This window comes from Dysidea avara, chromosome 8 (genome assembly GCF_963678975.1).
Source record: "Dysidea avara chromosome 8, odDysAvar1.4, whole genome shotgun sequence".
Taxonomy (NCBI): domain Eukaryota; kingdom Metazoa; phylum Porifera; class Demospongiae; order Dictyoceratida; family Dysideidae; genus Dysidea; species Dysidea avara.
In genome coordinates this window covers 24564617-24636705 of record NC_089279.1, presented here as the reverse complement: position 1 = coordinate 24636705, position 72089 = coordinate 24564617, and the positions used below count along the sequence as shown (strand labels likewise).

Here is a 72089-nt window from a genome sequence, read left to right as displayed (position 1 = left end):
ATTAATATAGTATTGAAGCATTATAGCATTTAACATGTGATTTATAATTCAACTTACCTCCTGTATAGATTAGTAAGAGTCTATTCTAAAAGGGCTTCTGAGGATTAGAACAGAAATGGTCAAGTTAGATTGAGATCGACATACTCTAATAGAGCAGTCACCCTAATAAAGCAGTCACCCTTATAGAGTAGTTAAATTATACCCTATTAGAGCAGTCCCTCTAATAGTCATCCTATCCAGGGCGGTCGACGGGGGGGAGGGGGGATCTGGGGCAAAATGCCCTGGGCCCAGGCTCCAGGGGACCCCACTGTTCTACCATAGAAAGATCGAAATACTCTAATAGAACAGTCAGGCAAATTTTCAGTTGTATAGTATAATTACTCTAGCAAGCTGTTAAAATTGTCTCAGATTCAATTTCAGAGATGTACTTTTCAAAAAAATTCTCAGTAGGGAATAGAGTAACCACCAGTCCAATAAAATTATCAACAAATGCTACTGAAAACACTCTCAAATTCAATTTCAGAGGGTCTAATTTTCAAAACTCTCCTGACAGTGTGGGAGCATGCCCCCAGACCCCTCTACATTAAAATTGGTATGCTTCGCATGCAAAGCACACTAAGGTGTAATTACTGGTATAATAGGGCCCCATATTCTTTTTTTTTGGCCCAGGCCTCTTGAATTCTTTCAGCAGCCCTGATCCTATCACAACAGTTGTAGCTTTGCTACACTGCTGAAATCACCCTCCATGTAGTCTAACTTCAGATGACCTAACTTATGTCCACAGATCAGAGCCCCCTAGCTATTCTATAATATATACATGTTAAAGTGTGTGGAGTGTACTCTAGTGCATGCATCATTTTAAAGCTACCATAAAGCAATGCCAAGTCTGCCTCACCTATTTGAAATTTCTGGCTACGCCCTTTACTTGATGATGTTAATGTTTCAGATCACATGATTATTAAGCTTCAGATCCATGATCATTAAGCTGTTTATGGAGCCTGCTAGCTAGCTACATATTCAGCCATGGATTATAGTTACATCGCACACTAGTTTTTCACTCACCATTGTAGCTATATAGCTATGCATACCAATTTTTTAAAGTTGTGCCACACACTGTGAAAAAGGTGGAATATAAGATGGTATTTCCAGTGGCTTATTGAATACAAATAAGCCTTAATATAAACCCTATATTATACTCATGTTATACTTTAGTATAATGCATGCTATATTATTACATATATGGTTTCAGTTTATTTACCACATTACTTAAAATAGCTTATATCAAATATAATGCCCACACTATGCCATCACATATATGGTTTCAGTATGTTTAACACATTAACTAAAGCCTTACATGTGATTGTTAGTATAATACAGGTTATATCAAGCTTTTTTGTATTCAATAAGCCACTGGAAATACCATCTTATATCCCTCTTTTTTCACAGTGACATGCATAGCTATGTTGCTACTGTTTAGATGTTTTACTATTACAAACTATATAGTTCTGTATGCATGTTCTTGCATAATTGTGACTTGAGCTATCACTTCAGCGGTGTTTTTTGGGGGGATGGGTGCATGCATGCATGGATTACTTTTATACCATCACAGGGGCGGATCCAGAGTTTCGAAAGAGGGGGGGCACCTTTCTGAAAACCAAGTTGAAGACCAAAAAAAAAAAAAAAAAAAAAGGGTCACAACAATAATAGCTAGTTATCCTTACCAACTATATCACGTCTGTTATGTAAAATAAAATCCTATTTGTAGCTTCATAGGTAAGCTACACTGCCTCATGAACATTGTGACTGCTTTATTAGAGTAATTGACTGCTCTATTAGAGCATCTCGATCTTGTATGCAATTTCTTGAAGGGGGGGGGGGGCATTTGCCCCAAATGCCCCATCCTGGATCCGCCACTGCATCAATAGCATGTGTAAAATCAATGAACAGTTTGACTGTGATAAAGTTTTAAGATCATATGCAGCAGACAATAATAATAGTACAGCTGTAACCCTCAGGTACACAAAACAAACCACGTCTTACACATCTATAAAATGACTAGTTTTATTTATGCTAGAGAAGCATTCTAAGCAATGGAATGCTTTGCTCTTAATATCATCTAGTTTAACACCAGCACACTTTGTGTGGCTCCAGGATTTGCATTTATCACATTTTACCTGTGGTGGATAGCTATATATAACATAGAGTGTGCATGGCCAAAGAACTCACTCACCCAATCATTATAATCTGGATGGCTTACACTGGTATCACCCGCTCCACACATCATACATCTTTCACGCATATCTGCTACAGAATAGAATTATAGTATACAAACTATATAGATGCATGTAGTTGTATATACTTGAATATGACAGCAAAGTGATTCCAATATTCTCACGGGCTTTGTCAACATTTACACATCTTAACTGCGTTTCATTGATTTTCCCTGATAGCATTAGCTGTTCAGCCATCTAAACATGTACAGTACAAGGCGGAAATGACACTAGCCTTAATGTATACCTTTAAGCAGTAAACTCCGCAGCTACAACCATCATATTGAACACGTTTTTCCAATTGTACTAATCTAAATTTCTCTATGTTGATCTTATCTGTCCCCAAGAAGTTGTTTCTTGTCTTGAAATATTTCCTATGTATAGTATAAAAAACTGACGTTCATTATAATGGAAAACTAACTTCAATGCACCAAAAGTCCCACGAGCAGAATGGCTTGATCCAGATGGGTTCAGATGGTAAAAGATTTTTGCTTCCAGATCTATTGCCTACATGATTTATGACAAATGCACATATGTATATAGCTGCATGCACTACAAATTATGAACTTACAATGAATATCCAATGATTGGTGCCTTGGTTATACAAACCTGCAAGCATCTTCTTTGTAGTTAATACCTCCTACATGTGACATAAAGTATATAGTTGTAGTGGACTTTTGCATGAGTTACAATATACCCTTGACAATAAATGTGAAGAAATGTTGACAGCAGCACGGTTAATTATAGCTGTCAATGAAAATGTTCCAATGATATAACAATTCCCGTGTATGATTGCTATCAGTCGAAGGTATCCATTGACAATCTTTTAGTTGGACATGTCAAATAATCAACATGACTCTATATTATACCTAACCTCATCATTGATATAAGTTCTAGGCTTCAATGTATGGAAACTTCCATGGTGTATGGTAAACCTACCAATTCTTGCCTTCACTACATGACATGGCTGCCCTTTTAAAATGCTTTCCAATTGTTTCTGTTATTAAAGCAAGCACATACAACAATATGCAATATATACAAGAGCATTATAATAAACTTGTATGCATATACATAAGCTAGAAACTATGTATTAGACATGAAATTTGATGTTAAAGTATACACAACTTTTTAGTTGTTGTTGAAGATGTAACACCAATAGATATCTTAGAACTAGTTGAGATAGCTGTAGTGGTAGACTTGTCTGGGACTGCTGTAGTTGTAGGCATAGCTGTAGAGGTAGAGTTCACTGGGATGGTCGTAGTTTTAGCTGTACTGGTGGTAGAATTTATTGGGACGGCAGTAGTGGTAGAATTGATCAGGATACCAGTAGTGACATGGCCATAAGCATCACACTGTAATTTTTATGGTTGCAATAGCAATAATGTGAGTGATCATAATTATGAATACCTTTGATTTCTCTTGCACATCCGTTTCAACATTATCTGTCTAAATAACCAAAATAAAATTGGTTGAGTGAAGTTGAATTCTAGAGCATGTATACTGTGTGCATATTAGCTACTATACATAAAGTTGGCAATGGTTATGAAGGGGTAGACTGGCTTGTATAACAATTACGCATACCTTGAGAAGTTTACATTTTCTCTTCCTAGGATTTTGTTGCCTTGCCACATTGTCATCATCTGAAAATTGAAGTTTTCTTTTACATTTACTGATGCCTGTTGGTAAATCCAATATTAATGCAACATGGTCCTTTCCTAGGTAAGGTGATACTTAATGCATGCATCATAATACCACACATTTACCTTGCGATGCTTCACAGCTAACACTTTTGTCGAAAGCAGGAATTTTGGATGGGCTTACTACATGATGTACAAACAATGGGGGTATAAACATATTCTCAATATTCCATTATCTCAGCATACATACATACATATGCCAGTTCAATCACAAAAGTATTCAGACAAGATAAATTGAAGCTTACACTTGAAGAATATTAAAATTTACAGGAAATTTTCAGGAGCTGTTCAGGAAAGTCTATAGGAAATTCTGCGCTGTACTGAAACTTTCTTGTTCAGGAAATTTTAAAATTCTTCGAGTGTTATATTCACAAAATTATACAGAACTTCAGTCAAGTACTCTAATCATATTATACTAAAAAGTACAGCTGGCATCAAAATAGAGCAGTTAGTTGTACATGCTCCAATATTTAAGGGCTTGAATAATTGAAGTCCTACTATGTATACCCCCAGATTAAGTTATCACTACATAATTATATATATGCTCTATTTTGTACCAAAATCTTGTACCTTTAGAACACACCGCTGGCAATTGTACAATAGGTGATAGGAGCTTTCTATCTTTAAAGAACACTGTGAGAAATCCACCTGGTTTAATAGGTGAGCTAGCATCTGCTGGTTCATTGTCATTTCTGCCCACTTCATACAAAGAGTGATCCAGTGAGAGCCCATGTTGGTCAATAAATCCAATATTTCCTTGAGATATAGTATTGTGAATGATAGAATACGAGCCATCATGATTTCCTCGAGCCCCTTGCATTGAACTTCTAGAGCAGACAGAATTGTCCTTTCTTCCCACTTCATAGAAAGAGCGATCTAGGGAGAGGCTGTGTTGGTCAATAAATCCAATATTTCCTTGAGATATAGCATTGTGAATGATAGAATATGAGCCATCACGGTTTCCTCGAGCTCCTTGCACTGACTTTCCAGAGCAGACAGAATTACTGTTTACAGATTGATTGTCTGATTAAGATTGGTTACTGTCACGATTCTTTAAAGAGCTGTCACTGTCTTGTTTGGAATCCGGTCCCTATATACATACATGCACATTAAACAAAAAGTACGCACAACCCTATATTATAGCAACTTACATAATGTATAGGAGATAAGTACTGCTTAAGGTGGGCACCGTTTATCCTAGTGATCTCATGTGAACTATCTGCTGCCTTCAAAGAGTACAGTCCTCGACCCAAGCATTTGGTAATGGTGTAGGGACCTCTCCACTTGTAATATAACTTTCCTCCCTTCCTTTTCTTTCGATTAAAATCTTTTACCAACATGTTAACTCCAATTGAGTAACAACCTATGCAAGCAAGTGAAGCAAAATGGATCATCTAGAATGCAACAATTGTAGCCCACCTGGTTTAAAATGTCTTTTATCATATTGCAATTTCTGCTTCAGCTGTGCTTTTGCTATGTTATCCTTAGCTGCTTCAAGCACCATTTCATGCACTTCTCTTGCTTCATCGAAAGGGTAATCTCCAGCTTTATTGTAGTCATCTAAAAGTACTTCTGTATCCTTCTTTTCTACATCAATATCAATTGGAAGCAACGGCTTCCTTCCAAACATCAACTTGAATGGTGTATAATTAGTTGAGTCATGCCGTGCAGTATTGTATGTGAAAACGCATGTGTCAAGGTACGCTTCCCAGGATTTTTTTTTTCCTCTACAAACTTTACAAGCATGCTTTGCAGAGTTTGATTAAATCTTTCATCCAGACCATCCGCCTATTATTATATAGACAAATAAACATAGCTAACTACATGAATGGAGTTACCTGTGGATGATAAGCTGTCGTTAAAAGGTGTTTAATGTTCAACTTCCTCATCAGCTCAGAATTTAATTTGTTATTAAATTCTGACCCTTGATCACTTGTTACAAGCCTGGGAATACCCATTCTCATAAACAGCTACATGTATAAAACCAGACAAAATAATACATGCAAACTGTACATAAAACAAATACATACTGAGCATATTACCTATTGTATTGCACGTATGTATACCTTAAACAAGCAGCTGCAAACTTCAACAGCACTTTTATTAGGTGTTGCAAATGCTTCAACCCACTTTGTACAATAGTCACTGGTAGTCAAGATATATCTATTTCCTATAAAATAATGTGCCATGTAACTACACAGCTATTATAAATAAGCAGCCGGCTGTACCTGCAGGGGATTTATAAGCAATAGGTCCTATAAAGTCAATTCCTATATGGTGCCATGGTGACTTCACTGGTACTGGATACATCTCTGGAGTTACAATATCTAGTTTCCTGTTCATTCTTTGGCAAACATCACATCGTTTCGCCTATAATAATACAAGTTTGACTGGCTTTGTAAGATACCGAAGACTGATTCCATGATTTCTAGATATACAAGTTCAAGATATAGCTAGCTATCTGCATACATATACACTGCATGTAGTCCACTATACATACACTTTTACTGTATCATGTGCATAATAGAGATTGCCTATATATGTTTAAAATCCTGATAGAATACACAGCTTAACAGCTACAACCTTATAATAATCAACCATAATGCAACCACTAAAGAAGCTTTATAAGTAAATTTGGAATGAGTTGTTGTATATTATCAACATTAAGCACATCATATGGCACAAATGCTATGTGTGAGATATTTCAAGTAGGTACTATAGGCTTTGAATGGATAATTATAGTTATTGTGAAGTGGTTTAACATGCTAATTTGTTAGACTCTTGTTTCAGCAATCAAAATATTGTACCCTATAGTATTAGAAGTAGCTAAATAGGTACTCACCACCTCTTCTATATCCTTTGTCATGCCATACTACGTGAACCTTTCTGTTACCTTGACATAGTTTTCTTATAGCCCAAATGGCCAGATGTGACATCACTGTGACAAGCTTTGATGATTCTTTGCTGCTCTTCTGTATTTCTAATGTACCTCACTTGAACATCACTCTATATAGTATACATAAACATGTGAAAAAATAGTATTGCTGTTTCATTAATAAATTCACTGTATAGCTATATACTGCACATGCATGCACAATAGATCTATAATATCTCGCTACACTGTGAGCTAACTGTTTAATTACAGGAGCGGATCCAGAGGGGGGGCTATGGGGGCTGAAGCCCTCCTTCACTTTTAAATTGTACTTGATCAGGACCACAATGAATTTTTTTGTCTTAGCATAATAGTGTCACTAATAATAAAAATACACCTTAGAACTATCTTTCCAAGGCATTATCATCGGATTTGTGTTAAATATTGTGCAACAAGGGCCTGAATCAGCCATTGGCAGTGCACGAGATCGAGATACTCTAATAGAGCAGTCACATAACTACTCTAATAGAACATGCATTCAGCAGAAACATAAAAGTTGGTTCTGTTATGGAATTTATCCAAATCTATAAGATGTACCTACACATAATGAAGTGCATTAGTCTATTTCAAAAGCCTTCAATAACTAGTATAGTATAATTGCCGTATAAATAGAAATACACCTTAAGTGGACACATGTACCACGGAAAATGCTCTCAGATTCTATCTCAAATCTCAAAATTTTCCAGTAGGGCTGGGCATGCTACAAGACCCTTCTGATAGTCTGTGCTATAGCTAATGATTATAAAATCTTTTAAATTACAAATACCTATAATCGGCTATAATAATACAACCCCTACCTTTGAAGTACCAGACAAGTCTATTTCAGTTCTACAAAGCTATAGGGCAGATAAAGGGAAAAAATATTTCCCTGCATATATAGGATGGAAGATTTATGCACCCTCTTACATTGTCTAAAATTTATGATATATAAGTAAGCATTATATGCTGAAATCAGTGTTACCAAATTGCAGTGTTTTGGCATCAATTTTTCAAAATTTTCCTGTGGGAGGCATGCCTCCAGATGATGCACCCTCTTACAATATCCAAATTTTAACAAAAGGTATAGGATAATGATATAATTAAAAGGACACTGAAATAGTTACAAACATGCATGCAGAAAGGATTTTATGCAATTTTACCAAATTGCAGTATTGTGGCATCTATTTTTCAAATTTTCCTGGGGGGGGGCATGCCCCCAGCCCCCCCTAGCTCCAGCATGCGAGTGTCATCAGACAAATGCTTCAAGTTAGCCCCCCTCCTTTATAAATCCTATAGGTCCGCCCCTGAATTAACTAACCTTTCCTTTCCTTTTCTTATTTAAGTACATCTTTCCATCAATGACAGTAAATTTTGAGGCTTTCTTCCTGATGATTCTTTTACAATTCTCAGAAGTTCCGTCCGCATAACATTTCTCTGTGACGTAGAGGTAAACTTTATCCAAGAGCTCTTCTTCGCCAGTATCCGCCATTATGTCATCACCTTAGAGCCAGCTCGCGAGTTAGAATATTAGCTAGCTATATAGAGTCCGCTCTCTTCGCTGAGTATACGTTGCAGCTAAAAGGAAATGCCGGCCACTTCGCTAGAATTTCGCTGAACACGTGCGCACATACTGCACCGTAGTGCACTTTTTTATCTCGAGAAATAGCTAACTATCATTCCTCAAAAGGCATCAAAGTGAGCATCAAAGCAAGCATCAAAGCTATGGACATCGAGTCAAGTGTGTGCCGACTGTTATAGCTACATTTGGCCAGCGAATTTGCATTTAACTCAGCCCGGACCAGTTTTGGTCAGGGCGGACCAATTTTAGATGCCAAAACTGGTCCGGCCGGACCAAATTACGTCAACCAAAATTGGTCCGGCCGGACCGATTTTTTCCCCGGACCGATTTTGGCGTTACAGATCATGCTGCGAAGTTGAAGAAATTGGAACATTTGTATCACGTGATCTACAAAGTTACGTAAAATCTTCCCAGGAGTAAGACTCAAGTGGATCTCCTACCTTCTACCAGCATTTTGCGTGAGTGAGTGTAAAGTACGTAAAATCTTCCCATGAGTGACCCAAGGGTATAGTGAAATTATTCTTTCCCATGAGTGACCCACTGGCATGGGACTGCTCGCGTTAAATCTTCCCATGGGAGCCCCATGGGATTGAATGCCTTTTTACGTCAAGATTTAAACGACACCGCGGCCGCGGGGAAACACGGTAATAATGATGCAGACAATTACTACATTAAAAACGCATCACTGTGACACCGGTTAGCTATACAACATGACTGACTGACTAGGAATCCGTGCACGTCATTAATTAAAGCTTTAGATAGCTTGGGTGGAGTCGCAGGTATAGTATAGCTGCTTAGCTAGCTAGCTACAGTACTCGATCTGAAACTGATACTTTACAGGAAGTGGTGAGTTCAGCTGGTGACCTCTGTAGTTACTGATTTACTACTAGTCCTGCCTAGTAAACTGTATCTCAACTGTAACTAATATTTTGTATCTTTAAGACTTTTTGTAGTTAACTAGACTACCTCTCTTTTTGTGTTCTGCCTCAGCTTTTGTGTTGTTGCAATTGTAGCTAGCTAAGTCGTTTTTGTATTTGAATATATGCTCGTGCTCCAATGCTCCAGTAGGGAAGAACGGCTTTGCAGACTACTTGTGAGGATAAATCAATGGCTAGTCTATAGTACAGTCTGACTATACTTAACTGGTTTACCCTATCTGAGTAGTCTCCTTGTGCCTTGCTATAGCTATTATTATTTATTTTATTATTAACACTTTACAGTGACCAGCACTGAAGGTCTACAACAACATGTGCTGCAGCCTTAGGATTACCTAACCTACATAGTATACATTTAGTTAAGTACTATGCCGGACCACTATACAAACAGAATTTATGCCTCTGATTTCAGTAGGTGCTTAAAGTTTGGCTGGTATCATCCATTTCAATTCATTATCCCAACCACTAGTTAATTGCGATTAGTGTTTCTTTCTAAGAGCGGCAATTCAACCCTGAGGTAGGACAAATATTTGATCGATATAGTAGCTAACATTAATGAAATAATGTATGTAATGCTTTATGAACTCATCATGCCAGCATGTGACATCATATGGATAGTCACATGACATCTTGTTATGTTGCATCCTTTTACCTCTAAATTCAAACTATTATAGCTTCAACATTTCTTAAATGTATATTTGTGTTAATTGTACTTAATAATATTCAGAATTTAGTATATTATGTGAAGCTAGTTAGCTACAGATTCCATGGCTGCATGTTGACAGCTCCCACAACTTGACTCGACACCAGGAAATAATAGGGTGCAATGTGTACACGATTTCCTAGAGTGTCATGATATCATATACAATTATTCCGGGGGCTTCTAACTACATTGTATAAATGTACTACTTTCTAGTACAAGGAATAGCTAGGGATAATTTTAAAATTGGATTTCAAATTCTTGTAGCTTTGTTGAAGAAAGAGTGCTTGATAGATAGATAAAGATGCTATTTGCCTATAAGTTTCTGAGCTTCTCTTCAGATTCCCTGTGTGAGATTTTGATTGGTGTCAGATCCCTGGCTGAGGCATCTCATGCATTGAAGGAGTGAATATGAATCTAAAACGCATGACTTCATATGGCTGCTTATACTGTACCAGGCTGCAACAACAGATAGAAAGAATTTTGACATATAGTACTTGTATATCCATTGAGAAATTGTAAAATGATCCTCATTGTAGTTATGACTTGTCAATGGCTTGGAACAAGATTGATAATGTGATACACCATATATCATGTAGCTACAACATAATTACTTTTATTGCAGCTCACAATCCTTTGTGACAATTGGCAGGTTTATACTGTTATACAGGAAATCTAAAACAGGCACGTAATAGATAATTATTGGGTTGGATTCCATTAATTTTGTTATCCATAGATGTTAAAATCTCATGTTTCAGTGATGTTATGGAGATTTGATAGTTCATTATCAACAGGTACCTACCAGATTTTAAATTTGTAATGACAATTAGTAGCTATATCAGTAGAAGGTCCTTACACTGCAGGCAGTTTTAGAAAATTTGCTGACTCGTTTCCAATTTAAAAGTAAAAGGGCAGAAATGTTACCTTACTGCCATGCATTGCATGGGAAGCCTTAATTAACATAATTTCAAAGCCCAAATTCACATATTACTACAATGATAGTCCTGTACAGTGTACTACAAGTCTTAGGATATGGTATCTGTCTGGCTGCATAGTATGTTTACAGTATTTTAGAGGTAGATATACTGATAATCAGACTGGTTATTGGCTACTTCGGCCTTGTTTTTGCATATTGCAGCAAACAAGCAGCAGATGCAGATTATATAACCCTATATTTAAGGGTACTGATTCTCTAGAAATGTCATAGTAATGACTGTTTTATAATGTTAGCTGTTGATCAAAGTCCCACACTGTTTCTTTACAACTGAATTTAGAGTGCAAATTGTATGAGAAAAGGTTCATGCTATTATATCGGATTATCTTTATTTATTGGCTCATTATTGAAATGTTGGCTAAAAGTCATATTAGTGTTCCGTATTTCTTTGTAACCATATTTTGTGTAGGCGTTACCTTGACAAGCCCTGAAAGATTGAAGCAATTTTTGTTCTGTTATGCATTAAAATTGGAGAGAGTTGTTGATAAGGAAAAGGAAATTCTTACAATACCATCAGTGGTACAATGCATTATTTTAAGGTATGTACAGTGGAATTGGACACTTGCAATTGAGGACACTAGACAATATAAGCTGAAGTTGGCCATACAGCATGTGTTTCAGTATTGTACACATGCTTTAAAATGGTACAAACATACTGGCGGAATTCACCATCTTGTAATTGCATGTTAACTCTACTACTAACCAGACTGATTATGATATATGGTAGTACTGTACCTAAATTCAAAACAGTCATGCTGTGGAAAAGGTGTAGCCGTCCAAAAATAGGCTAGTTTGAAAAAGATGTGATATCAAAGGTGGCAGCCAAAAATGGCTACAATGATATTTAACTCACTTAATTTGTGACATTACAAATTAGTTAACTAACATACATGCATAAATATCATTACAACCATTTCTTGGCTGCCACCATTGATATCACATCTTCTTCATACTAGACTAATTGTGAAAGGCCTCACCTTTTTACACCTTGGCTGTTTTGGATTAGATATCATTTCTTTTATTCCATATGCTGGCTTTTGTTTAATATATTATCTAAATTTTAAGAGATGTGTGCACTACTTTATAGTATTGGTTACTGAACATCACATGTATATGACTGCTCTATAAAGGGACCTCAAAACTTGCTTGGTACATGCATGTATGGTTGGTTTTCACATTATAAAGCCACTACGTATATTTGGTGAATTTCTGTTTTTCATCAGAAAATGTATATAGAGTGCAGGCGGGTGGGTCATTACCATTATCCATATACTTGTTGCAAATAAGGTTTATTCTATAGCTAGGCTTACCTCTGCCAATTCTCTGCAATATTGGAAGATAGCTAACTTGCATATATACTAAGCATAACATGGTATCCTAACAACCACAAAATTCTGCCGGGTCCACTTCTGATGCGGCTAAGTAGCTATAGTTGTCCTTCATGATGGTTTGCTGAGTTCAACTTGAGGTTCAGCTTTCTTGGAAAATTCTACAAACACTAATGTCAGAGTCAGTGTTCGCTGCACAAATCTTTCACCTCTCTTCAAGGTACCTACTGTATGAGTGCAGCAATTTTGAAGACTGATTGACTGCACATCATCAATATTTCGCTACTCAGATGAATTATAATGGTTAATGGAGAAATATTTAACTAGCTACGTGCAGCAATGGAATATATACATGCTGGCACTGATGAAAAACAAATTATTATTAAACAGTGGCCTAAGTTATTGATATTTAAGCAGATTTCCATTACATTACTGTAGGTTTGTACCTTGTAGTTATCGGACATGCACAAGACAAAATTCAACTACGTAGTTTGGTTATATATAGCGGTTTACTCGGTAGATGTGACAACAAATTGCAGTGAGGCCAGCTGCTCTATTACATGTAGAGTGTCTTGATCATGTGACCCTTTTATTACGTATGTTTGGTATAGGTCTATAGCCTATTTGATTCAACACAATTACTTTATGTAGTACTCTAACAGAGCACACGGCAATTCTAATACTATGCACATAAAATGTTCTCGAGTTTCCATGGATAGATCTTCATTGAATTATATTTCTGAAGGTGTAGTACAGTAGAACTTCCACTTATTAGGAAGTGAGATGAGCAACTGACAGCAGTGGCAGAGTGGTAGCTAAAGGTTTAAGCATCTAGATGCACATGTGGAGATCCCTGGACAATTTTCTCAGATGTTTAAATTTGCCAATATGGTTTTGCACATGTTTTTGTCACTTCTTGGTGACTGTTCTATTAGAGTATCTTGTTTGTGCTTGTTTCACATGTTTGGTTTTGCTTTATATCCCCTTAGTTGTTACTGTGTTTGTTTTACTGTTATTTTTGTATTGTGTTGTTTTTGTTACTGTACTGGTGTTGTTCTGTTTATTGTTGTTTTTGTACTCAAACAAGGAGGAACAGCTTTAGCTGATTGTTGTGAATTTAAACTACAAACCAATCAATCAGCTATAATACTCTCAGTGCTTTCAAATCACAAAAGGTTTGTGTTACAGTGGTCAGCTACCTGCATACCAAGTTTTAATTTGTTTCTGTCAGTATTTTATACCCTTCAGGCATGCATGACAAAAAAATTGCACTTACAATTTTTGAAAATCGCTTATAACTTTTTGGCATTTTTACAAGATAATGTGCTATAATGTACTTTTCATACCCACCAAATTTGAAAAGAATCCAATAATGCTTGCACAATTCAAGTTATGGTAATTTTTGTAGATTAAGTGGTGCAGAAAGAAAAATTAATGCAGAAGGTGAAAATATAAACAAAAAAGATTAACTTTGAAGGAGCAAATACCGGTAATTGGTTGAACTGATTTCCCTTTTCCCTGTTTTTCCAGTATAAAATTTTCATTGTGCATAGCCATTTAGCTCAAATTTGGTATGGAATATGTCCCACCCCTAAGGAATTTTGCACAGAAAAAAGAGCTATTTCTGTTAGTCACTACTGAGGTATGAATGTGTGAGAATCACGTTTTCTTGATTCCTATAAAATATAAATTGGTACTGTATTTGTCTGTCATGCACCCAGACATGTTGGCTTTCATTGGCTAGGATTTCATTCGACAAATTCCAATATGATCAAAATGTAATTCTGCCAACAGTTGCAGTTTTGTTTGGATAATTACTCGTTTCCACCACAGCACACAATCATCTTGCAAGGTAAGCTCCTCTTTCTTCCGATGAAAGGGAGCAATGTCTTCTGGCATTGGGAAGTGACCAAGATTTATGCTGTACATACATGAACACTTAGGAAAATACTTTGTCTTTTGTCATATGATTGGCTACCTCAGTCACAGTCACTGGAGGGGTGATGGTGTGCATTGCATGGACAGCATTGCCCTCTTCTGCTGGATGAACTGCATAACATTGTACAGGAAGGCGTGATAAGCAGTCAGCATGTGCACACTGATTAGCAGCATCTGGAAAATACTCTATTTTGTAGGAATATGCACTGAGTATCATGGCCCATTGCTGCATATGTGCAGCAGCTAATGAGTGGACACTATCTGCATGGCCAAACAATTTGTAAAGGGGGTGGTGATCTGTTGCCAAGATAAATTCACGCTCATACAGGTACTGCAGCATTTCACATCCAATACAATGGCCAGAGCTTCATGCTTGATATGGGCGTAATTTTGTTCAGCCACTGACAAGGCTCGAGATGCATAAGCTACAGGCTTCTCTTCACCATTCACTACATGTATAATGCAAGCTCCAACTGCTGATGCATCACAATACAGCTTTATTGGTTTGGTTACATCATAGTGTACTAACACTGGTGCTTTACTTACAAGGGTTTTGGCTGAATCAAAAGCCTCTTGACACTTGGCAGTCCATTTCCAGTGTAAATCTTTCCATAGAAGTTGGTAAAGTGGGTGCAGGAGAGATGCTACAGAAGATATAAATTTCCCATTGTAAGTCATCAGGCCCAAAAAAGATTTCAGTTTACTTTTATTAGTAGACACAGGAGCTTTACACACATCTACAATTCTTTGCGGTGTAGGACATATACCTGATGGGGTAATTACATGACCTTGGAATTCCAATTCAGATTGAAAGTATTTACACTTAGAAGCATCGACACATTTACTGTATGTAATCTGGCCATCACATTTCTTTAATTCTAGACATGCTCTACCCTGGTGTTCACTATAATACGACATATTGTGTGTTCTGATAGTAGGCTAATGCCTTTAGTCTATGACTCAACTGTGATTAATTCTACAGATGTTTCAATGTCACTTAGGCCTGTTCATGATAATTATGTGCCTTATCATCTACTGCAGTAACTGTAATGCCTATTACCTTTGCTCTCTGGTTAATTTCTTTCACATAGGTGTTAATTCACAGGAAGTGCATGAATCACTTCTTGTGCTGACTACCATGTTTAGAATTGTCTGACTCTAAATTAAGTACAGATGTCTCATTTATTTCTTTGGTTACTTATTTATTTATTCATTTATTTACTGATGGACATAATACATTTGTAGTCTAGGTACTTTGAGTGTGATCAAAATGATGTTGCATAAAAAGTTTTTTTAGGGATAATTGAAGGGAGATCTTATCATAAATATGCAGTAAGCTTTATGAATGTGTTCTCATAATTTAGTAAAGCAGAATGGAGGATCCTCCTTATGGTTTACTGTTAGAAGATGTCATGGGATATAAAAAGGATACTTCTGGGCAATTTCATACTGAGTTAATAATTTCTAAAGGCTCTTTTCTGCAGCCATTTGTGACTCATAATAAACCACTTGCAGATACTATATATACTTATTCTCACCATAACAACAATATCTTGACAGATTTATCTGCTACACTATGTTGTTATCCTGCCCACTGGCAGGTACATCAGTTAACAACTGTTCAGAAACACTTGTTGTCTGGAATACAAAGTTTGCCCAATCGAATTAAAGAAATCCACAATCTCAGTTGGGTGGAGTCACTTAAAATAGGGTTTGCAGTATGTGTCTTTCTTCCATCAACTAATAATCCCCAAAAAGCAACTGTTCAATACATTGGAGAAGTAACTGGCGAAATTGGTAGAAGATTTGGATTAAAGTTGAAGGTATGTAAGAAATTTATGTATTAATTTTAAGGTTGCTTATTTCTATGTATATAGAAAAAAACAAAAGGGGGAGTGAGTGGTACTATTGAAGGAGTTGAATATTTCAAGTGTGATCCTGGTTATGCTGTGTTTGTAGCAATGGACAAGCTAATCAAGCCACCTGAAAAAGCCACTAAACCTAATAAATTCCTGAAACATCAAAAAGGATCAGCTAGCAACTTTACAGGTATTAAGGAGGTTGCAACCAGATGTCCTTCATTGCCTAATTTACTGTATGAAGAAACACCAAGTCCTGTATGTGATCATAAGCAGCATATTGATTTACCAGCTGCTATAATGCAGCTAACCGTGAAACCACTTTCAAACAAGTCACATCTCATTGGTAGTAAAGTGTTCTTCACTGACAAACACCATAACAGTGTCAGTGGTACAGTGAGATGGATAGGTGAAAATGTAGTTGATGCTGCTGAATATTTTGGAGTGGAGGCAGTAAGTCAGTATAGTGCAGAATAAGTACTTTTAATGACTTTTATGTAGCATTCTGTAGATTTATGTACATGTTTCTCAGTATCAAAGCAAACCCGGTTGACTAAGAACAAGTGCTTTTAAACTGATAATTATTATGTTGTTATCGAACATTATGGCACATGTACTGTTTAGTACACAGGCTGCCAAGGGGCTTGGGGTAATAAGTACAAGCTGTGGGGCCCTGACCCTCCACACCCAATAGTGTGCAAGCAAATTCAACATGGTTAGCATACTCATGTTGGCAGAAGGGGGGTGGGAGCATGCTTCCCCAGGAAAATTTAGAATTTTATTAAATAAATGAAACATGTAATCTGAATGCCTTTTGGGTTGATTTATAGTTGTCCATTACACTGCTCAGAGTGGACACCAAATCAAACAGCCACAATTTATCATGCAGTATTTGTGACCGGATTTGCGAAAAGGTACCTTTTTCACACATTTGACATACCAGCAAACAAAATAAGGAAACACTTGATGCCTTATACTGATTTACTTGCTCTTAGTATCAAAATGTAGCCAGATACTGTAGCTATACATTCATTGAAAATTTCAAGCAATTATATGCCATGATCAAAAAGTTATGAAGCTTTAAAGTTTAAAAAATGGGTCAAATTTTGTGTGTGAAAAAGGTACCTTTTCGCAAATCCGGTCACATTTGCAGATACAAACAGATTATAGCTATGCGTAAAAGTACTGCAAATTACTTTTTACTAGTTGTAAATGGTGATTTGGCCAGTTGTAAAAGTTAGACTATTAAATAGCAAGGTACACCACAGAAAAGGATAAAGTTAAAATTACATATGCTGTGCATGTTATCTTGAGATAGCCGTTTTCCATTTGTGATCCACTAAAATTGCCTTACAGATAGTTATGGTCTCTTTTAAGTCCACTATTGATATATAAATAATTGCCTTAAAATCTAATAAAACAATAGTTTGATCTGAAGAAATGGTTTGTATATCACTATATATAAATTATATATTAAGTCTATTTGCTATTTCCCAGTGCCAGATCTCAGTTATTGCTCTCAAATTGCTTCCAGATTCAATCTTGCCACAACTATGCTTCAAAATTTTTCTCCAGACTTCCTGAATTAGTAAGTAATCCCTTCAATCATTCCCTTCATTGACACTTTGCTACACAACAACTGTTACAATATGAAGCACAGAATACTCTATGTACTTCAAACACAAAAGCAAATTTGTTTATGTTTAACACACCTCAGGTTAGGGCTAGTTGTAAAAGTAGTTCTATAGCCACTGTGGGCCAGTTTATGTGAATGCAAATGATCAGCTATAAAGAATAAGTATATGGTAAGCAACAGTTCAGCTACAGTTATTATTAAGCTATCATTCAGCTATAGTTCAGCAACAGTTCAATAACATAAAACATTAAGGGTCTGGGAATGCAACACCCAGAAGTCGTAGGATTTTGCAATTTAAATGTCTTAAAATTAAGGCTGAAACAAATAGTACGAATATTCGTTATTCGTTCGTTAAGAAATATTCGTATTCGTTAAGAAATATTCGTATTCGTTAAGAAATATTCGTTATTCATTAAATATTCGTTAATCGGATAATGTACACATTTAACCTTGAAAACATTTTGACAAACTGAAAACTGTCATTTTAAAATATAATTTTTCATCTTAATAATACATGTAAATGACTTTTCTTTTTTAACATTTAAAGTTTTAGTAGTAATCAAAGTGATTTTGTCCCTTTCAAGCGCCTAATTATACAGAAAATTCTTAAAGAATAATTCGTTAATTCGTTCGTTAATTCAAAGAATATTTGAATACCTAAATTTAATATTTGTTTCACCCTTACTTAAAATTGAAGCTTCAAGTAAGCTGAAGTTTAAATAAACTTTTAAAAGTATCATTCAAGTACCCCAGTTTCCCTCCACCCCTACACCCATTTCTTCTTCTTGGCAAACCTGTTAAATAAATGGTGTTTGCCAAAGTACTGCTATTACGAACTAGTCTCACATGGTCATACCACTTTTTCTTCTTTTGTATTTGGTCAGAAAAAAAGCTTTCTGATTGTGTTTGTTGATGGAGGAGAATCACACATGCGCAATATCTTTTAAAAATAGTTGGAGTCACATGAACCATTGTGAAACAATCATGTACAATTCTCACCATTCAAAAAGCCTTTTACAGCAATCAGAAGCTGTACAGTATAGAATTCTCTAAATCTGGGTGGTGCCAGAACAAAGCCGCTTTCTTCCCTTCCAAAACAAAAGAAGAGCTATGTGTAGTCTGGCTATGCAAGACTATCATTTATTCTAGGGTTGTTAAGGGGAGAACTCCCTCTCTCCTAAATTCTTAGACTCCCCTCCCACAATTTTGATTAACTACTATTCTATGTACTTAGTAAATGGCATGCAAAGCTAAAAATGCCCTCAGATTCCATCTCAGAGTGTTTAATACACAGTATTGGGGGGTAATGAATTACTTATGTAACATGTTACATAATAATTATCACTCTTTTGTGGTAACCAAGTAATATAACGAAATATGCTATAAAATCCAGTAATATAACTCAAGTTACTTTACTTACAAATGTAACGTGTTACCTAAGTAATGAAGTTACTGTAAAGAGTCTATTATTACAAGTAATGAAGTTACTAATCTCATTAGTAATCCACTGAATAATGCCTAGCCACAACAAAGTAACAAAGCCACTTTAAATTAATGAACGAAGCTTACTCACTAGCTTCTTACAATTAAAACCAAGATTTACACATTGAATATGTAATATATAACGACTTACTTTTAAAAAGTAATTCCCCCCCAACACTGTTAATCCGTAAAATTTTTCCAGATAACATTTTTCAACACTTAAAATGCTTTCAGATTTAGTATCAAATGGTCTTACAGCTGTATCTTTAAAACACGACTTTCAAAAATTCCTACATAGCGATGACCAGGGCTAGCAAGAAAATTTAGAGAGCCTGGGGAAAATCAAGAATGTGATCCCCTTTATAACGGATAAAGTTAGATAAAATACCACATAGGGGAGTCTGCGGGGCTTGCCCTAACCCAGGAAAGTTTTGAAAATTTTACCCTCTGTGAATGAATATGAGAGTGATTTAGAGAGAAATTAATGAGAGAGATTAATGTTTATTTGATTGTTGTGTTAGAGTAACTACTCTATTATTAGAATATCTAGAGCTTGAATTTTAAAGTAAACTTTCTGCCAAATACAACACTATACCCATTTTTAACAGTTTGTTAGAGTAGCTGAATAAATTTATTCGCCTGACTGTTGTACTAAGGTGACTGTTCTATTAGAGTATCTTGATGTTAATGTGTATAATGTACAATTGTAATTGTAATATTTACTAATTTACACAGGGAATCCACTCAGTAAAACTGATTTTCAGTGGAGCCCTGCAGGCCTGCACTCCTGCACACACATACAGTTATTGATGTCCAGGTCCAGGTGGCCTCCTTGGGGCCCCTGAGGCCTGAAATCTAGGACAAAATGTCCCAGCTGCTTCCCCCCTCCCTTGTTGGCGGCCCTGATGATGGCTATTCAACATCCAAGAGCTTTAATTTTCCCAATACTTGGATCATAGATTAGCTATATATTCCCTACCTATGTAATCTATGCTTAGATTAAGCTTGGTTTCAAACTAACTCAACTATCAAAATTGCTTGTCTTTAATTCAATAATTTTAAAGTTTTTTTTATTTTCAAAGTAGCAGCATATGCAGCCAACAGAAATGGGAAGGTAAAAACAATGGACCCAGGGACTGAAGACCCAGGACCAGGGATAGTCTTGCATGTCAGACGGCTTGTGTGGGGGCAGTAAATAAACCTAACCCTAACCCTAAAGGTTTATTTTCCGCCCCCACACAAACCGTCTAGCACGTGAGACTAGACCAGGAGATCCTGGGGTATTCAACTCTTTTTGGAATTTTATACCCTTCACAATATTCTATACTTGTACTACGTATCTTTGCAAGTAGTCTTGCGTGACCAATCCACTTTTTCCGTGTCACAGTGTCTTGCATGATGTTTAAACCAATTAGTGGCAATTACAACTTATAAGCGCCTCTGAAAAGTGTCTGAAGCTGTAGGCCACTTGCCTGCTGCATAATGAGCATACTAATGTATTATTTTGACTTGCTACGAAAGTTTAGAAACATCGTGCAAACGGGAAAATGGTGCAGATTAGTAGCTAGGCAAGATTCGGTCTAACAGCTTGACAACCACACTGTACATACAGACTATTTTGGATGACTCCTGTGGCAATTTTTTATGACATTCATATTTCCAAATTTACAGTGCAGTGCAGACTTCCATACATCGTGGTACATTTGCACATTATTAGTAGCAAGTCAACATAGTAGACTAACGTGCTCATTGTGCAGCATGCATGCAAGTGACCTATAAATGCAGTCAGCTTCAGGCACTTTTTCAGAGGTGCTTATAATTTCTAATTGGTTGACACTGTGTGACCGTGACGGGATTGGCCATGTAGACTACTTGCAGAGGTACCTAGTACAAGTATGTGAAGTGTATAAAATTCTTGGATACCTGTGGGTCTCCGGGTCCCAGGTCCTCGGTCCCCGGGTCCACTGTTTTTACCTACCCAACAGAAATACCTTCAGAATTTATTTCAGAAGCCTGATTTTTTAAAAAAATGGTTATTTCCTATAACCATGAAAAATTTAATATATAGCTAGTTTAATTTTTTTCCTGGAAGACATCCACCCAGATCTTTTACTTTGTTAGTGCCTTTGCGGTGTCATACAATTATGCCAACTCATACAGATTGTTCATTTAACAAATTGGACATGTGCAGTGTGCTACTAATTGAATAATAGCAGAGTGGATATGGGAGGGGGGGGGGGGGGTAAAGTGGGGCTCTTGATCCTCCTCCTCCAAAAGTTTTTAGTATACTAAGAACTATATACTCTAATAGAGCAATCACTCTAATAAAGCAGTCACAGTGTTAAAGCAGTGTCTAGCAAGCTTTGTAAGGATTTTTATGTACTTCATCAGTGATAAATGTGTAGTTGGTGAGGTGGGCAGCTATTGTCAGCTGGCTGTGACCTTTTTTTTTGGTCTCACCTTACCAAACCGGATAATCTATTGCCTCAGTTCATTTTGACCCCCTTTTTCCATAAGTCTGGATCTACCCCTGAATAGTGTATACAAGGTGCACATAATTGTCCTAAATATTATTATCATCATATTAACAATCTAGCATCTAGCTCTACCAGCTATATAATCCCAATTACAAAATCTAAGTCAACACTCATGACACAGCCTTATATAAATGACTAACTAGTCCAGCTGATATTTCAACTGTCTTATATACTTGGTAACTGTAGCTAGCTAGTTAGCTATCTATCATATAGACTATCACCTGGTCATCTCCCAAATCTCTGAGTTCTGATCCCCCCTCCTCCTCCAATAGAGAAAGTGTAGATTAAACACTGACCACTAGTAGATCTGTGTCAAATATGCCAACATAATAAAAAGCATAATGGGCTGGAGTGCTAAGCCAGCATAATTAATGCTAGTATATTATATGGATATTTCAAACTAATGAGCTTAATTCCTCAAAATACGTTGATACTTCCTAATAGAGCAGTCAGTGGAAGTAAAAGAGTATTCAAATTCATTGTACATAGCTCCTTATTGATAGATGCTCTCTTAAAGTTACTTTATAGTAAAATACTCTAATTTCAGTTAATTTTATTGACTGAAATTATGGTATGAAATGTAAATCTAGGAGCATAATGGGAACACTGAAGGGAATGATAGGAAAAAATTTGGGAACCTGCTGAAAGGGTTTTGGGCAAAATTTTGAACATATTTGACTCAGGCCTAACCACTAGTTACAAACCAAAATAAAAATATATCATATGCAATGAAAATCACCTAGCTTTACAGAACAACATTAGCACAGCTAACATCACATCCAGCATTAAAATGAGAAAAAAATTACAGAAGGGCAGTGAAGGGCAAATTAATGTAGAATTGTTATTAAAAATATCATTAAAACCTAATTTTTAGTCTGCCTACCCGCTATAGCCTAGCCTATACACAGTCGCAAAGCTAGACCAAATGAAGCAGCCCACGGCCACCATTTTGCACCACAATAGCAAACTCAAGTGTGGAATGTGCCTTTTCTGGTTCGAACAAGTGTCTGCCCCCGGCATTTTGCCTTCCTTTCATCTTCACTGAATCAATTACATGGTTGTCTTCTAATTCATGCAGGAAAACCATGTTAATATCCTGTGACAACATTTTCCTTATCCATATATATATATATAATTAGATGCCAAAAACGATTTTGAACTATTTAAAGGCTTAAGCTACTGTAATAGGGAGGGAGTGTATAGCTAGCTGCATTGTATTTCTGATACTTTCTTACAGTAAAACAGTCGCGATATCATTAGTGGAACACACCCTTAAATGATCAGTATACCCCATTACACCACACCCCTTAATAATACGGCTGCAATTCACTGTGGTTTTACTGTAGATAAGCAACCCCTCCCCTTGATCTATTGCATAGCTCACTTGAGATAAGCAGTGGGATTGAAATACTGAAATTAAGCAGTCACAACCACTAGTGTATACAGTAACTATGTTATAACAAAATGTTTTAGTGCAATAAAATGAAGTGCAATAAAAGGTAGACTAAGTGAAACATAATTGCTCTAGTATACTAAACACTGTCATGTTTATACAGGATGAGGATATTGTTTGTGAGGATATTCCACACCATGTACCAGGCATGGAGCACATTTTTACAGTAACTAATGCAAGTCATACCAGGCTATTCTTGCCAGCAAGCACTTTGTCCTTAACTTCCAACACAAAGAAACCACTGACAGCTGCATCAAGCTACAGCAGCACCTCTGAAATTATTACTATTGCTCAGCAAAAGAAAACCCTTGAATGGTATAAACAACTTTCCCCCGACTCAAGTAGGAAAAAGAGAATCCAAAAATCTCAAGAGGAGTTAGCACTTGATGACTGGTCAGATATAGATATATCTATGCTGGATAGTGAAATGCAACAAAAACTGTTAAATAAAGTAAATGAGTCAATGAAAGAAACCAAAGTTTCCACCAAAGCTGCTTTAGGTCATAGTAACACAGATGATGTTGCTAATGATGATGATGATGATGATGATGATGATGATGATGATGATGAAGCTTTTGAATTACATAGCCATGTCTGTAACACTGGTGGAACTCCTAAGCATTCATCCCTAGAATTTCACTGTGATCAGTCTTGTCAGAATGAACTATATTATAGTTCTTTGCAAATTCCTTCACGTTGTAATGATTCACTCAGTAATCCTCAACGGAATCATCAAGGTTTTGATGGTAAGTATCTTAATCCACTCAAAAACAGCTAGACAGTAGAAAAAAGGATGCAGCTTACAAAAGCGATGAAAAAGCTGTGAAATCAAAGATGGTAGGCAAGAAATGGTTGCAATGATATAATGTTAATAATGGCTGCTAATTGATAATGTTTATTACCAGAAACACCATTGCGGCTATTCCCAGGCTGCAATCTTTGATTTCACAACCCTTTTCACCCAGGCTTTTTAAAGTTGCACTCTCTTTTATTGTTTGGCCCTTTTGTGTGAATTTCACTTCTTTTAGTATAAGCCAGCCATAGACTGGCTTTGGGATTTGTTTTCATTTCTTATCTATAGACAAAGTGAGGACAGAAGTTATAATTGTACTGTATTGCACATTTCATTTGACTATTTGTTAATCCTCCAATAGAATGCACTTTTTGAGAAGCTCTAATATGTTCTATAACAATCTAGAGTTTCCATTGTTAGATCTGTGAAATTAGATTTAATCCTGAACTTTGATTTAGCTATAAGGTAGAAGTAAAGTGAGCCCCTGGATATCTTTTTCGACATTCTTTTGTAACCCCTTAGTGACTGTTCGAATAGAGTACCTTGTTCCCATGATCCTACACTTGTTCTGGTTTTGTTTTGTAACTCTATAGGTGGTACTTTGAATCATACAGTAAATGGTTTGCATTTCAATGGTTAATCTATGTACACAATAATTTTAAACTTATTGTCTTAAGTGCATGGTTTTCCCTGTCATTGTGAGGGAAAAATTGATCATAAGTCATTGTCCATAACATTATGAAATTAATCAGATTAGTGTCAATTTTGGTGCCTGAGCACACCCTTATGCTCTCTGGTTGCTATGCTCTCTGGTTGCTATGCTCTCTGGTTGCATAGAAATTGAATAAAGGGTTTGCATTTTTCAAGTGTGCAAAAAAGAGATTCAATTCTAAGCTCCATGAACTTGTTAAGAAAAAAAATGAAACATTGGCCACTCTTCTGAGAAATGGATGTAGCAATTTTGATCAAATTTGGAATGTGGCATGCCCTACCAGGCAATCACCTATAGTGTGAAAATGGTATGCTTTGGAGAAGGACTATATATGCATAAAATTTGCATTTTCTTTTTTCCTGTCAGTATATGCATGGTGTGACATGCTGGCTTTCTTGGCTGTATGATACACCACCATGTGTCTTGATATATATGCCCATACAATAGGAATTTATCTTGTAGTTAATCAATTGTTAATTTAGTAAACCTTGATAACCACCTGTAAAAGTGAGTGTTTAAATTTGATTTCATGATTTTTCATGAATATTTAATCATCATAAAGTTGTGGAATTATGCTTCATCAACTTTTCCTTAATGCACCTTTCATCAAAAATGACAGTAAGTAAAGTAGATCGCTGGGCCACATAAACTTTTTAGTCATTAGTTTCTCAACCTTCACTGTATCACCGTTTCCTAATTGCTTATAGTAATGATTTTTGTACCATCGCAGCCATTATGCAACTTTCAAAGTTAGCATCTAGTTAGAGCCAACTATAAGAAAGTTGTGTTTTGAGTTATGTGAGTTATTTCTTCACTAATAGTTTAGCCAAGTATGTAGTATTAAAGAAATTAAACATTTTAATTTGGTGTTTTGATTATTGATCAATGAATGTGTAGCCCAAGATGCTTATAATTGTTGTTGCCATTTATAAGATTCCTGGTATTTAAAATGCCACACCCTTTGTGTCGATTCACTTACCTACCATAGCCAATATCCTTACTTTTGTCAGTTAATCAAAACAATACCTGCAATTGTTTTGTCAATCAAAAATATAAAATTAAGCATGCATGTCAATCACATGTAAATATCTAATTTTATCTTCAGTTTTACAGTGCATTTATTGGTTGCACACAATAATGTTTTAATTCGTTTAATTTATAAAGGTGATGGAACCCATACACAACCTTGTCCAGATCTGCAAGATCAAGTTAAGCAATTACAAGTTTATCAAGATCACCAAATAAACAGTATCAAAGATGTTGTGAAACAATTGCAATGTGATGTCAGCACAATGGAGACAAGGATAGTGGGACAGGTTAGTAGCATGATTAAAAAAACAGATGATAGAGTCCAGCAAATGGAGACAAGGATAATGGGACAGGTTAGTAATATCATTAAAGAAACAGAAGACAGAGTCCAGCAAATGGCTTTTAATGTACTACAGAGGAACTATGAAGGACTATTGACTAGTAACGCTGACTTGCAAAAACAATTGTTGTTCACACAAAATAAACTATCCCTCACTGAACAACAGTTGTTGGGTATACAGTCAATGGTAACCTGTAGTAGGCTATGGGTTGTCTCGCATGATCAGTTTACAATTGGGAAAGAAATTGGTAGAGGAGCTTGGGCTACTATCCATGAGACTACATTTCGAGGAACCATTGTTGCTGCCAAGTGTCTTCATAATCTTATTTCTACCTCTAAAACAAAAGAGTTGTTTCAACGAGAGATGGAAATTGCACTTCAGTGTCAACACCAAAACATTGTTACATTCTTTGGAGCTACATTGGAAGGAGCTCCAGTCATCTTGATGGAGTTGATGGATATGAACTTGAGAGAAGCTTATGAGCAAGGGTCTGACATAACCCATCATGTACCCAGAATATTTTATGATGTCGCTAAAGCACTTCATTTCTTACACACCAGACCAGATCCAGTAATCCATCGAGATGTGAGTAGTGCCAATGTGTTACTGAAGGTACTCTACAATGGTGAGTGGCTGGCCAAACTGGGAGACTTGGGTACTGCTAAGATACAACAACAAACAGCCACGGCAGGTCCTGGAGCAATAGCATATGGAGCCCCTGAAGTTGGTGATTTTAAAAAGCATTCCCCCAAGATGGATGTGTACAGTTTTGGAATTGTCATGATTGAAACTCTCACCAAAACTCATCCATTTGAAATAGTGGACACCCTTAAATCACAAGTTCGACAACAACATCCACAGTTTTACCAACTGGTCACCAGTTGTGCCAAACAACAGTCAAGTGACAGACCTACGATGTATGATGTTCTTGTAAAGATTAATGGAATTGAAGTACCTTAATAAATTACCTTTATATATACATAGCTAACTGTTTGTTGTAACTTTATGTTTTTTCTGTGTAATAGACAAAGCTGTTCAACTCAACTTTGTTAGCTGAATTGATAAAGTATCATTTTATTTGCTTTGTAGTAAGTTTAATCTTTTTATAACAAAGGATATTGGTTCATTCATCCATTATAACTTAAGTACTGTTACAAACTAAAGGTGGTTGTGAGGATGCTTAGGAAAGAAGTGTTCTGCATGTTGATATGAATTTGTAATATGTTAATGGAAACTTTCAAGGACACTAATTGTTTAGAAGCATATGTGCTGTTGTAAAGTGATACAATAATTTATTTTGATATAGCTACCATTTGTTACTAGATTTTGTGAACAGCACACAAAATTTTGCCCATTTTTAGCTTTAAATGTCATAACATAGTTTTAAAATGTCTGAAACTTTCCATGACTGAAGGTACAGTATTTGGCTACACTTTAATACATTATGGTTAAGGTTACGTTTTGTTTGCTGACATGTAAAATGTGTGCAAAGGCATATCTTTGTACATTTTGTCAACTCTCTTGGCTATGGATGGGTACATAGTACATTTTTAAAGATGTGATTGTGAATGACCTGTATTTGAGAGTAAAGGAGGACGGCCTTTCCAGAATGATCACTGGTTGCTAGTTGAGATGTTCAATCTCCACACATGAAATTATGTAAGCATTTTCCAAGATGTACACATGACCACATTATATATAGTATGGCACAATATGATGACAGAAAAATGTTAAAACTTCAGTGGTAGCATGATTGCAGTTTTTTATTTTATGTATGCACTATAGAGTCAACATTTGGCTGGATGGATTTGAAATGTTTTTCAGTGCCATTTGGAACATCAAGTTACTAGGCTATAGGCCTAAAGCATGTTATGCACATGATAGCTTTGCATGCATGATTCTGAGCATACATATGTCTCCCTCAAGCACAAGCTCTTGCACTGGGTTATAAAAATGTTGTCTGGAATCCAGAAATAAATTCTGCTCTTTAAACAACAACAAGAAAACAATAATCATGGTGCTCGCTGGGTTTTTAGGACAATAGGGGCAAGTTTAACCCTTATCTTTTAATAATAAATAGATTAATACTGTAAAGTTAAATAGTATACAGTAAAGAGCTATACATTGGCCATCATTATCCACCTGTCAAAATCATTTGCAATTTACCACCCTTTATGATGATTATATTATGCTCCATCAGCACATTTCCTGTGTGCATGTGTGCGTGTGTTTGGATTTATTCACTTTCTCTACTTCAAGCACTATGTCACAGGAAAAAGTGACATTTTCAGACCAGGAAAAGATATGGAAATATGTAAAACATGCAGGTGTTGATTTACCACATTAAACCTGTAGTAAAAAGTGAACTGGAATTTAGGTTACTACTAGTAATGATTTAATAAGCCACATGCATGCTTCATATTGGACACACAAGGGTAGGTATAGCAATGCCCTTCAAGCTCTTACCTCTACAGGAGTCACAGGATATCATGATGATGATGCCCATCAGGAACTGCTTAAGCACCACCCCACTTCTCCATACCCTGATAGTAATTACTGTGGACAATTTTATATGGTTCTGTCTTGTTTGCGGGGATTCCCAAAGGGTACCATTCTTGGGGCATCCAAACTTCGTGCCCAACATTTACTTGATGCAGTTTCTGGCAGCACTGCATGCCCCATGGCCAGCTGCTGGAGAGTGTTTACATTCTCTCACATGCTTTATGAATCATCTTTTATCTGGTAAGGGGTTCCTTGGTTGTGTAGTGCTCCTTTAACTGCCCTGCTTAATTAAGAAAGGAGGTGGTGTTTGTTGCTGTTGGAGAAGTTTCACGTCGCTTGGCTAGTCACCTTTGCATGCTGTCTTACCATTCACCTGCTAGTTGCCTTTCCAGTTAAATATTTGGCATCTGGATGATGGACATTTGTGGGCATGTATGCAAGCAGTCCTCTTAAATATCAAAATTTTGATGATACTAATGTTCATTCTTTTCATTACAATAACCCTTGTTGCTACTGTGTCACAGTATCATTGACACCCTTACACAGAGAACTTGACTAATGAATTATTGTATTTTTGTATTTCCCCCTTTCTTTAGTATTTGAGTCCTTGGCAGCACTTGCCAGTGGCTCTCAGTGAACTGTCAAACATTAATAATAATAATAAAGTGTGCCAGAACTCTTTTGGCCCTCTGGTGATTTTGTTCCTGAATTTCCTCCTGATTAAGAGGGGTTGCTGGTCAGGGATATGCACTTTGGGGTGACAATGTTTTCGTTAGAGAGTTTTTATCCCATCTTATAGATAACCACTCAGGAAAAGCTAGCTTCATCTTCTGTGTAGTAGACGTGGTAGCTGCAAGATTATCCACCTACTTGGAACTGTTCTTTTCTGTGTTGCAACCATTTCTTTGTCATTTAGTTGACCATAACCTTTCTGTTTATTGCTCTTGATCAGCTTCACTTCTCATGGCCAGATGAAGATACTGCTGCTGCAATGTCTTCTGACATTCCATCTCTTCAGCTTCACAGCATGATCTGCAAGTCATTTTACCAGTTTGATCATCACTTTTGCTTCTGGCAGCATTCAGAACTATGCTTGTTTGACTGCCCTTGCTCACTCTTCTAAAACTAGTAGTGGTTGATTTAAAGCTACCTCTTAAACTTCTCTTGGTTTAGCCATTCCTTGTCCAGAGTTCAGTATTGGTTTACATGTATGGCTTGGAGTTTCTCTTCCCCTTTACCGGTTTACCCCATTGTGTACATGCCTCTTTTCTACAGATTGCTTTGGTGACCATCTTTTAGGCTATACTCTCATAATATGGCCCTATGAGAATCTGCCACCTTGGTTGACATCCTTCATCATGCCTTGTTATATCACAGGGAGTTCATAAAGAGCAACGTGCCTCTTTTGATGATATAGTTCACATCCAGGAGTTATATTTCATCCTGATTATCAGCATGGCTGTCTTGCCTATTTTGATGTCTCTGTCCACAGTACTATACTCAGCCTTCTCATATATCCTCCTGTGCTGGGGTGGCTGCTGCAGCTGGAGAGGTGGCTAAGAATGCTAAGCACCTGGCTGTTGTGGAATATTGAGGTATATAGGAGATGATTGCATCTTTTGAGATCTGAACACCTTTTGCACTGTCAATTATTAGATCCATTGTTGACCATACCACTACTTGTAGTGGTGTTCCACCCAAGGTGTCTAGGAGAAATTTATACCATAACTTTCAGTCTGTTTATGGACAAACAATACCGGTTACAATATTGGGCTCCAAAAGGTTTGGATGATGACTTTCCCTTCTCCCCGTAGCTAAATTGTAATTTCTTTGCTGTAGTTATAGTTTGTAGTTGTTATATAGTTATTATAGTTAATTGTTTTGTAGTTTCAGTGTATATACTGCACTGTTTTGTGCATTTTGCCATTATTAATATTACTATCATTTGTACAGTGAAAAAAAAGTAATATGCATGAGTCTGTCATTAAATTTTTGTACACGATTCCAGATTTCAGGATTTCTAAATGTTTAATGGAGTTTTTAATTGAATTTCTCAGATGTTACAAGAACTCCAGGTCTTTGGTGACCCTCGATCATCACAGAACATGTTTGGACAACTATATACGTATACATCCACCAGTATAGGCCAGTTCTTGTCAAGCCAGGTCCTTCACTGATAAATTGAACTAACTAACCAATGCAGTGCAATGTCGGGGTGGACCTGTAGGGGAAGATCTATGGGGAATGAAGCCCCCTTCACTGTTAGACTTTACTAGATCAGTATGCTGAAGAATACAGTATAATGAACTTTTGTCTTAGCACAAGTAATTATGATCATAGTATAAACCCAACTTATAACCATCATATTTTCAAGGTATTATCATTGGTTTGTGCTATAAAAAAGTGTTGCACCGATATGCATTTTTTCACATTTACCGATACCGATTATTTGCCTATTCCTGTAACCGATATGCCGATATTTACCGATATTCTTCAATTCTTCAGAACAGGAGAGGAGGAGCAGAAAACCACCTAAAGTTTATGTGTATAAACTGCATTTGTAATATCAATGTAATTAATTGCGTGGGTGGCAGACTTTTACTATTTTTCTACAGTTTTGCAACTAACTCCTTTCATGGAAAAGGAAGCCAAGTAGTTATAAAACAACTAAGACAGCTTATCAAACAGTGTTTTTAGTGGGACTCCAGACCCTCTGTGAAGAGTGATCAACTAATTGCGTGGGCGGCCGATAAATATACACAGCCTACTATAGCCTTGCAACCATACTTGTGCAAACAAACTAGCCAAAACAGTTACAACCACTTACTGCTACATTCACCACCTTCTTTCTTTACTTTCACCTGTTCATTGCCGTCATTAACGATTGATTGTGGGTTTCGGTTAATCGGCAAATTATTTCCGCTTCGTAGCCGATACCGATAGCTACTTGTAAAATTAGCTAATATCGGCTGTTACCGATAATTCAACCGATTATCGGTGCAACTCTACTATAAAGGTTATCCAACAACGGCCCGGATCACATTGGAGGTGCACACTCTAATAGAGCAGTCACCTAAGTTTGACCTAACTACTCTAATAGAACATTCAGCAGATACATAATTATTAGTTGGTTCTGCTATGGATATCTGTCTGCACCTAAACATGTGTCTATATAGATACAATGGTGCATTGGTATTTAAAAGACTTTCATTGATTCATCTACTTGTACAGTCGTTAGACGTAGCTATGGCAGTACTTAATTCAAGTAGCTATACCCAAAAGGTAAAAAAAAAATAAAAACAACCAAAAACTTAATTATTATTATTTTTTTATTATTATTGTTTACTGAGCAGTCAGCCCTGCTGGTGTGCTCAGGAATCACATAAACAAATACATTAGGTACAATAATATGATTGGAGTCTAGCTGTAAATAGATCAGTATCTGCAATTTCAATTGTGTCAGTTCTTGAGTCCAGTAGTCCATGCAGTTCGGTAATCCAGTCCAGTGAATTAATAGATACACCCCGGCGTAACACTAAATTCACGAAATAAACGCTATTAGCTAAGTCTTGTCCTCAGTCGGTGTCACTTGCACTATGCGGTTTACAGTTTACTGATAATGTCATCTCCAGCGCATGCCGCGCGTTTTTAAACCAGGCGCACGCCCACAGCCGGCCGAAGGCCGGCTGTGGGCGTGCGCCTAGTTTACTGAAATTGTTTTCGTAAAAGTGTGTGTGTATACCTATCTATCTACCTATGTTTGTCCGTACGCACCCACGTGAGCAAAATCGTTTAATAACGGTAAAAGCAGCTTTTGTGTAAGAAATAAAAGTGAAATGAAGTCTGTATTAAACTTCTGCACAGGTGAACTTTGCTCTGAGGTGGTTTCTTTTCGGCGGACTGAAATACGGGTGTGGTGACTTTCCTCAGACTACCTTCCCCTTGAGGTTTTCAGGCATTTAGCAACTGAAAAACAACGGTGCAGGCTTCGTACACTGCCAGGAATAGCCTATCGCTTCGAGTTGAAAGGGGGCGTATCCCTTACTTACGCGAACGAAAATGAAGAGCAGCTTTGAGGCTTTGTCGAGAGAATTTGTGGGAAAAAACACGTTAGTCACACTATAAAACAGTTTAGAAGATAGTTTTGTGCGTAATATGTTGGTAAAAGCGGTTTATTTAACAAACGCTTTCTTAGCAGTGCATAACAACGTAATTGAACGAATTATGAATATTTCATGAATTACGAAATACGAGAAATAGCTAATTATATTATTGCACAACCCAAACTACCCTATTGTAAAGTTGTAATACATAGTTGGTTAATTCATAGTAGTATATACTGTCTATAGTTATTCCAGATGAGTTAGCTAGCTGCATGGCGCCTGGTTTTTAGAAGTAGCACAACATCAACTTGTTCGTTTTTATTTAATACGTAGCTAGCTACTGTACTATGTACAACAGTACAAGATGTCTACTTTGTCACTTCGTATCAAAGCCGCTGAGACTCAGCGCAATACTGTCATTATGAGAATGGTTCAATTTGACGAAAACGCTATGGTTCGTAGTTGCATTAGCATCATTCGCCAACGAATGCCAGAAACGAATTTAGGAGACGACGAGGGAGACGGACTGTTTCAACCTGCCAATGGTAATGATACCGGACGCTGGTTAGCAGAAGACAAGTCTCTGAGGTTTTACGGATTTACAAACGGAGACCTCGTAGAATATGTAAAGAAGGTTAGGTTGCTACAAGTCAAAATGATGGATGGTACCCTGGAGTCAATATCGGTGGACACTAGTCAGAACGTGGGAGAGTTAGTAAGAGTCTTTAGTGTTCATATCGGAATAACCACTTTAGAGGAGTACTCCTTTACATTTCACCAACCCTCAGATCAGCAAAAGCCAATGTCAACTGGAAAGACACGCAGAAAGTCACTGAGTCACATTAGCACAGATAAAATAGCTTGGCTTGATCATGATAAGTCACTGCGGGAACAAGGAGTGAAGGACACAGAAGTGCTTGTTTATAAGAAGAAATTTTTCTTTTTCAAATCCGTTGATAGTGCTGTTGAGACCCATCTTCAGTTTCACCAGTTACACAGAGATGTAAGTAATGATAATCTATGGTGTACTCAACAAGAAGCTGTGAAACTTGCTGCCTTACGCTGCCAGGTAGAGTTTGGAGATTATGATAAAGCTAAACCCTATCTCACAGATCCATCGAGCTTTTTGCCCTTAGTCTACAGTAAAGTAAAGCACATATCTGACCTCGTTATTGTTGAACATCGCAAGTTACATGGTATGTCAGAAGTCATTGCCAAGTTACATTACGTTCAGCTATGCCAGTCATTACCTACTTATGGTGTCACTTTCTTCCTTGTGAGAGACAAGGTAAAAGGGCGCAATAAACTAGTATCACACCTACTTGGCATCAAAAAAGATTCAGTGCTCAGTGCTGATGCAAGCACTAAAAATATAATGAAGATGTGGCCTTTGACAATGATTCGTCGCTATGCAGCTTCTTTAAATTCATTTACATTTGACTTTGGTGATTATTCGGATGGTTTTTACTCAGTTTCAACTGTTGAAGGAAAAGAAATTTCTTACATTTTAGATGGCTATATTAGTATGATGGTTAGCTGTAGACATGATCATGGATTTACCAGATTCTGCACTAATACTCAAGAATTGGTGAAACAGAGTATCATCAATGATTGCCAAGGATTACTAGCTGATATCAAGGCCCCATCTGCTGCCAGCAATGCCAATTCAGAAATGGTACGTACAATCATAAGCTTTTATCAGTTATAACTAATGTGATTATTACATACTGAAAATTATAATTGATATCATATTGGCAAGATGGTTACATACACTGTATGTATGCTTTATGGCAAGAGCGTCCGCATAGGTGCAACCAGTGAGGTCTGAGCCTCACCAAGTTGATGTTGTACTACTTCTAAAAACCAGATTCCCATGGCCATGTAGTTAATAGTATCACTTTCTAGGCTTAAGCCATATTAAAATTAATTATTTTTCTTATTAATTTAGCTAGACAGTTAGATTTTGTAATTTAGTGTATTTAATAATTCATGAATTAGTTTGTAATTCAGTAATTACATTGCTATACACTTTTAGGGAAGCATAACTCAAACAATCCACTCCAAATACCAAATTATATGCAGAAATATCTTATAGTGTGTCTATCATGGAAATTGTTTAGGGAGCTGCCTTTCCTTTTCATTTACGTATGTATGGGACACCCCCTTCAAGTAAAAGAGATACACTTTTCTCTGTCTCCGCTACAAGGTTTTTATTCGTTGTATCATACACCTGAAAATCCAAGTGAGAAGACCATTTACAAAGGTTTTAGGGAGTTGCTACAGCCATATGGTGTATGGGAAATGAAAGCATCTTTTAGCCAAAGCTTACCTGTGCACAAGTACAATACAGTGCACACAAATGGTAAGGTCTAAGAGTAAAACTGCAAATACATGTTAAATTTTCAAAAAATTCCTGGGGGGAGGGAGCAGGAGAGAGGGCTAATTTTTAGGAACACTTTCATTATTCTATAAAAGTAAAGGAAATTGGTTCCATAGATAGAGGGCGCTATCACACCCTCTACTATATGGAACCAATTCTCACAATTCTAGCAGTCCAAAGTTAAGGGTTTGGGTTCAGCTTTATCTACTAATCCAAGTAAGGGTTTGGGTTCATTTAATATAGGCTAGATCATTGTTTTATATTGTCTTGCAATGAAAATAGTCAAAAATTCAGTGCGCTGGCAGCTAGCAGTGGCAGCACAGTAGATAGAACTCTGATGACTTGTAAAAAGCAGTGAGATAGAGCTCAGGATTCAAATTTTTAAAAGTTATTTTTCACATTTAAGTCAAAATTGTGCCCAAAAATATGCTAGGGGAGGAGGGGCATGCCCTCTGATTTTCTTTCAGCAACAGCAGCCAATGCATCCTAGCCATTGAGACTGACTGAGCCTTACCACTACTCTGACACCCCTGCTATTAAAACTATCCATTATAGAGCTGACTGTTGTGAGTGGCTGAAGCTCTTCTGCAGAATTTGTAAACTATGTGCAGTGGTTCACTGTACCATGGTTTTCTCAATACAGTGATCCTACAAGGTGATTAATAGTATGATGTTAACAAAAAAGAGCTACGATGCAATTAGCAACTACCAGCATAACAGTTAAAATAGATTCATAGCCATGAATATAGGTTACAATGTTATTGGCTAACATTTCAAAGAGTGCATGCAACCCTATAGGAAATTGTTTTTATCATTTTTTAAGGTTGTTATCTCATTATGTACTAACCATCACAGCAACTCAAACCTCTAATTTTACATTGATGGCTTCTCCTTCATGTTGTGTTGCTGTTTATGTCTCTTTTTTTAATAGTTTTATACTTTTCCATGGAGAAGCTGTTAATGTATCTGTCACCTGCTATAAAAGGAAATACTTATTTGGTTATATCTAGTATTTGTGTTATAGTTACACTTTCTCTGTTGTACCTGACCTTGTACAGATCATGTTTTTTCAGTTTCATTGTTGTAGTTTACCTTACACACACTGCATTGACTGCTATCCAATTACCGTATAACAACAAAATTAATATTGGCGAAACTAATATTTGACAATTTGCTATAAAATTGCAGTTGGTGAAAATTTAATTTGGCGAAATGCTCTCACTGAAAAATTTGTGAGTGGTGTAAGGACGATGCTGTAGTCTATGCTGGTTTCAGTCACTGCATGGCTGAATTCAGTGTTGGGAGTAACACGTTACTTATGTAACGCGTTACGTAATATTATTACTTTTGTAGTTACTAAGTAATGTAACGAAATACACTATAAAAACAGGTAATATAACTCAAGTTACTTTTCTTACAAATGTAACACGTTACCTAAGTAATATAGTTACTGTAATGAATCTAATATTATGTAATATTATTAGTACAAGTAACGAAGTTACTAATCTCGTTAGTAATCCACTGAGTAACGCCTAGTAATGAAGCCTACTGAATGATGCTTATTCACTACTTATAACCAAGATTTACACATTGACCAACAACGCAATCATGTCATGTGATAAGGCGGTAGTTTCACACGTGACAGCTTAAGGCTGTGGACACAAAGTAATATATATGTAATATTATAATAGTTACTTTTTTTATGGGTAATATGTGACTGTAACTCAGTTGCAAGTAATATGTAATGTGTAACTAGTTACTTTTACAAAGTAATTTGCCCAACACTGGCCGAATTGCTATTCATGATTGGACCAGGTCTGGATTTTACCCGGTCTGGATTATACCCATTTTAAAGAATATTTGGGTCCTGCTTCCATAGATAATTAGAGCCTACTGCACTCGAATATCTGTACTGCTGCAGTCCAAATTCTTTCGTGGGCTACATCCACTTATCAGGATCATTTGCTGTCTGTAGGTATAATCAACCATTTATCAATGGCTGCGCATGAATTCACGACTGTTGCTGTCTGCAAGCTAGCTTATGTGGAGCCACACCCGCTAATCGAGTATGAGTTCAGTCTAGTCTAGTCTGTAAGCCACACCGATTGGAGTCACGCTAATTTAACAGTTTTGTCGAAACTACTTGAACAACTGCTTGACCAAAGGTTTATTGACAAATTTAAATTTGGTGGTTTAGTGACAAATTGCCAATTCGCCAAATTTAGTTCACCGCCAAATTTAATTGATATACGGTATATTCCACAAAGCCAACATCATTCAATGCACAGCAAAGCTTATAGACCGTGCCTATACTTAACCAACCCTTAATGCATGGTAAAAAGTATGATTTTCATTTCTGTATCCAAAGTTGACCATGCATATTTTAACTTGACCATAATAGATTATTCAATAACTTTTATATTAGTTTTCCCTTTGCCATAGTGACTAGTAATGTATACTTTCGGACTTCACAATTAAGCATAATTGTCTATAACAACAGCGTGGTAACAATTTATTATAGGGGCATTTATGTGCCCCTCTATTTTCTCTGATTTCATAGTTTTCATGAAATGGATCACAAAGAAGATATGTATGAAGTTGTAACATTGCTCAAATGGGACACAGTACCATTACTTGCTACAAATTTTCTGTCTCTGCATCCAGATTTCAGGTTCATTCTATAATGTTATCATCATCTCGGTCACCATTTACCATCTCGGTCACCATTTGCCTTATTTAGAGTTCACATGTATTACTGAGGGCCTGCTTTAAGATTCTTTCAATAGCAATTATCCTTACCATACTACTGAAATATCCAGAAAGCTCCTCATAATTCCACTATTCAACTTTAGATACACCTGTACCCTGTTTTATAGTTATAGCTTCAAGCAGCCAGCACTATAGTGCAATTCAGTTGTAGGTTCTGTTGGAGAATAGATCTATTTTCAGGCCATGTTATAGCTGAAATGGAATAGAATCAATTGGGACACGTACCAAGTAGAGAATCACTTTTAGCAGGTTGTACACCATTTCCAAATAGCACACATTAACTAGAATTGTGCTGGAAATAGTTTGCTAGGTATAAGCATGCTAGCTGAAATAACCACCAGGTGTTATTTTGTGTTTTTTGAACATCCATTTAGCTTAGTTTCAGTTCAGTGTTTCTGTTGTAGAAACACTGCATTGTATTGTATTATTATTGTATTAGTGCTTTACAGTGACCAGCACTGAAGGTCTGACAGCAACATGTGCTGCAGCCTTAGGATTACCTAACCTAATTTCAAGGACTTAGACTTAGTGACTTATAGCTGAAAAGGTGCAACAGAAAAGGGGCCAAAGTAAGGAAAAAAATCCCTCCAACCCCAGGATTCGAACTGCAGGTTACCCAATGTCTAGTCGGGGCCACACTCAGTCTTCTCCAGGAGGGATGGATGGATTTTCTTCCTTCAACCTGAAGTACTTATTGTATTAGTGCTTTACAGTGACCAGCACTGAAGGTCTGACAACATTGGAGTATGCTAATCACTTATTTTTACACCTGTCTGGCTTTTGCAGTGTATTTCTATTGCTGTTACTGGTTCATTTGTAAGGCAATTAGATGACATGTTTGTATATAAGCAGTTTTTGTAAGTGTGATGAAAAAAGAAGAATAACAAGTTAATGTTGTGCTACTTCTAAAAACCAGGCGCCATGCAGCTAGCTAACTCATCTGGAATTTATAGACGGTATATGCTACTGTGAATTAACCAACTATGTATTACTACTTTACAATAGAGTAGTTTTAGGTTGTGCAATAATATTATTAGATAATTCTCGTATTTTGTAATTCATGAAATATTCGTAATTCGTTCAATTACATTTCTATGCACTGCTAAGGAAGCGTTTGTTAAACAAACCGCTTTTACCAGCATATTACGCACACAGAAGTATCTTCTAAACTGTTTTATAGTGTGACTAACGTGTTTTTTCCAACAAATTCTCTCGACAAAGCCTCAAAACTGCTTTTCATTTTCGTTCGCGTACGTAAGGGATACGCCCCCTTTCAACTTGAAGCGATAGGCTATTCCTGATAGCGTACGAGGCCTGCACCATTGTTTTTCAATTGCTAAATGCCTGAAAACCCCAAGGGGAAGGTAGTCTGAGGGAAGTCGCCACACCCGTATTTCAATCCACCGAAAAGAAACCACCTCAGAGCAAAGTTCACCTGTGCAGAAGTTTAAGGCCACTCCAATTGGTAATTATGTTTCTGGTCCACCGCCCGCATCCTTTTTTATAGAAAGTGAAATTTCAGAAATACATGAGGAATATGCCGCATCAGATTTTTGAAAAAGCTCGATTTCAGAAAAAAATATTGGGCTGCCACAAACATGCTAAATCTAACTGCTTACGTGTCACTATATGTCTTTTTTCAGTGAAAATCTGCAAGAAATGAACATAGTGCATAGTACAGATCAATATACTCTAATAAAACAGTCAGAAAATCACAAAAATACTCTAATTGAGCAGTCACTTCATTATCGTTTTGTTGCTGAATTCCACCAGCCCGCATCTAAAACTAAACTTCAGATGACCAGAAACATAAAAACAAATTGGAGTGGCCTAATACAGACTTCATTTCACTTTTACTTCCTACGTAAAAGCTGCTTTTACCATTATTAAACGATTTAGCTCACGTGGATGCGTACGGACAAATATAGGTAGATAGGTACACACACACTTTTATGAAAACAATTTCAGTAAACCAGGCACACGCCCACAGCCAGCCTTCGGCCGGCTGTGGGCGTGCACCTGGTTTAAAAAGAAAGAAAGTAAGTTGATTTTGAGGTCTTGTATATCAATATTGCTGGGGGTGATTGTACTCAAGTTTGTTATGTAGGTTGTTGACTACTGAGGGTGGAAGACATTTCCACAGCAAACTTATAAAGGTAGTACAGAGTTATGTACGCATGAAAATTATTATTGCTTTATGGTTAAAAGGCTTCTTGGGCCACATCACACACAGCATGTTGTGTCTCTTGATAGTGGCTTTTTGGATTATTTGGTACTATAATGTAAACCAGCGTTGAAACCGGGTCGGGTCATCTGGGTCACATTTTCTCCGGGTCATCCGGGTCTAACCCGGTTTACAATTTATCCGGGTCTGACCCGGATTGGATCACGTGAGAAACGAAATTGTTCGTTTGACGACGTGGAAACTTATAAACACTATCGCGTAGCTCTTTCGTGAGCCACGCCCACTTATCGCATTACCAACATACGCTCAGCCACGCTCATTTGTTAGTAAGTGTAGTATGTAGCACGAAATTGAGGGTATCTATGGTGAGGGGTAGCTATTGTCAGTAGGTGAAGACCTTTTTTTTTTTTTTTTTTTTTGGTCTTCAACCTACAGCTAGGCTGAAGTTGCGATATTTACTCAACATGAATCGAACGCTGAAAACGTAGACTCGTTCGCTCGCTCGAGACTAGCCGAAACACGTCTCGGCTTTAATTAATCCGGGTCACATCCGGGTCAGTGGGTCATCCGGGTCAGCAGTAGTGACCCGGTTTCAACGTTGATGTAAACAGCAACTCAATAATTAAATCTTTGCTCGATAACAAGTATAAGATTATTGGATGATGGCTTGTAAAGTATAGCAATTCAAAGAAAGGGTGGTGAGGGGTTTTGAGTTATAGTCTAAGCAAACGGCTAAATTAATTATGAAGTTCTACACAGTGTTACTTGTGTCACTATGTTGTTATGTTAATAGTCACTCACATTGCCAATATGTGACTGGCCGAACAAAAATTAGTCATTCTCGCAAAATTTTATTGTGCTATATATCAAACGTATTGGTGCATGCTACATAAAAGTTTTACACATGTTTTAATTGCTTTGGTATGCACTGAAACAAACTAAATTTCGAAGCAATAAAAACAATACACCATCAGATTTGCTGGTCAAAAAGAGTTAAGAAAATCATTTGTACAGCAAGAGGCATGCAAGTTATAGCTGCTACATTTACGATGCGGTAGAAATAAAGTTTACTATCATCATTCCTTTGATGGAATGGCTTTCTTCTTTGTCCAGATGGAGGAGTGCAGAAAAAGCATTATACCTTAATGGATTTAAGTTAATTTCCATGTTTCAGAAATGAGTATGGTCAATTAATTAAGCATCTGTAATTTATTTTCTGTATTGTTGCTGTACAAATTAAATTTATTACTGGCTGTTACTGTCCAGCTAGCACCATAACTATTCATCATAAAAGGTTGAAACTTTGGCTGCCCACTTCTTTGTTACATACTATAGAAAATACAGGAACATGAAATGGAATTCAAGGAAATTGCAAAGATGGCCGGTTTTGTGCAGCTGAATGCTCATCCATAAAAACACTTCTTTATATTTCATTATAACACACTGTATTATGATAAAACATGCATGTTCCTACATTTTTTCTATAATTAGTGTTGCATTTGCAGGTGCTGTCTACACTTTCAAACAGCGAAAATTGTATCGGGGTAAAAATGCCTGAAATGCTGGCTAATGAGAAGTTAGATGGGGACAAAGCTGACAAGTTAGGTGAGGACAAAGTTGACAAGTTAGATGAGGATGAAGTTGGCAAGTTAGATGAAGATGAAGTTGGCAAGATAGATGAAGATGAAGTTGACAAGTTAGATGAGGATGAAGGTGACAAATTAGATGAGGATGAAGTTGGCAAGTTAGATGAGGACAAAGGTGACAAGTTAGATGAAGATGAAGTTGGCAAGTTAGATGAGGATGAAGTTGGCAGCCAAAGTCAAGAATTGAATTGCTTAGAGAAAAAGCAATCACTCTTAACATCCAACAAAGAAAGTATGTATAACCTATAAATTACACACAAATGTGACTGATGGCTGTAAAAATTATATTAGAAATAAGATCACCTGTTCAATCAGAAAACCATAACAATAGCTAATAGCCATACCCATTCAAACTTTGTATCTTTGTATACTGTATGTATGGATTTTTGTGGCCTCTGCTATCCTGGAAGAGTCAAACTGGGTATAAAATAATTTAGTGTATGCAATTAATGTAGTACAGTATTGTACAGGAGAATATCTGTAACCTATAGATTATTTTCACTCAGATATAAACTGTGAAATTCTATGGTCTGTATAAAGTAAACTAATTTAATAGGGTGGTCATGTGTAATAATGTCTGACAGTATAGTAGTACTATCTATCATTAAGTACGGTAGTACTTAGTAAGTAGGGATTGATAAGAAATCATTTGGCTTCATAAGTGTTTGCACTTTAAAAACATCCTTGCAATAAGTTTTACCCGAAAAAACCACCTGGAATATATTAGTACTGCTGTAATGATGCTGTTTGTACCTTGATTAAACAAAGCGAAAAGTAAATTGTTTTGATTTTTAAAATTTCAAAATTCTTTGTCTGCCTGCCTGCTGTAAGACCTGCACTAGGTGTACAGTTCCACAAATTTCTGACAGCTAAGGTAATTAGGGTGGATTCACGAATCTGTTGTTCCGATTACGTTCTGTCCACTGCACCATGCTGTTTGCTTTCATCATTCATTAGCTTCTTTGTTCTTCTCGAAGGATAATTAAAATAGTTGCGGTGTGCACCACGACCCAAACACGTGGTTTTAATGAAGTGTGAGTATGTGTGCGTAAAACAAGGGTGAATGGGTGTAGTACCCAAGGAGTTGTCCCTAGCATTTATTAATGCTGAGTAGTCATTTTATAGTCTTACCAGTTTAGCTTTTTTGTGAGGTAGCTAACTAATAATGCCTTTGAGGGGTGGATCCAGATCCAGACTTCTAAAAGCGAAGGTTCCACTCTTAATGATGGATGTCTCTCCAGCGATGTTTTACTGTTAAATCATCAACATTTACGCCATTAGAAATGCAGCTGAAGCCTTGAACAGGTTCTGTAATAGCTTTAAAAGACAAAACGATAATTATTTTTAGAGGCGCTTATTACGTATGAAGGTAAAAGATAGTTGCTTCTAGGACTAGTTGCTTCAAGTGATATTTATACTATGTGGAAAACAAAGAGTATAATATAGCTAGCCAGCTAGACATAAATGTAAACAAACTAGCTATTAAAAAATTAAATTTTTAAAAAGGAAGTAGGAATTGATTATACATGCTATAAAAAGTAAGGAAACAAGCTCAAAAATGTTACAGCTGAAATAAGAAATGATTCAGCAATAAAAAGTAAGGAAACAAGTTAGATGACTACTTGTTAAAATGAGACATACTCTTTAATTCCTACTTTTAGCTAATTTGATTGCTAGCCAAAAGTAGGCATTAAAGTGTGTCTTATTTTTGCAAGTAGTCGTCTAATCTTGATTCCTTACTTTTTATTGCTGGATCATTTCTCAATTCAGCTGTAACATTTTGAGCTTGTTTTCTTACTTTTTGTAGCATGTATTGTATAATCAGTCCCTACTTTCTTTTAAATTTCTTTAATAACTAGCATAAAAAGGATCATGAAAGTTTGCACCTTTCATTGACTATCCTCACATTATCTTCACAGTGCCTTGGCAGCATTGATAAGGTATAATCAAGCCCAAAAGTGCCTTCAAGGCAATTAGAAATGTTTCCAAAATTTAACAAATAGTTATTCAGTGAAAGTTTCTACTGATTTATTTACTAATTCCTTCAGACAAACGTATCTGAATAACAGCTACGGCTACAGCCTTGAATTTTTCACTGTTAACTGTTGCTTCAGTTTGAGGTGTCAATTTGCTGTAGTGTATTAATGGCTTTGTCAAAGCCATCAATACACTACAACAGTTTACGATGTAAAATTGAAATGAAAATGGTCCATAATTTTTGCACAATGTTTTCTACAGTTAAAGTATGTACATTGGTTGTAGACTAGCTTCACTTATCATTCTCTCTCTGTGGTGCTGTGTGGCAGCCAGAACATACACTATTTGAAGACAAGGCAAAATGGCTGTTGTTTATTATTACTTAGAATGGGGGTACACAATTTGTTGTGTGCATGCCCCCATTACTTGTACTCTTTCTTTTGTTGCAGTGTTATAGAAGGATCAGTGATGATGAATTATTATGTTACAGAATTTATAAACATGAAAAGAAAGTGTACAGACTATGCTGGATTATTGTATATGGCCAGGGCAATTAATCTGTACTTCAGGTGATGATCCCCCTTGTTTAATTAAGCACTGTTTTATTGCAGTGATCTCTACTAGCTTGTTAATTTTATTACAAAGTAAAACCCAAAGATGTGCAGCAATGCATGATCAAACTACTTTGATAGAACAGACACTGACATTAAAAGAACTTTGTTGCAAAAATTTGCTGAACTAGAGACCTCTATCCAATCTCTAACTACTGAGCTACACCTTTCAGTTATCCATTTCTACCTTATAAATAGTGCATAAATGAATGCTAGAATTGATGTTTGAATGAAAAACTGTGGATAATTTGAATATTTCTAATAATTAAAACCCACAATTGAACTTATAAATTTATGTTTCAAATTAATAAAGATTTATTGTTGTGATAATTCTATGCACTTACTTGTTGAAATGCTGCTTGTTACAGACAGTAAAGTAAGTGTAAACAATAGTGGAGTACAAGCTTTATCGCTGTAAACAACTTTACACCTGGCACTAGTTAACTGTACACAGTATCCATGTCAAAACACTGTTAAATTGTTTAAAGTTGAATCAAATCTGGCAATCAATGCAATAATGTTAATTCCATTCAGTTTAATAATGACAGTATCGTCATGTCATTGTTGCAACTGGTTAGCATTAACATCAGTGCAGTCATTTTTTGCATGGTTGCCACCTTTGATTTCACAATCCTGGCTATTATATAGGCTGCGCACTTTTCACATTAGTGCTGAACGAACAGCGATTTTTACTATTTAAATAGTTGTAAACAAAATGACTTATTATTTGTTTATTCTTTAAGCATGAATAAGTACTGAAATCAGTAAGGTAAAGCCTGAGAGCTATTGCTATCTTTTCTAAACTGTATTTTCAGTATGAATATGCCACTTTGTTCACAGCTTCTAGGTTTGCTTTATCCATGCATCTGATTGCAGCCTACTAAAGTGCTAACAAATATTTGAATAGCATGTTAATGAATCAAATAATGTCATGTCAACTGAATAGTTGAATATCCAAATAATCGTTTCAGGTTCAGCACTATTTCACATAACAGCTTGGATGCTTTGGCATGGATATAACTCATTTTTGTATTTAGAAGACATCTCTGGCCAGTTGTATGGCTTAGCTTAATGGTACTTATACAGTATAGGACTTACCTAGTGAGTGATGTTATGCATTTAAGTAGAGTAATAGGTTGAAACTGGTATTTCCTACATACAGAATTTTATTGTCCTGGTTAGTGGTTACACTATATCAGTATTATAATCTATATAATCATTCGGATTTTCATGGTATTTGTTTTAGTGTCATCACTCGATGATGGAGATACTGAGTCATCCAAACCAAGAGAAGTACCTGCATTACTTCATCAGTATGTTCTGACTCTCAAGAATCAAATAGAGCAGTTAGAAGCCACTTACAATGGTCAGCTAGCTGATGTTAACATTACTATCAGCAAATTACATGAAGATGCTAAAGTTATGGAAAAAATGCATAATGTAAAATTGGAGAACATTGCACAAGCAACAGAAAGGAACATACAAAAGGTCATGAGTGATGGACAACAACATTTTGAACATTTACAAGAAAGCAATTCATTCATTCTAGACCAATTGTCCCATGTTCAACAGCAGTTACTAGATGTTCAGAAGAACAATGAAGACCTCAAGGCCAATAATTTACATATTCAGCATCAATTGACATTCACACAAAACCAACTAACTCTCACTCAACAACAGTTGCTGGGTTTGCAGTCAATGATGACCTCTAGTAGGTTATGGGTTGTCTCAGGTGACCAGTTTACAGTTGGAAAGGAAATTGGTAGAGGAGCATGGGCTACTGTTCATGAGGCTACATTCCGAGGAGCCACTGTTGCTGCTAAGTGCCTTCATGATGTTATAACTTCTCCTAAAACAAGGGAATTGTTCCAACGAGAGATGGCAATAGCGCTTGTATGTCAGCATCAAAGCATTGTAACCTTTTTGGGAGCCACAGTTGAAGGTCCTCCAGTTATCTTGATGGAATTGATGAACATTAACTTGAGAAAAGGCTATGAGCTAGGGCATATCGTGAACTACCAGATACATGGTATTCTTCATGATGTTGCTAAAGCACTTCATTTCTTACACACCAGACCAGATCCAGTAATCCATCGTGATGTGAGTAGTGCCAATGTGTTACTGAAGGTACTCTACAATGGTGAGTGGCTGGCCAAACTGGGAGACTTGGGTACTGCTAAGATACAAAAGCAAGTAGCCACTGCAGGTCCTGGGTCTATAGCCTATGGAGCCCCTGAAGCTGGTGACTACAAGAAACATTCTCCCAAGATGGATGTGTACAGCTTTGGAGTTGTTTTCATTGAAACTCTCACCAAAACTCATCCATTTCAAATGGTGGACACCCTTAAAGCACATGTCCAACAACAATATCCACAGTATGATCAACTGGTCACCAGTTGTACCAAACAACAGTCAAGTGACAGACCTACAATGTATGATGTCCTTGTACAGTTGGATGAGATTGCTGCGGCTGCTGAATGTGACTGATGTGTGTGCACGTACATGTAATTTAAATTATATTATGGCATTTTGTATGTAATGGCTTATAGCTACATAGTGTTAATTATGTAAAAAGGAAGGCATACTTTAGTGTAATAGTGTAATATGATGCATGCAAATCTAAGAGCTTACCCCTTCAGGAAATTTGTTGAAAAGCTATGAATTCAAAAGTGACTAGTGTTTAATCATTCATCACCTTGCCAAATAAATGGTCAAGTAAAGTCAGGATGGGATAATAGTCATTAAAACTGCCAATGGACGAGAGCAATGCATAAAGCATTGTATTGAACTAGCTACATATAATAATGTTTTTGTGGTGATAGAGTGCTACTACATCACTGTGTATAATTAATTTTAGTGTTAAGGAGGCATTTACATATGAATGCTTGTTGGACCTGATTAATACGAACTACGTAAAAGTTACCAGATAATTGCATTAGGATCCACGATCCATCAGTGATAGATTATTTACTATTATAACATAACCTTAATCTTGTAAATGAAAGCTACCTATATAAGATGTACTGTAAGCAAGTGTCAATGACATTCCTTTACATAATTATAAAGAAAACGTTTTTATTAGCAGCAAGTATGTGGCTAGTAATAGCAGCAAGCAGTAGCTAGTATAGTAGTAGTAGCAGTATACAGCAGCTATTACTACTGCTATGTAATTTTGTTTTACAATACCAATCAATTCAATTTCGTATCTAGCGATATAGTAGCTAATTTTAGTTTAAAATATTCTGAATGTGAGTTTATTTTTTTGAGATACAGTGTGACTAATTGTTAAAATGAGACAATCATAATTAATTATCCCAATGCAATTCCTTACAAGGAACTGTAATTCTGAAGACAATTTACATACTTTCAATGGCTTGCAATTGTGTAACTAGAACAGTGGATATTATATTCTATACTGAATGTTCTATTACAGTATAGACCCATATCCTTTATTTCTATATGTTCGTAATTAAACACATTATATTTCACAACATCATGCCAATAACATCCTAATAGAAACCAACATGGCTTCAGAGTAGGTGGTACTCAGCTCATTATATACCCCATCAGAAGATAATATGGATCATCAGAAACAAGTTGACATTATACTTAATTTTGCAAAAGCATTCGACACAAATCCTGCATCAAAGATTACTTACAAAATTACACTGCTATGTATATTATATTTAACTGGATCAAAACATGGTTAACTGATCAGCCTAGGCCAGAGTCAAATATGCTCAAATTTTTTCCCAAAATGCTTTCAGGAATTCGAATTTCTTTAAATTTTCACCCAATAATCTCTTCAGTGTTCCTATTATGATTGCATTATGCTTCTATAGGTTAGCAACATTTCTTACTATTATCTTGGAACAGTTTAATCAGTGAGTGCTCTATTAGAGTATCTCGTTATGAAGTGACCGTTCTCTGTTAGAGAGTATCGATCTATGTACAATGCATTTGAGTGCTCTATTGTATAGTTTGCAATTTTCACTGACTACTCTATTAGGGAGTATCATTCTATTTTCATGTCCATGGTTTGAAAATATGCTTGTATCATACAGTATGATAGTACTGTATAGTAGGGACATTGAAGGTGTGGGGGCAATCCATGATAAATATAACCCAAAAACCTGCCACGATTTTTCCTCACAATGACATGACAATGTTGGTTGAGTAAAACCAAACCCAAAAGTGTCTTCAGATTGACCTGAAATGTTTCCATCAAGTTGCTACAGAATTTTAAAACATTTATTCAACGGAATTTTCTACTGCCTGCCTAGGTGCCTGATGCCTTCAGTCAAGCGTAGCGGAAAACTGGCTACAGCTACAGCCCTAATTCTTTTGCAGAAACGTTTCTAGTTTGCTTAAGAAAAAACCTTTTGTATATTGATAAACATACAATGCTTGTGCTATTGTCTTACCTTTTATCCTTCTTTACCATGGCCATCAGTCAAGGTTCTACTGCTGAGTGTTAATAGACTACAGTATAGCTTCCATCTACCAGTGTATATTGCACTAAATTATTCGAATACACGTGGTCGCCGGTTGCACCAAACTATTTGAACATGTGCGTACGTGACTCGCTGTTGATATTGATCAGTGAGAGCAACTTGTGGCAAACTATATAGCAATGTGTAAGTCAATAAATATAGTTTATTTAGTAACAATGTTAAACCGAGTCAGGTCATCCAGATCCTGCTTTACAGATTATTCGAGACTGAGAAAAAAATCATGACACAAAAAAGTATAAGAAACAAAGAAGAAAAAGTACCACAACTGGGGTTCTAGAGTTCGAACCCTGACATCAAGATTTGGAGTTCCTATGCCCTACCACTGTACCACTGGTGCTTGCTGGCTGCTCCTCTTGTTTTTGTACTATTTAAAAGTTCTGAATATAAAATACTATACATTCTAACCCATACCCTAACTCTAATGTAACAGCTAAAATCTGTACCCTAAGTTGTGCGTGTTCCTAAATCCTAAAAACATTAAATCCTAAAAGCATTGTTCGTTTTATCCCTTGTTATTTAATCAGGGAGACAGCATCAGCTAATCCTAGAAGTGCTGTTCCTAATCCTAGGAGCACTTTTCCTAATCCTAGGAGTACTGTTCCTAATCCTGTTCCTAATCCTAGGGGCGCTGTTCCTAGTCTTGTTCCTAATCCTAGGGGTATACTGTTTCTAATCCTAGGGGTACTGTTCTTAATCCTGCAACCATGTTTCTTATTGAACCATAGGGTCGAATTCCTAATGTTTTACAACAAATGACCGGCTAAATGAATATTGGCTTGGTGACCGGCTAACTATCCACTTCGTATGCTTTTGAATATTTGACGCAGCTCTAGATTGGACACAATGTGTACTTCTCAATGGCATGAATGCTAAACCTCAGTAACCGTTTCATCAGGGGTACCTCAAGGTACTAGTACTTGGTCCTTTCATGTTTTATTGTACAATACTGACATCACAAAGAATGTTAGATCACCACTATATGTGGCTGCTTGCTGATGATTGCTTATTTCCTGATGCTGCCATCCTTCAACAAGATCTTGACAGACTAGAATACAAATATGGCAACTGAGATTCAATGTATCAGATGCACCAGACCTCTGTCACCTGCAGCATTATCTATCACCCACAATTACCAGCTGAACAATCATGTCTTGACAGTTCGAGTCTTGTATTATCAATTTAATAAAGAAGAGCCTGTTGGGTTTGAATTGGCCGCATGATATTGACATTTTGTTGATGTTGTCTGGTTATTCTTATTTATCTTCATGTATTGGTGGGGCTCTTAATTGTTGAATGGCAAATTCTATTCTATTCTCTTGAATAGAATAGAATTAATCGTTGAATGGAAAATTCTATTCTATTCTCTTGAATAGAATAGAATTTGCCATTCATTGAATTTTCTAGTAACTGATAGACACACTTACCTCAGAATGCTCTTGAACATTTGTCTTGAACACCACTGGCCACATGTATCAAAAATAACAGGAAAAGCATCCTAATATAGTAATGTAAAAGCAGCATCATATTTAGCAATGGTCAGACCTCAATTAGAATATGCTTCAATAGTACAATGCAAACCGTATCTCACAGATCCATCGAGCTTTTTGCTGTTAGTCTACAGTAAAGTAAAGCACATATCTGACCAATGCTTCAATGGTGACTTGAGTCAATTGGTTTGTGCGTACATCTACCAGAATTTAGATGGAATTTTGGTCAATACTATACTGATATCAAATGCACATCAAGTACAAAACTTTCCAAGCGCACATACTTGACCAATTACTGACTTGATCTATGTTATACTGAGTCTTATTGACATGGAGCAATACAACAACTGAATATGCAGTTCTGCGAACATTTATCCTGACGTTTATGTTAAACGTAGTTACATAAAGAAGGAAGCATTTATCTTCTTTAGTTGTATATAAGAGATATGGCAGATTTCTACTAATCATATAGGGCTTCTGGCTTTCTATTATTCATTTCAGGTCAATTAGATTCCTGCAGCCATTTAACAAAGTAAAATTCCCTTTTGCCAATGACTTTACAAGTTTGAAGGGTAATCAAAACTTTGTGCATATTACATATACATAGAAAAATACATGTACATTATTTTTTGGATTAGTGACAGTGGAAACCAGCTGATGAGGCCAGCCACTATAAATATCATGACTGAAAAGTCCTATCAGCAAATGTGTTTTGTTGACACGGCTTCCTGGTTGTGTATGCATATCACTGACTCATGTTATACTCTGGGTATACATTAAGTAATACGTGACTACTGTCATCCCTCATGATTTAAGAGAAACTTTGAAGCACTGAAGGCAGAGTGCTGTAGTGACCCTATTGAGGTGTTGATAAGAAAACAGTGTTACAGTGGCAATTTATTATGAGAGGTGCATTCACAACACCAGGACACAAGGTGCTACAAAACTAAAAGGGGTATTGTAACACATACTTTTGGGGTGTTACAGACTATGTAACACCGTTTGGGTGTAGCTGTAACACATTTCATTGTCAAGGAGTGCAGTCACAACACTCCTTTGTTTTTCTGGTTGACTGGGGGTGTTGCAAGTGCACCTGAATTTTAACAGTGCTCTACAATCCAGTATAATCTGACAATGCTGTATCAAAAAGATTTTTCCTATGTAATACTACCTCAATAATCCGACATCCTTGCTAATCTGACACAATTTCTTATCCCAATGAACATTGCATTACAGAGGGTTCACTGTATAGCTAACCAATGCAGTGCAATGTTTATTAAATGTTTTTCAACACCCAGAATTACAACAGTTTATTATAGATTATTTTTACAGGTTGCACATTCTAATTGTGTTGAAGGCAGTGGCGGATCCAGGATGGGGCATTTGGGGCAAATGCCCCCCCCCCCCCCCCCCCCCCCTTCAAGAAATTGCATACAAGATCGAGATACTCTAATAGAGCAGTCAAGTACTCTAATAAAGCAGTCACAATGTTCATGAGGCAGTGTAGCTTACCTATGAAGCTACAAATAGGATTTTATTTTACATAACAGACGTGATATAGTTGGTAAGGATAACTAGCTATTATTGTTGTGACCTTTTTTTTTTTTTTTTTTTTGGTCTTCAACTGGTTTTCAGCAAGTTTTTTGGTCTTCAACTGTTTTTCAGAAAGGTGCCCCCCCTCTTTCGAAACTCTGGATCCGCCCCTGGAAGGCATCAGTATCCTGTAGCGGTGGCCAAGTTAATTAAGTATAATATCAAAAAAAATTAATTATTGAATTAGCTAAACTACAAGTAATCATGATTTGGCACAGTTGGTGTCGTGCTAATCTCGTGCCCAGACCGCTTTTTTTTTCTTTTTGTATGGGGGAGGAGAAAAAAAAAGGATCTGTTGGATCTCCAATACCTTTTTTGTGCAGCCGGATCTACAACTTTTGGGGATCGTTGATTAGTGGTGATGAATAGCAATGGCCTGTTAACGAAGCAACAATAGGAAATACGGCGCGCGTACCCAAGGATGCAGCCTTGCTAAGCAAACGCGCGCCGTATTTCCTATTGTTGCTTCGTTAACAGCCCTTTGCTATTCATCACCACTAATCAACGATCCCCAAAAGTTGAAGATCCGGCTGCACAAAAAAGGTATTGGAGATCCACCAGACCCTTTTTTCTCCGCCCCCACACAAAAAGAAAAAAAGCGGTCTGGGCACGAGACTAGTGTCATGCTAACTAGCTAGATGGCCGTTTATCTTCCTTGCGTCATAACGAGATTAGGGACCTTACTGCTACCCTTCTTACTGAGGTTTGCTCCCAGATGTGTGTTGAGCCAGAGTTACAGCCGGTTCAGCATTCTGATGAGTTCCCTCTTGCCACCTCTAATACTCAGGATTCGGCTCGCTTGGATGTTGCTGTAAACGGCTTCTGGGGTGGTCGTTCGGAGAGATGTTTCATTGATGTCCGTGTTTTTAACCCTTTTGCTCCTTCTAATAGTTCCTCCTCTCTGTCGTCCACCTTTAGGAAGCATGAAAAGATTAATCATCGTGCTTATGGTCAGCGGGTTCGAGAAGTGGAGCATGCCACTTTCACTCCAATTGTTTTGGCTGCCACTGGCGGTTTAGCCCATGAGGTTACTGTTTTTTATAAGCGACTTGCTTCTCTTCTGGCCAAAAAGTGGGGAGATGATTATTCTGTGGTTCTGGGTTGGCTGCGTTGTTGCCTGAGCTTTTCGTTGTTGCGCTCGGCAATTCAGTGTATTCGTGGGGCACGGTCTTCCATTGGTGTTTACACCAGGACTCCACAGTCAGTGGACTTAGTGACTGTGGAATCCCATTTGTCTGCTTAATTTTGTTTAGTTGGCCAGCACTTGCAATCTGTGCTGGGGGTGGTAGGAAAGGGCAGTCCATCAAGCCCGGGTTTAAAAAAAAAAAAAAACTGAAAAAAAAAAAAAGAAGCGGTAGCTAGCTACGTACACGGATGCCATGCAGGTAGATGTCAGCTTCTTGATCTAGGTCCAGATCAACTCACAGTCATAAAAGCTTATAGGCCCGCGTAACGAATTAAACGCTTATTTGCTACACCGGTTTTCAGGTCCGTTGACCTATTCAAATTCGCGCATGCGTTTCATTTGACTAAAAATCGAGCCCGGTAAAAATGGCCGCGAAGCACAACGTGAAGGTATCTACCCCAATTCAGATTAACGGGCCAGTAACAGTTGGCTACAGAGGTGTTACTGTTACACCGCTGACCTCGAGCTCTCAGTCTCAGCCAATTCAAACGTCAACGGCAATTGTGATTCCAAAGGTGCTTCTGAAAGCCATGAGTAAAGAAAGGAAGGGTGAGAATAAGATGTTTACTATAAGGAATATTAACACCACCCAAGTTTGTGTTTCCCGCTTGGCTGAATTAATTAGAACACAATTGAAGGGCGATATCATTGCCCAAGATTTTGATGTTGGTTATGTGAGTGGAAGTAACTTAATCAGCTTAAGAAACAAAGAAGACGTGAGTGAAATCTGGGCCGGGGCAAACAGAGGACAAAACATTGTTTTGTGGTGTGATGGATTGAAGCCAGGTGGCACTACTCAGACTAGTGCTGGTGTAAAGCGAAAAGCGTCAGACAGTGGTACCACACAGTCAAAGAAAGATGTTGCAGAACAAGTGCAACAGTGTGTGGAGAATCTGAAAAGGCAGCATGGCGAAAAGTTTACACCTATGCAATACCGTGTGTGGAGCGAAATGATCAATGGTGGCATCCACAAAAGTACAACAGATCCTCCTACAACTTCTATGTTCAAGCGCTGTGGCAGTGAGATGCCAAGTAAGAAAGGATCATCTACTGCTGTAAAAGACGCTATGGTTGAGGCAGTGCAACAATTAGCAAATGCCATTACTACTCCACATCAAGCTGTGCCAACCCAAGTAAAGGAAAAGTCTGCTAGTCCAAGTAGATTAATCGATGGAAGGTCAAAGTGCTACAAACAGCTAGCTGAATTGAAGAATCTTAAGGATTCAGGGATAATATCTGACAATGAGTTTCTAGATGAACGTGTGGCTATATTACAAGTGTTAAAAAAACTAGGTAGCAGTTAACAGTACAGTACATAAACTATTTAAACAGCGTCACTTAAATCATCACATGTTTTTAAATGTAGCCACAGTGTGAAATGAATCCACGACAATCTTCTTGTGATATCATGGTGAATGCCATAGTTATCACTAACCTTGGAGTCATCTGATAGAGGCGGGTATCTTCTTTTATTATTGTTTTTACTTTGCTAAACACTTCCTCTGCTGGCATAAGATCAGGTGAATATGGTGGTAGAAAGCATAATCTTGCATTTGCTTGAGCTTCAACCAAATCAGTAACCTCATCTATATGATGGATACTTGCATTGTCCATCAACACAACTGACCTTGTGTTAATGCCATTAAAGGGATTTAAAATCGGCACTAAACAATTTCGAACAAAATCAGCAAATCTGTCCCCATTAATAGTGCCCTCTGTAATGTGTACATCATGAATGCCATCTAAGGATATAATTGGTATTGCTGAATATCGTACACCTCTAATTAGCAGCTGGTGGTTGTTCAAGGGCATCCCTCTAATGCTGTATGCTTTCTGTCTTAAGGCAATTCGGTTGTCACAACCAGTTTCATCAAGCCATACTAGCATTGATGGGTCATAGTAAGAAACTTCAGCTATGAATTTAGCCCTTAGATAGTTGGATTGCTGTACAGCAACGTGATGCATTGACTGTCTTGTGCAGCCCATTTGTTTAAGGGCTCTGCAGATTGTAGGTATGCTAATAACTACTCCGTAATCATCGTTTAACATCTCTTGTAACTCATGAAGGTATAGACCAGGTTGTGTCAACACCAGCCTCAGCAAAGTAAGCTGCTCGAAGTTACCTAATAACTTTTCCGGTCCATCCCTTCGATGCCTAATTTCAACATCCCCAGTTTGACGAAATAACTGTAAGTATCGATGCACAGTTCGCTCTGATACATGAAATTGGTCGCTGATTTCCTTCTGGGTTAAATGATAGGTGGGCCTGTAATAAGCCCATACTATCCTCCATCGCAGGTCGTAGCTGTATGGCTTCGTTGCATTCATGATCATAGTTCCCGCAACGTACGGTCATTCAAATACTCGCGCCATGTTTACGCATGCGCGAATTTGAATAGGACAACGGACTTGAAAACCGGTGTACTGCGGTTTTCCAAGTTCTTGCAATGCAAAGCGTCATGCGCTATACAAGCATGTACGTGCGCAGCTGTTCAACAGTGGATTTTCAGTGACAACTACTGACTCACAGGACTTCAAGGATGCCTACGCATACAACTCGACAGCCACAGAATATTACAGGAGTTTTTAAAGAACTGCGCATACTGACACATTATTAGCGCATGACGCTTTCCATTGCAAGAACTTGGAAAACCGCAGTACAGAAAATTGCATTGTCTTTGCAACAACCGGCCATGCGCGTGTTTTGAATAATAAAACGCGCGCAATACCGGGTATAACAGTACGAAGGTATCGAAGCCGTTCAATTCCGCGTCAGTTAAATCATTGCATAACCGGAATATACACACTTATACGCCAAGTATACCAGGAAGGGTAGGATCATCACTAGTTAGCAAATACCAAAACCCTGTATTGCACGCATTTTATTATTCAAAACACGCGCATGCTCAAACCGCGCATGGCCGGTTGTTGCAAAGACAATGCAATTTTCTGTAAAGTCTTATCATGCATGTCATCCAGCGCATGCGCGTTTTTTGTTTTTTATTTTATTTACCCAAGTTTAATTATATTTTTTGAGGTTTCTGCTTTGATATTGAATAGTGCACAAGATGTCTATTTTGTCGCTTCGTATCGAAGCCACAGAGACCCAGCGTAATACTGTCATTAGAAGAACGGTTCAATTTGACCAAAACGCTATGGTGCGTGGTTGCATTAGCGTTATTCACCAACGAATGCCAGAAGTGAATTTAGGGGACAATGAGGGAGACGGACTGTTTCAACCCACTAGTGGTAATAATACCGGACGCTGGTTAGCAGAAGATAAGTCTCTGAGATTTTACGGATTTACAAACGGAGACCTCGTAGAATATGTAAAAAAGGTTAGGTTGCTGCAAGTCAAAATGATGGATGGTACCCTGGAGTCAATATCGGTGGACACTAGTCAGAACGTGGGAGAGTTAGTAAGAATCTTTAGTGTTCATATCGGAATAACCACTCCAGAGGAGTACTCCTTTACATTTCACCAACCCTCAGATCAGCAAAAGCCAATGTCAACTGGAAAGACACGCAGAAAGTCACTGAGTCACATTAGCACAGATAAAATAGCTTGGCTTGATCATGATAAGTCACTGCGGGCACAAGGAGTGAAGGACACAGAAGTGATTGTTTATAAGAAGAAATTTTTCTTTTTCAAATCCGTTGATAGCGCTGTTGAGATCCATCTTCAGTTTCACCAGTTACACAGAGATGTAAGTAATGATAATCTATGGTGTACTCAACAAGAAGCTGTGAAACTTGCTGCCTTACGCTGCCAGGTAGAGTTTGGAGATTATGATAAAGCTAAACCCTATCTCACAGATCCATCGAGCTTTTTGCCCTTAGTCTACAGTAAAGTAAAGCACATATCTGACCTCGTTATTGTTGAACATCACAAGTTACATGGTATGTCAGAAGTCATTGCCAAGTTACAGTATGTTCAGCTATGCCAGTCATTACCTACTTATGGTGTCACTTTCTTCCTTGTGAGAGACAAAGTAAAAGGACGCAAGAAACTAGTATCACACCTACTTGGCATCAAAAAAGATTCAGTGCTCAGTGCTGATGCAAGTACTAAAAATATAATGAAGACGTGGCCTTTGACAATGATTCGTCGCTATGTAGCTTCTTTGAATTCATTTACATTTGACTTTGGTGATTATTCGGATGGTTTTTACTCAGTCTCAACTGCTGAAGGAAAAGAAATTTCTTACATTTTAGATGGCTATATTAATATGATAGTTAGCTGTAGACATGATCATGGATTGACCAGATTATGTACTAATACTCAAGAATTGGTGAAACAGAGCATCATCAATGATTGCCAAGGATTACTAGCTGATATCAAGGCCCCATCTCCTGCCAGCAATGCCAATTCAGAAATGGTACGTATATCCATAAGCTTTTGCGCTTTTTCAGTTATAACTAATTTGATCATTATGTACTGAAAATTATAATTGAGATCATATTGGCAAGATGGTTACATACCAGTGGCGGAGGAAGTAGTTGATATGAGGGGGGGCTGGCCAGGAACGGAAATGAACTGAGGTACTACACTGTCTCTGGTTTGGTAAAGTAAGACAAAAAAAAAAAAAGAAGGTCGCAGCCAGCTGATAATAGCTCCCCACTTCATTTATAGCTGATAAACTATATAAAAAAAATCCTTACATAGCTTGCTACACACTGTTCTAATACAGTGACTGCTTTATTAGAGTGACTGTTCTATTAGGGTATCTTGATCTTTATCAAGGTTTTCAGCCCCACTCCAAGAAGGATAGTTTTGGCATGATATCATTCTGAGGCGGGGGGGGGGGGGGGGGGGGGGGGCTTCAGCCCCCCTTTTAGCTGCCTATGTTACATACACAGCATAACTCAAACAATCCACTTCAAATACCAACTTATACACAGAAATATCTTATAGTGTGTCTATCATGGAAATTGTTTAGGCAGCCTCAAGGCTGCCTTTTCTTTTCATTTGTGTATGTATGGGACACCCCCTTAGAGTAAAAGAGATACACTTTTTCCTTGGTAGCCTACTGGCCCTGCTACAAGGTTTTTATTCATTATATCATACACCTGAAAATCCCAGTGATTAGACCATTTACAAAGGTTGTAGGGAGTTGCTACAGCTGTATGGGAAATGAAAGCACCTTTTAGCCAAAGCTTACCTGTGTACAAGTATAATACAGGCTTTATTAATAGCATTTATTTCTCACTTTTACCATTTAGTGGGGGTTTTACTCACATGGTTGTGTATGGAGAAAAATAGAGAGGTACACATACACGTTTATCTGAAAATAATTTCAATAAACCAGATGCGCACCCAGTGAAGGTCAACCTGGTTTAAATATTAATGCACACAAATGGTTTAAGAGTTGAACTCCAGATACATATTAGATTTTCAAAAAATTCCTGGGGAGACGCAGAAGGAAAGAGATACATGTTAAATTTTCAAAAAATTCCTGGGGGGAGAGAGAAGAGAGAGAGGGCTAATTTTTTGGGAACACTTTCATTATTTAAGGGAATTGGTTCCATAGATAGAGGGCGCTATCACACCCTCTACCATCTATATATGGAACCAATTCTCACAATTCTAGCAGTCCAAAGTTAAGGGTTTGGGTTCTACTTTATCTACTAATCCAAGTTAGGGTTTGGGCTCATTTAATATAGGCTAGCCACTAGATCATTGTTTTAAAATTGCCTTCCATTGAAAATAGTTAAAAATTCAGGGAGCCAGCAGCTAGCAGTGGTAGCACAGTTGATAGGACTCTGATGACTTGTGAAAAGTAGTGAGATTGAGCTCAGAACACATATTTTTGTTAAAGTTTTTTTACATAAAGTCAAAATTGTGCCCAAAAATATGCTAGTGATGCCCTCTGATTTCCTTTCAGCAACAGCAGCCAATGCATCCTAGCCATTGAGACTGACTGAGCCTTACCCATTACACTGACACCCCTGCTTTATAGAGTGATTAAAACTAGCCAATTAATCCATTATAAAGCTGACTGTTGTGAGTAGCTGAAGCTCTTCTGCAGAGTTTTGTAAACTATGTGCAGTGGTTCACTGTGCCATGGTTTTTTCAGTATAGTGATCATGCAAGGTGATTAATATTATGATGTTAACAAAAAAAGCTATGATGTTAAAATAGATTCATAGCCATGAATATAGGTTAACATTATTAACAGGTTAACATTATTAACAGGTTAACATTGTTAACAGGTTAACATTATTAACATAATTAAAAGGTTAACATATTATTGGCTAACATTTCAGAGTGCATGCACCCCTATAAGGAATTATTTTTAAGGTTGTTATCTCATTATGTAATAATCATCACAGCAACTCAAACCTCTAATTTTACATTTATGGCTTCTCCTTCATGTTGTGTTGCTATCTATGGCTCTTTGTTTATAGTTTTATACTTTTCTATGGAGAAGCTGTTAATGTATCTGGAGAATAGATCTATTTTTGGGCCACGTTATAGCTGAAATGGAATAGAAAAATTGGACACGCACCAAGTAGAGAATCACTTTTAGCAAAATTGTACACCATTTTCAGATATCACACATTAACTAGAATTGTGCTAGAAATAGTTTGCTAGGTATAAGCATGTTAGATGAAATGCCCACTGGGTGTTATTTTGCGTTTTTTGAACATCCATTTAGCTTAGTTTCAGTTACTCCTGATGTAGAAAATGATTATTGAGAAAATAACATACTCAGTGAAAACGAGTGATCAAAAATAAAATAAAATAAAACCCTGAAATTTGTCAATCCACAGATTTTATATACCTCAAAAATTATAATAATTTTACCAGCATTGATAGCAATTTACTGGGAATATCACAATACATATTAAAGTTGCCGCAAAAAATAAAATTACACATATTTAAATTTGTTCAATTTTGTACAGAAAGCACATTTTTACCAAGTAAGGTAAGAAATAATTGACATCTTTTATTGATCAACTTTACGTCATTTAGAATCCAGATTCAAACACAGAATTTCAGAGCATTTAGCTGCTTCATGCTGCCTTGTTTATTGTCGAGGTTGTCTTACAGTGGCTTTTATCATGTTGGACTGTTGGTGAATGACGAGAAGTTTGTTTATAACTTAGTTTCACTAGTCTGTTATTCTTGGCATATAATGAAATCAACTATAAATATTTGTAGTACTTCTGTGCATACATGTCCCATTATTGACATGAATTTTTGCACAAGGGAAACTGCATTATGTGGTAAGTTAGTGGTAAGTTAGGTCAAGTTATGGGCCATTCAGGGCTCAAAACTGGCTAAAATGAAAGGACATTTATAGGACAAGTCATTGTCCAATACCACAGAGCTGTACAACCACACACAGCCATCTCCAAGTTGGCCAGGGTTCCATCGAGATCCCAGACCACTCGTATGGCTTGCCACTGTGCTTGAAAAAGGCAGCTAGCAAAAACAGACCGTTTTACTCTGCTTGACTATGACAGTGAAATTTGATAGTGCGTTCATAAAGTTTTGTGTTTGTGTGAAAAATCAAACTTCCTTTCTTGGACAATAAGACCAGTTTTCACAGATCCAGTCACATACAACTGTGTCATGTGAGATCATGTGATCACACTAACAATAAAAGCTGTGAACTCCCTGCTCTGGCTGTTTTAAGTAGTTTTCAGTGCTTCTTGGTGTGTTTCATGGCTGAAAATGGTAAGTTGGCTGTTCTGGTGTAGCTGGCTATAAATCTGTAGTTTTAAGTGACTGTCTCTGGGAAAACCGGTATTATCACCCTTTTAAAAATATTGAGAAATGCCGGTTTTAAATATTTAGAGTGTTGTAGCTTTCCAATGGTGGTAGCTATGCATACCAAATTTCACACGTTTTACAACAATTTATTACCTTCCAGATCATTCACTGAAGAAGTAGTCCACAGCTACCATTTTAGATAGTTTTTTAACCAAGGTTGGCTGTATCAGGCGAGCTCCAAAAGAGGTGGGAGTCGGGGGGCCTGGAAGGCAGGCAAGATGCTGTTTAAAAATTGAAGAGGAAGGTGTTGGGATGAATTAGGCCAAGTTATGGGCTATTCAGGGCTCAAAGCTGGCTAAAATGAAAGGAAAAGTTACAGCACAGGCCATTGTAAATGTCCAATAACACAGCTGTACAGCCACACACAGCCATCTCCTGGTTGGCCAAGACTCCATCAAGACCCCAGACCACTTGTACGGCTCGCCACTGTGCTTGGAAAAGGCAGCTAGAAAAAGTAGACCACTTTACTCTGATCAACTGTGACAGTGAAATTTGATAGTACATTCATAAAGTTTTGTGTTTGTGTGAAAAAAATCTAACTTCCTGTCTGGACAATAAGACCGGTTTTTGCAGATCCAGTCACAATTATTGCCACTCAAGCAGTGAACAGGCTATGTTGTTTTCACTAAACGTCCTCTTTGTTTTCTTTTTATCATGTATTCATGAGGTAGTCACATGATCTTTTGTATACCAATCGAACCGCCATCATGTACTGAGTCTAATGGTGTTCAATCTTCATGTGACCATTGACACTGTACCCATGCGCTCAGCACCATTATTCATCTTGCCAATAACTACCTAGGCACTCACTACCTTCATACTCACAGTCACCTCCAATACCATCTTCAAAAGTAATATTGTGCTTTATTATTGTTTCCTCTGGCATTCTAGCAGTATAGCTATGGTGATTGACAAATTATCAGTGGGAGGCCTCTTATTTTGTCTATTAGTTTTCTTTGTGGTGGCACTTGATTTCTTCTGCTCATTTTTGCTATTTCTTTCTTTGCCTTCTTTTGTTTTTCCACTCTAGTTTTCACTTTTCTTTTTCTTTCTGTTTGTTTTTCGTGTTGTCTTTCAAAACTGCAATTACTTCTGCATTGTGAGTTAGCCTGTAATGCAGTAACTCTGATTTGTGATGCTATCTTCTTCTCTGGGGGTGCTGGCACATACTATTTGGATATTATGTTAGTAGGTTTAACTTCTACTTTCATTGCCAATTTGCAAATTGGTTTGCAGCAGACTTACTGTTATTGCGATTGGTACAAGTGTTATCACAAATTGTAACAGCATCAGGCAGACTAATGTTTGGGAAATATCAGGTAAACAGCATTCAGTGGAATAGATAGTAAAATTTGCCTTGGAGTGGTTACGTTTAAGCCAGGAGATATATATTTTGGATTATGTAAATGAAACCTACATATTTCTAATCAAAGAATTCTTCATTGTAACAATTGTTGCAGTTTCTGCATTTTGACTGTCTTTGTTATGACTAGAATAGTTGGAGTCATTACATTTTCTTGACATGGAGTACTATTATTGTCAGAAGAAGTGGTATATGCATTAGTGTCTCATTTGAAGATGTATTTTATTGCTACAACTGCCAGGATTTCGATCTAGAATTGCACTTGGGTTAAATGGAGCACACACTCAGAAGCCACTAATTATGGTTTCAGGGAACATAGCCTTAAGCCATGCTTTAGCAGTGTTCCCAGTTAGTTTATTTTGCTGCATATACAATGTAAGTGCTACAATACTGGTTTCTTTCAGGCTGTATATGCTATGTGTAAGACCAAAATAAACTAAGAAACAATATACTCCTCAGCTCCGCCAAGTATAGAATCCCTCAAAAACAGCTCAAATTGTCAGACAATACTATCTTGCAATGTTGTTCTGGGTACTTTGTGTTCCTGCACCTATTTCTAACAATATCTGTAGCTTGTTTCATACTAGAATGATGGGGTGGGTTGTTTATGGAACTAAGCTTGGCCCATCATCATTATTTTTTTTTTAATTAGAGATTGTAAGTTCCCCCCTCGGAAAGGGTCTGGTCATCTACCCATACCATTTCTGTTATAAAAATGGACAACTTTTTGTTGCATGCTAATTTAAATGACTTCTTAAAAGTACTAAGAAGCCTTATGAGACACAAGGTACAGAATGCGTTGTGTGACTACCTTCAAAAGAATCCAGGAAGTGATGCAGTTTTAAAATAAATCAAGATCAAGAACTAGTCACTAATTATCTTGCTAGATTTCTGACAAATTGATACAGCTAGATTTACTGTTTAATTAATTACAAAAGTGAAAAAATATTTGGGAATACTTGGAACATCATAATGAGGAAAATTTTGAACATGATTCCCACCAGCTTAGACCATATCTTTAATTAAACAGGAACAGGATAAATAGGCCCTTTATGCACTAGGATAATGTCATTGTACACTATTTTTATGGTTGATATAGTTGAAGGAAGATATGCTGTAAGAAAAAGAGTATATCAGTAGGTTATAGTGGGGTGCTGCTACTTTTGTGCATCTCAGGTCAGTGCCCTTGTGTGTGTGTGTGCTATGCACATGCATAACTGCTCAAACATATGAAAACCAGATATTATGTCTTTCACTGTCTAATTGCAACGTTTTATTTATTGTGTTACATAACAGCCAAGCTGTGAAGGGGCACAGCCTTCAAATAAATGCTAGAATGAAAAAATTAAAGGTGGTGGCAAAGAAATGGCTGCAAAAGTAATTTAACATTATTGCAGCCTTTGCTTGGCTAATTTCAGAACCTTTTCACTCTTTGTACAGAATGGTTATTTTGATATAGGTAGATAAAACTTCTTTTGTTCTTGAAAGCCAAGTCCGAAGCTGGCTTTAGGGCTTGCTTTTTACATGTCTACAACTTTCCTTTCTATGGGAGTAGTCAAGTAGTTGCGATGAAGTAAAAACACAATTTATCATATGCACATTATTTAATGGAAACTGCATGTTATTTGTTCACTCATGTTATTTATGCTTTGTGATTTCTTCATGAGCATTAACATGGTGACGCTGCATTAGAGTATGCTAATTGCTTATTTTTACACCTGTTTGGCTTTTGCAGTATACTTCTATTGCTGTTACTGATTCATTTGTAAGGCAATTAGAAGACATTTTGTATTTTATAGCAGTTTTGTAAGTGTGGTGAAAAAAGAAGGAAAAAAAGAAAATAAGCTGATTTTGAGGTCTTGTATATCAATAATGCTTGGGGTGATTATGCTCAAGTTTGTTATGTAGGCTGTTGACTGCTGAAGGTGGAAGACCTTTCCACAGCTAAACTTATATAGTACAGAGTTTTGTACGCATGAAAATTGTTATTGCTTTATGGTTAAGAGGCTTCTTGGGCCACATCACACACTGCTGTGTCTCTTGATAGCGGCCTTTTTGGATTATTGGGTACTATAATGTAAACAGCAACTCAATAATTAAATCTTTGCTCAATAACAAGTATAAGATTATTGGATGATGGCTTGTAAGGTATAGCAATTCCAAGAAAGGTGGTGAGGGGTTTTGAGTTATGGTCTAAGCAAACGGCTAAATTAATTATGTAGTTCTACACAGTGTTACTTGTGTCACTATGTTGTTATGTTAATAGCCACTCACGTTGCCAATATGTGACTGGCTGAACAAAAACTAGTCATTTTTGCAAAATTTTATTGTACTATACAGTGTATATAAAACGTATTGGTGCATGCTACATAAAGGCTTTACACATGTTTTAATTGCTTTGGTATGCAGTGAAACAAAGCTAAATTTAAAATCAATAAAAACAGTACACCATCAGATTTGCCGTTCAAGAAGAGTTAAGAAAATCATTCATACAGCAAGAGGCAGGAAAGTTATAGCTGCTACATTTGCGATGCAATAAAAATAAAGTTTACTATCATTATTTCTTTGATGGAATGGCTTTCTTCTTTGTCCAGATGAAGGAGTACAGAAAAAGCGCTAGACCTTGATGGATTTAAGTTAATTTCCATCATTGTAGCTTGTTTCAGAAATGAGTTATGGTCAATTATTTAAGTGTCTGTAATTTATTTGCTGTATTGTTGTTGTACAAACCAAATTTATTACTGGCTGTTGCTGGGACTGCCCACTTCTTAGGGACCTGCCGATTATGCTCATTATTTTACCTATTATGCTATGCTGCACTGCTCATTATTTACCTATTATGCTCAAATTATGCTCGATATTAATACCTCAATTCCCATGTTTTTCTGGTAAATTTGCCTTTTATGGGAAAACAGTAAGTTGCTGAAGTACAGATTCTAAATCCTTGCTTGCCAAATGCATGTCACAGAAAAGATCAATGTACTCTAATAGAACAGTCAGCTGTCTGACTATTTTCTGACTGTTCTATTAGAGTATATTGATTTTTCTGTGATATGTTGATATTAAAGCAAGAATTTATGGTGAAGCACAAATGCTATTATGCTAGCATTATGCTCAATGCTTTCAGGCAACTATTATGCTCATTATTATGCCAGCATAATCGGCAGGTCCCTACCACTTCTTTGTTACGTACTATTGAAAATAGAGGAACATAACATGGAATTCAAGGAAATTGCAAAGATGGCCGGTTTTTTGCATAGCTGGTCACAAACACTCATCCATAAAAATACTTCTTTATATTTCATTATAACACATGGTATTATTTAAATTTTGATAAACATGCATTTTCCTACATTTTTTCTAGGTGCCTTCTACACTTTCAAACAGTGAAAATTGTATTGGGGTGAAAATGCCTGAAATGCTGGCTAATGAGAAGTTAGATGAGGATGAAGTTGAAGAGGACGAAGTTGGCAAGTTAGATGAAGATGAAGTTGACAAGTTAGATGAGGATGAAGTTGGCAAGTTAGATGAGGATGAAGTTGGCAAGTTAGATGAGGCTGAAAGTGACAAGTTAGATGAAGACGAAGTTGGCAAGTTAGATGAAGATGAAGTTGACAAGTTAGATGAGGATGAAGTTGACAAGTTAGATGAGGATGAAGTTGGCAAGTTAGATGAGGCTGAAAGTGACAAGTTAGATGAAGACGAAGTTGGCAAGTTAGATGAGGCTGAAAGTGACAAGTTAGATGAGGATGAAGTTGGCAAGTTAGATGAAGACGAAGTTGGCAAGTTAGATGAGGCTGAAGGTGACAAGTTAGATGAGGATGAAGTTGACAAGTTAGATGAGGATGAAGTTGGCAAGTTAGATGAGGATGAAGGTGACAAGTTAGATGAGGACGAAGGTGACAAGTTAGATGAGGATGAAGTTGGCAAGTTAGAGGAGGATGAAGTTGGCAGCGAAAGTCAAGAATTGAATTGCTTAGAGAAAAGGCAGTCACTCTTAACATCCAACAAAGAAAGTAAGCATAACCTATAAATTACACACGAATGTAACTGATGGCTGTAAAAATTATATTAGAAATAAGATCACCTGTTCAATCAGAAAATCATAACAATAGCTAATAGCCATACCCATTCAAACTTTGTATCTTTGTATACTGTATGTATGGATTTTTGTGGCCTCTGTTATTCTGGAAGAGTCAAACTGAGTATAAAATAATTTAGTGTATGCAATTAATTTAGTACAGCGTTGTACAGATTTCACCAGCAAAATATCTGTAAGCTATGGATCATTTCCACTCAGATATAAACTGTGAAATTCTATGGTCTGTATAAAGTAAACCAATTTAATAGGGTGGTCATATGTAATAATGTCTGACAGTATAGTAGTACTATCTATCATTAAGTACGGTAGTACTTAGTAAGTAGGGATTGGTAAGACATCATATGGCTTTGTAATTTTTTTGCACTTAAAAAAAAGTAGCCTTGCAATAAGTTTTACCCGAAAAAAACCACCTGGAATGCATTGGTACTGCTGTAATGATGCTGTACTTTGGTTAAACAAAACAAAAAGTAGAATGTTTTGATGTACAGTGAAATTTAAAAATTTTGAAACTCACCTCTACCTGCCTGCCTAATGTAAGACCTGGTTGCGCTAGGTGTATGGCTCCACAAATTTCAGCAGCCAAGGTAATTACGGCGGATTCACGAATCTGTTGTTCCAATTATGTTCTGCCCACTGCACCATGCTGTTTGCTTTCATCATTCATTAGCTTCTTTGCTCTTATTTATTTTTATTTATTAAGACTTTACAGCCCAAGTGCTTAAGGTCTATAGAACTCCTGGTCCTACAGCCTGTTTAAAGTTGTTACAGAAAGTATGTTTGAAAAGGTGAAGAAAGGTTCTCAAAGGATAATTAATAGTTGCGGCACTGAATATTCACGGCACTGAATACTCGCGGCACTGAATATTCGCGGCACTGAATAGTTGCAGCACGCGGCACAACCTGAACACGTGATTTTAATGAAGTGTGAATATGTGTGTGTAAGACAGGGTGTAGTACCCAAGGAGTTGTCCCTAGCATTTATTAACGCTTGGTAGTCGTTTTATAGTCTTACCAGTTTAGCTTTTTTGTGAGGTAGCTAGCTAATAATGCCTTTGAGGGGTGGATCCATCTCGGGATCCAGACTTATAAAAGTGAGGGTTCCACTCTTAATGGTGGACTCTCCAGTGATATTTTACTGTTAAATCATCAACATTTAGACCATCAGAAATGCAGCTGAAGCCTTTAACAGTCGCTGTAATAGCTTTAAAAGACAAAATGATAATTATTTTAGAGGCGCTTATTGCATACGAAGGTAAAAGATACCGTATAGCCTAAATATTTCAAGGGGGAAAACTTTTGCTGACTTTGTGGTTTTGGGTGTTATCGGCAAAAATTTTACCCTTGAAATATTTAGACCTCCATATAGTCCAATGTATATTGAGAGTGTTTGCAAATCTACGAAAATTTTATTTTTAGCAACATTGCTCAACCTCGAAAAATTTGCCCCTTGAAATATTTAGGCTATACGGTAGTTGCTTCTAGGATTAGTTGCTTCAAGTGATATTTATACTATGTGGAAAACAAGGAGTATAATATACGTAGCTAGCTAGCTAGACATAAATGTAAACAAACTAGCTATTATAAAAATTAAAATTTTTAAAAGGAAGTAGGGATTGATTATACATGGTACAAATAAAAAGTAAGGAAAGAAGCTAAAAAACGTTGCAGCTGAAATCAGAAATGATTCAGAGATGACTACTTACTAAAATGAGACATACTTTAATCCCTACTTTTGGCTAATTTGATGGTCTCATTTCAAGATGCTAGCCAAAAGTAGGCATTAAAGTATGTCTCATTTTACAAGTGGTCGTCTAATCTTGTTTCCTTACTTTTTATTGGCTGATCATTTCTCATTTAGCTGTAACATTTTTGAGCTTGTTTCCTTACTTTATGTAGCATGTATAACCAAGCCCTACTTCCTTTTAAAATTTTTGATTTTTTTAATAGATAGTATAAGAGGGATCATGAAAGTTTGCACCCTTCATTGACTATCCTCACATTATCTTCACGGTGCCTTGGCAGTATTGGTAAGGTGTAATCAAACCCAAAAGTGCCTTCAAGGCAATTTGAAATGTTTCCAAAATTTAAAAAAAAAGTTATTCAGTGAAAGTTTCTACTGAATTACTTACCAATTCCTTCAGACGAACATACCTCTAAGGCTACAGCCTTGACTTTTTCGCTGTTAACTGTTGTTTCAGCTTGAGGTGTCAATTTGCTGTAGTGTATTAATAATAAACTACAGCAATTTATACACTACAGCAGTTTGTGATGTAAAATTAGAATGAAAATTGTCCATAATTTTCGCACAATGTCTCCTACAGTTAAAGTAAGCACATTGGTTGTGTTTCACTTATCATTCCCTGTGTGTGGTGCTGTGTAGCAGCCAGAACATACACTATTCAAAGACAAGGCAAAATGGCTGTTGTTTATTATTACTTAGAATAGGGGCACACGTTTTGTTGTGTAGGTGGTTAAGCCTCATATCCATCTGGCACCACCCAGCACTACTCTTTCGTTTGATGCAGTGTTATAGAAGGATCATTGATGATGAATTATTATGTTACAAATTTTATAAACATGAAAGGAAACTGTACAAGCTACTAGGGATCATGGCAGTAAGCATCATCACCTGGACTGCAAATAAATCCCTCCTTTAGCTATGGTGGATTATTGTATATGGCCAGGGCAATTAATCTGTACATCAGGTGATAATCCCCCTTGTTTAAGCACTATTTTATTGCAATGATCTCTGCTAGCTTGTTAAGTTTTTACAAAGCAAAACCCAAAGATGTGCAGCAATGCATGATCAAACTACTTTGATTTAACAGACACTGTCATTAAAAAACTTTGTTACGAAAATTTGCTGAACTAGACACCTCCATCCAATCTCTGACCACTAGCATTTCAACAAGTAAGTGATTAGAATTATCACAACAATAGATCTTTAAACAATAAAATTAAATGTTCAATTGTGGGTTTTAATTTTTAGAAACATTCAAATTATCCACAGTTTTTCATTCAAACATCAATTCTAGCATTTGTTTATGCACTATTTATAAGGTAGAAGAAAGGTGTAGCTCACTTGTTACAGACAGTAAAGTGGGTGTATACAATAGTGGAGTACAAGCTTTATTGTTGTAAACAACTTTACACTTGACACTAGTCACCTGTACACAGTATCCATGTCAAGACAATGTTAAAATGGTGGGTTTAAAGTTGAATCAAAGCTTGTAATCAATACAATATTGTTAATTCCAATCAGTTTAATAATGACAGTATCACCATGTCATTGTTGCAACTGGTTAGCATTAACATCAGTGAAGTCATTTTTTGCATGGTTGCCACCTTTGATTTCACAATCCTGGCTATTATATATATAGGCTGCACACTTTTCACATTAGTGCTGAAATGAACAGCGATTTTTATTATTTGAATAGTTGTGGACAAAATTACCAATTATTCGATTATTCTTTAAGCATGAATAAGTACTGAAATCAGTAAGGTACAGCCTGAGAGCTATTACTATCTTTTCTAAACTGTATTTTCAGTATGAATATGCCACTTTGTTCACAGCTTCTAGGTTAGCTTTATCCATGCATCTGATTGCAGCCTACTAAAGTGCTAACAAATATTTGAATAGCATGTTAATGAATCAAATAATGTCATGTCAACTGAATAGTTGAATATCCAAATAATCGTTTCAGGTTCAGCACTATTTCACATAACAGCTTGGATGCTTTGGCATAGATATTACTCATTTTTGTATTTGGAAGCCATCTCTGGCCAGTTGTATGGCTTAGCTTAATGGTACTTATACAGTATAGGACTTACCTAGTGAATGATGTTATGCATTTAAGTAGAGTAATAGATTGAAACTGGTATTTCCTACATACAGAATTTTATTGTCCTGGTTAGTGGTTACACTATATCAGTATAATAATCTATATAATCATTTGGATTTCATGTTATTTGTTTTAGCGTCATCACTCGATGATGGAGATACTGAGTCATCCAAACCAAGAGAAGTACCTGCATTACTTCATCAGTATGTTCTGACTCTCAAGAATCAAATAGAGCAGTTAGAAGCCACTTATAATGGTCAGCTAGCTGACGTTAACATTACTATTAGCAAATTACATGAAGATGCAGAATTTATGGAAAAAATACATAATGTAAAATTGGAGAACATTGCACAAGCAACAGAAAGGAACATACAAAAGGTAATGAGTGATGGGCAACAACATTTTGAACAGTTACAAGAAAGCAATTCATTCATTCTAGACCAATTGTCCCATGTTCAACAGCAGTTACTAGATGTTCAGAAGAACAATGAAGACCTCAAGGCAAATAATTTACATATTCAGCGTCAATTGACATTCACACAAAACCAGCTAACTCTCACTCAACAGCAGTTGCTGGGTTTGCGGTCAATGATGACCTCTAGTAGGTTATGGGTTGTCTCAGGTGACCAGTTTACAGTTGGAAAGGAAATTGGTAGAGGAGCATGGGCTACCGTTCATGAGGCTACATTCCGAGGAGCCACTGTTGCTGCTAAGTGTCTTCATGATGTTATAACTTCTCCTAAAACAAGGGAATTGTTCCAACGAGAGATGGCGATAGCGCTTGTATGTCAGCATCAAAGCATTGTAACCTTTTTGGGAGCCACAGTTGAAGGTCCTCCAGTTATCTTGATGGAATTGATGGACATTAACTTGAGAAAAGGCTATGAGCTAGGGCGTATCGTGAACTACCAGATACATGGTATTCTTCATGATGTTGCTAAAGCACTTCATTTTTTACACACCAGACCAGATCCAGTAATCCATCGTGATGTGAGTAGTGCCAATGTGTTACTGAAGGTACTCTACAATGGTGAGTGGCTGGCCAAACTGGGAGACTTGGGTACTGCTAAGATACAAAAGCAAGTAGCCACTGCAGGTCCTGGCTCTATAGCCTATGGAGCCCCTGAAGCTGGTGACTACAAGAAACATTCTCCCAAGATGGATGTGTACAGCTTTGGAGTTGTTTTCATTGAAACTCTTACCAAAACTCATCCATTTCAAATGGTGGACACCCTTAAAGCACAGGTCCAACAACAATATCCACAGTATGATCAACTGGTCACCAGTTGTACCAAACAACAGTCAAGTGACAGACCTACAATGTATGATGTTCTTGTACAGTTGGATGAGATTGCTGCTACTGCTGCTGAATGTGACTGATGTGTGTGCACGTACATGTAATTTAAATTATATTACGGCATTTTGTATGTAATGGCTTATAGCTACATAGCGTTAATTATGTAAAAAGGAAGGCATACTTTAATGTAATAGTGTAATATGATGCATGCAAATCTAGATGGGTCTAGGGGCTTACCCCTACAGGAAATTTGTTTAAAAGCTATGAATTCAAAAGTGACTAGTATTTTAATCATTCACCTTGGTAAATAAATGATGAAGTAAAGTCAGAATGGGATAACAGTCATTAAAACTGCCAATGGACAAGAGCAATGCATAAAGCATTGTATTGAACTAGCTACATATAATGTTTTGTGATGATAGAACAAGGGCGGATTTAGGGGGGTGCTTGGGGTGCTGAAGCACCCCCTCCAAAATTTTACAATGAGCAAGCTAGGAGAAGCTTCTAGAAGCTGTAGTACAGGCGCAGTTGCATTTTATACACATGCATGGGCAATGA

The 72089-nt window shown here is 36.9% G+C and overlaps 4 protein-coding genes across 6 annotated transcripts; 2 read left to right on the top strand and 2 right to left on the bottom strand.

The window, feature by feature from the left end:
* Positions 1 to 1947: 1947 nt before the first annotated feature.
* LOC136264630 (uncharacterized) lies at positions 1948 to 2771 on the bottom strand. The gene is made up of 5 exons (XM_066059410.1): positions 2692 to 2771; positions 2518 to 2644; positions 2360 to 2468; positions 2231 to 2304; positions 1948 to 2174 (listed from the first exon to the last, which is right to left on the bottom strand). Exons 3-5 carry the CDS (start codon positions 2466 to 2468, stop codon positions 2037 to 2039), a joined length of 321 nt encoding a protein of 106 aa, XP_065915482.1. The 5' UTR covers positions 2518 to 2644; positions 2692 to 2771; the 3' UTR covers positions 1948 to 2036.
* A 108-nt stretch (positions 2772 to 2879) lies between these two features.
* On the bottom strand, positions 2880 to 5739 carry LOC136264473 (uncharacterized). Its single transcript, XM_066059223.1, has 10 exons — positions 5387 to 5739; positions 5119 to 5330; positions 4538 to 5057; positions 4034 to 4090; positions 3852 to 3985; positions 3678 to 3716; positions 3396 to 3622; positions 3145 to 3267; positions 2968 to 3093; positions 2880 to 2910 (listed from the first exon to the last, which is right to left on the bottom strand). Exons 3-8 carry the CDS (start codon positions 4785 to 4787, stop codon positions 3246 to 3248), a joined length of 729 nt encoding a protein of 242 aa, XP_065915295.1. The 5' UTR covers positions 4788 to 5057; positions 5119 to 5330; positions 5387 to 5739; the 3' UTR covers positions 2880 to 2910; positions 2968 to 3093; positions 3145 to 3245.
* A 3462-nt stretch (positions 5740 to 9201) lies between these two features.
* LOC136264872 (uncharacterized) lies at positions 9202 to 27228 on the top strand. The gene is made up of 5 exons (XM_066059634.1): positions 9202 to 9303; positions 15717 to 16175; positions 16230 to 16664; positions 23423 to 24065; positions 25989 to 27228. The coding sequence occupies exons 2-5, from the start codon at positions 15726 to 15728 to the stop codon at positions 27152 to 27154; spliced, it is 2694 nt and encodes an 897-aa protein (XP_065915706.1). The 5' UTR covers positions 9202 to 9303; positions 15717 to 15725; the 3' UTR covers positions 27155 to 27228.
* A 5885-nt stretch (positions 27229 to 33113) lies between these two features.
* LOC136263578 (uncharacterized) lies at positions 33114 to 71735 on the top strand. 3 transcript variants are annotated; one of them, XM_066058197.1, is made up of 4 exons: positions 33122 to 34474; positions 41639 to 41846; positions 65758 to 66306; positions 70371 to 71735. In XM_066058197.1, the coding sequence occupies exons 1-4, from the start codon at positions 33164 to 33166 to the stop codon at positions 71612 to 71614; spliced, it is 3312 nt and encodes a 1103-aa protein (XP_065914269.1). In that variant the 5' UTR covers positions 33122 to 33163; the 3' UTR covers positions 71615 to 71735. The 3 variants fall into 3 exon arrangements, with proteins under 3 accessions (XP_065914271.1, XP_065914269.1, XP_065914270.1); XM_066058199.1 differs by lacking the exons at positions 65758 to 66306; positions 70371 to 71735 and adding an exon at positions 45614 to 46999 and having other exon boundaries at positions 33114 to 34474; positions 41639 to 42011; XM_066058198.1 differs by lacking the exons at positions 33122 to 34474; positions 41639 to 41846 and adding an exon at positions 56197 to 57526 and having other exon boundaries at positions 65655 to 66306.
* The last annotated feature ends 354 nt before the right edge of the window (positions 71736 to 72089 follow it).

Bases quoted from the DNA above. Each gene is read 5' to 3' on its own strand.
- LOC136264630 (XM_066059410.1), bottom strand. From the start codon at position 2,468: ATGGCTGAACAGCTAATGCTATCAGGGAAAATCAATGAAACGCAGTTA. The intron at 2,305-2,359 runs GTATATACAACT...TCTATTCTGTAG, and splicing joins CACTTTGCTGTCATATTCAA to CAGATATGCGTGAAAGATGT. The intron at 2,175-2,230 runs GTGAGTGAGTTC...TATCCACCACAG, and splicing joins ATCCAGATTATAATGATTGG to GTAAAATGTGATAAATGCAA.
- LOC136264473 (XM_066059223.1), bottom strand. From the start codon at position 4,787: ATGCAAGGGGCTCGAGGAAATCATGATGGCTCGTATTCTATCATTCAC. The intron at 3,717-3,851 runs GTATGCGTAATT...TTGGTTATTTAG, and splicing joins GAAAATGTAAACTTCTCAAG to ACAGATAATGTTGAAACGGA. The intron at 3,268-3,395 runs GTTGTGTATACT...CTTTAATAACAG, and splicing joins TCTTCAACAACAACTAAAAA to AAACAATTGGAAAGCATTTT.
- LOC136264872 (XM_066059634.1), top strand. From the start codon at position 15,726: ATGGAGGATCCTCCTTATGGTTTACTGTTAGAAGATGTCATGGGATAT. The intron at 16,176-16,229 runs GTATGTAAGAAA...CTATGTATATAG, and splicing joins GATTTGGATTAAAGTTGAAG to AAAAAAACAAAAGGGGGAGT. The intron at 24,066-25,988 runs GTAAGTATCTTA...TAATTTATAAAG, and splicing joins GAATCATCAAGGTTTTGATG to GTGATGGAACCCATACACAA.
- LOC136263578 (XM_066058197.1), top strand. From the start codon at position 33,164: ATGTCTACTTTGTCACTTCGTATCAAAGCCGCTGAGACTCAGCGCAAT. The intron at 34,475-41,638 runs GTACGTACAATC...TTGCATTTGCAG, and splicing joins GCAATGCCAATTCAGAAATG to GTGCTGTCTACACTTTCAAA. The intron at 66,307-70,370 runs GTAAGCATAACC...TATTTGTTTTAG, and splicing joins CTTAACATCCAACAAAGAAA to CGTCATCACTCGATGATGGA.